The 72,089-nt window shown below is 46.0% G+C and overlaps 2 protein-coding genes and 1 long non-coding RNA gene across 4 annotated transcripts; 2 read left to right on the forward strand and 1 right to left on the reverse strand.

Annotated features, from left to right (window-relative positions):
* Positions 1-629: 629 nt before the first annotated feature.
* On the forward strand, positions 630-4,713 carry LOC144097084 (uncharacterized). Its single transcript, XM_077629874.1, has 3 exons — positions 630-745; positions 1,405-1,483; positions 4,492-4,713. The coding sequence occupies exons 1-3, from the start codon at positions 690-692 to the stop codon at positions 4,678-4,680; spliced, it is 324 nt and encodes a 107-aa protein (XP_077486000.1). The 5' UTR covers positions 630-689; the 3' UTR covers positions 4,681-4,713.
* A 6,407-nt stretch (positions 4,714-11,120) lies between these two features.
* LOC144097086 (uncharacterized) lies at positions 11,121-30,953 on the forward strand. The gene is made up of 3 exons (XR_013306902.1): positions 11,121-11,195; positions 28,416-28,549; positions 30,762-30,953. It is a non-coding gene; the product is annotated as an uncharacterized LOC144097086 (long non-coding RNA).
* Positions 15,764-23,626, reverse strand: LOC144097085 (uncharacterized). Of its 2 annotated transcripts, XM_077629876.1 has the most exons (4): positions 23,526-23,626; positions 23,135-23,253; positions 19,622-19,703; positions 15,764-16,003 (listed from the first exon to the last, which is right to left on the reverse strand). In XM_077629876.1, the coding sequence occupies exons 2-4, from the start codon at positions 23,188-23,190 to the stop codon at positions 15,800-15,802; spliced, it is 342 nt and encodes a 113-aa protein (XP_077486002.1). In that variant the 5' UTR covers positions 23,191-23,253; positions 23,526-23,626; the 3' UTR covers positions 15,764-15,799. The 2 variants fall into 2 exon arrangements, with proteins under 2 accessions (XP_077486002.1, XP_077486001.1); XM_077629875.1 differs by lacking the exon at positions 23,526-23,626 and having other exon boundaries at positions 23,135-23,418.
* Positions 30,954-72,089: the final 41,136 nt, after the last annotated feature.

Here is a 72,089-nt window from a genome sequence, read left to right on the forward strand (position 1 = left end):
GTTTTGCAGGATTAAATACATAAGAATTTGTATATTATTAACGATAAAAACACTCAGGTTCAAAAAAACAATTTTTTTTTTATCGCGCAGATAGATACTGATATTTTGTGAAATCGCAAAAGGACGTTTGCCATCTCTTGGGCACGCCATTTTTTTGCCACCTTTTCCAAGAAAACTATTGCGTTTCAAGCAAAACTATGTTTGATTCATTCGTGTCGACACGATTTCCCATAACATAAAAATTTAATCGAAAACAAAAGATGGTCATGACATTAGTTACCACACCCATATATACATAGGCTGTTTTTTTCTCTCCCTAAATAAATCGCTCCTAAGGTCAAGGAGGAAACATGTGCGCCAGAATAAAGGCTCTTTATTCAGTTTTCACATTTTTATCGTTCCATACGTAGTTTCATTCCCCCATTTCATTTAGGTTTCCTGATGTGTCATTCTGTCTTTATTAAGGCCAAAAGAGAGCCACGTGCTCGGCATAAAAAGTAGAAGCTAATTATATACTTATATTTCTTCACTGTCATCTGTCATATTTATCCTGAACAAGCATACATTATTGCCACTAAACAAACCTCTGATTTTGTATATATACCTGTGTCACTATCTGCAGTACACACAGCGTTCTCTCCTGAAAAATTGACTTGCCTGCTTTTAGGAGGGCCCTGCTATCAACAAATATGAGGGCGACGGTGGCCTGTCTTCTCGTTTTGGCGATTTTTGTTGTCATCACCGAGTAAGCGAAGAAAAATTGTTTTAAACTCGCTAAATTTTGTTTCACAGCAGAAAACGAGGGGGGGGGGGGGAGGGGGACATTTGAGTGATGACCGCTAAGGTAAGCGGAGGGATCACCACTATGTTAAGTGCTCCCCATAGTCTTGTCGGTAAACCTCGTTTAGGTACCACAATGAACAACAAAGGGATGTAATTACCTTCTGCCAATACATAGATATTGGAGGCTCTGAATATGGCATGGGCGAAGGAGGAGCGCGCAGTAAATTTTGTGTGTGCTGTTTCGATTCACGAGATATATGATCCTCTCCGATAATAGAGTTCATGCTTGAACGAGAGCAATAGAGAGTAACGTTCTTTACGCCTCCTCATCCTAAGTTTTTCGGGGCTTTTCAGTTACCTTGAGACAGAAATAAAGTCGGTAGTCAAAGGAATGGCCTGTGCATGGAGCCCGTATAGTAACCATGACGGCTAGCTATTTTATTTACATTCGGTAGGTAATAAATAGGTTAGAAAGAAGGCGTATTCGCTCCAAAACTATTGTGAATTTTCTCATTCTGTTCCTCACAACTGAGTCCACTATTTGATTTTACCGATGTGGAAACAATGTCGTGTCTGTTCCCGTCGCTAATGGTCCTTTCCTCCTGGTTCTGTGCATTTCAGAGCGACACGTTTCCTAGAGGAACTTGCAGAGCGGTCTGATGAAAAACTGAACGACAACGCGAGATGTGAGAGGCGTGACGTAAGTGCCATTACGTTTTCCTCTTAAGCAAGCTAGTACAGAAGCAATGGCAAAAAAAAAAACAAACTCGGATGCCTTAATAACGTTGCCACGCGGATTTGAACAATGTCTGCAAATATCGACATAGCAACGTGCACGACATGCTAAGATTTATTTTAATATGGCCAACACTTACTGCAATATACCTTACCAATGTACTTTTATTAAACGAATCGTGCAGTCGCGACAATCTTGCCCTGTCCGTAATTTTTTCCCGAAGAATGAACCTTCTCAAAAAGAGGTAGATGGGCGCCGCCATATTGGGCACTTGGCTGTGCCCGTAATGCAGGGTAGTAAGTAGGTGTTTATTAAAAATAATAATAAAAATGGAAGTTAAAAGATTTTTGCTAACCCCGGCATGCATCTGCCATCACTGTGGCGGCGGCACCTGAGCTGGGGTAGCGGAAATAAAGGATAGCAGGCAGTTTGAAGAAGTGAAATGAAAGATGTGAGGGGACAGCGAGAAAGGACGTAATGCAGGGAAGAGTTGAGGATTAAGCTCCGCCACGCTCTCACCACAGCCCTAAAAACCTTTTGCTCCGAGGGTCGCGAAAAGGTCTACAGCGCCGAAGATTCATGTAGTAGTTTAGTTTGTGTTACCATTCTGTCTGCTATTGCCGATTTGACTACTTTATAGATTTCCTGCCCCTCCCTGTAACCCTGCTTATTTTAGTATGCTGTACAATGCTTATAATTTGTGCTGCGCCATAATTTCGATTTACTGTTACGCTGTTTTTCATCTAAATATATGCAATTCCATGCTTGACATAAAGAATACTTGTGCATTCGTTACGTTTTATTTAGGCCGAGCAGACGTGGTCACCTTTACAATGCATTTCTTTTTCCTTGCCGACATACTAACGCTTTTGTCGCTTGGTTTTGGTTTATCGTTTATGGAGTTTGAACGTCACAATGCTATTCGGCCTATGAGAGACGCCGTAGTGGAAGTCTCCGGGTAATTTCGACCACCCGGGTTCTTCAACGCTCACTAACGTTACCTATCACATGCGTCTGTAGAATTTCTCCTTCATTGAAATGTCACCGCCACGGCCGGGATCGAACCCGCGTCTTGCAGGTCAGCGGCCGAGCACCGTAGCCACTGAGCAAAAAGATATGAGGGATCTCTCAAGCTGTCGATGCAAATTTTGGTGCGCTAGCACTAGAGCTTTCACTCGGCCGCATAGCTGTTATCTATGCGGCCCTTCTGTGTGAGCTGGTTGTAATGACGTCACAAAGTCACGTGACGTAGCTGCCACACCTGCCACCTAGGTTGTTTCTCACAGGATTGTAGTGCGTCCGTTCACCGATTTCGCTGATGTTTGTCCGTTCCCTCGGTGATCTTGAACAACTGGGTGGCAGGTAGGCCACCTAGTCCACGTGACCTTGTGATGCCATCACAGCATGTCCACCGGATTGTGAGCAAACTGCACACAGTGGCAGGTGGCAGTTCAATCAATGATTGGTCGCCAGAGGCCGTTCGGGAAGGGCAACCCGCAGTGGAAAGCAACGGGGCTGATTTATTCAAAGCATTAGGGTTGAAGGACAGTGAAGGAAAAGAAGATATTAAGCGGTTAGAAGTAACCAAGCGAAGGTTATCTGATTGGTGGCTAAAATCAAGACAAAAGTAAAATTTCACAAGTCATGGCTAGGTGTATTGAACCACCGCCCGATTTAAAGGGTTCAGAGTCCATCCATCCATCCATCCATCCATCCATCCATCCATCCATCCATCCATCCATCCATCCATCCATCCATCCATCCATCCATCCATCCATCCATCCATCCATCCATCCATCCATCCATCCATCCATCCATCCATCCATCCATCCATCCATCCATCCATCCATCCATCCATCCATCATCCATCCATCCATCCATCCATCCATGTGGATCTCACAAACCGCAGCATCTGCCATCGCGGGACAGTGGTGCATCGCATAACCGCTGCACCACTGCGCCAGGAATAGTAAGGCGAGTCCCAGGAATCTATCCGTGTAAGGTAGATAATGACCAATGAGATAATGAAAACCGAAATGCTATAGATATATATATAGCCCACCTAATTCGCATCAGGCCTAAACACTCTAAATCGTCCATCATTTTTAAAGCGAAAGCTTTACTGGGCGCAGGTTGAGCAGTTTCGCGTGATTCCAGGAGAGCCGTGCTGCGCATGCGCGAGGAGCGGTGAGGACACACGGCGCATTTCTCTCTCTCGCTCCCTAGTCACAACTGCGCATGCGCCACTAGTAGCACCGAGCCACAGGTGTTCCCGCCGCTGCGCAGCGCAGCGCCTTTCCTCAAAATGCAACTTTCAATTTTCTTTCTTCTTTCCCTCCCTCCTTTATACCTTCCTTTACGGCGCGGTTCGGGTGTCCACCGAGATATGTGAGACGGTTACTGTGCCATTTCCTTTCCTCAAAACCAAACAAAACAAGTGAGCCGACGGCGTTCATAGAGTTCATTGGCGTTGACAACTTTGCAACGACTGTTCATTTTCACTAAAGGAAAGGCGCACAACCGGCTCCGGGGCCAATGGAGACCTCAATCTCGCTTTCGCTTTGTATATCCTGGATTAGCTGGGCTAATCCAAATTAATTTTTCGCCGACGTTTTCCTCATAAATTATCTTGTTAAAAATACGTTATAACCTTCAAATATGCTTCACAATTTCATAAATAATTGGGAAAAGTTTTTTTAATCATGAACGCTGAAAAAAAGTCAAAAGAAGTGATGTATACTTCAGTAAGGGTACTGCCATGGGCAGTGAAACGTACAAATTTTGTTAACACCGATTCTACTTCAGCCGTTTTACCATTTCTTTGCTCAAGGAATGACGAAATATGATTTGCTGTTTGTGTGAAGAGAATTTTTGTTTGCGTTTGGTACACATGTTGCTGGAAAGCAAAAAAAAGTAAAACAGTTATCTTTACTGGTTAATTCTCGCTGTTTTTTTTTTCTCGTTGCTTCCAGTGCCAAGGAAAGAGCAGCGGGGAGAAGTGCGGCAGAGACTGCGTGTGCACCTGGAAGGAGGTTTCTTTCGCCCGTGGTGGTTCACCGGCCACCTCCCGACGCAGAATGATGTGCGTCTCAAAGGAGCCTCTCAAACTGAAAAGAAGCGGGTACCCCCACATGTCAGTCGTGCAGCCTCGGAAGGCGTAGATACAAACGCCATGCGGTCTTGTCGAATAGCACTGAGGTACAATAAAAAGGAACCACAAGAGTGCGCCTTTCAAGTATTTTTTTAGGTGACATAATGCTGCCGTCAACCCGCTTCTGTTGAGCAGAAGTGGGAGACAAAGAATACAACACATGAATTAATTGCGTTCTTTGCAATGCTTCAAATATACCACGCTTGAAGCAATATTGAATTCTTTGGTATGACAGTGGAACAATATAACTCTGTGATCTCTAAGAACCAGAGCACACAGGACTCTCTCAGGAGGGTACAAAGAATCAGGTGCCTGCAGGAAAAAGAGACATTCATATCAGCCCACTGCACGAAGACACCTCATTGTAACTGTAGTGAATAAGCCAAGAATACATTCATAAGCGTCCATTAAGCGCCACTTGGAAAAAAAACCTTACAAGAAAGAAGCATAATGTGCATTCTTTGTCCAATCTCTCGGCCACACAGTCTGCTTTTGAGCCCCATAATGGAACACTCACGGCACCCTTGAAGACTAAAGGATCCTGAAAGGCTAGTGCAACGGTTTTTCTCGCCAAACGCTAGTGCTTCACTACCCGGCTTGAAACAAACCCCGTGAATAATCATAATGATTGGTTTTTGGGGAAAAGGAAACGGCACAGTATCTCTCTCATATCGTTGGACACCTGAACAGGCCGTAAGGGAAGGGATAAAGGAGGGAGTGAAAGAATAAAGGAAGAGAGAGGTGCCGTAGTGGAGGGCTCCGGAATAATTTCGACCACCTGGGGATCCTTAACGTTCACTGACATCGCACAGCACACGGGCTCCTTAGCGTTTTGCTCTCTCTCTCTCTCTCCTCCATAAAAACTCATCCACCGCGGTCGGGTTCGAGCCCGGGAACTCCGGATCAGTAGCTCCGGAGTTCCCGGGTTCGAACGCGACTGCGGCGGCTGCGTTTTTATGGAGGAAAAACGCTAAGGCGCTCGTGTGGTGTGCGATGTCAGTGCCCGTTAAAGATCCCCAGGTGGTCGAAATTATTCCGGAGCCTTCCACTACGGCACCTCTTCCTTTCTTCTTTCACTCCCTCCTTTATCCCTTCCCTTACGGCATGGTTCAGGTGTCCAATGATATATGAGACAGATACTGCGCCATTTCCTTTCCCCAAAAACCAATTATTATTATTATTATTATTATTATTATTATTATTATTATTATTATTATTATTATTATTATTATTATTATCAGTAGCCGAGCGCCTTAACCACTGAGCTACCGCGGCGGGTACAAACCCCATGGCCTGAGGAATTTTGATGGAGGGTAATTATAATTATTGGTTTTAGGGGAAAAGAAATGGCGCAGTATCTGTCTCATATATCGTTGGACACCTGAACCGCGCCGTAAGGGAAGGTATAGAGGGATTGAAAGAAGAAAGGACGAAAGAGGAGGGCTCCGGAATAATTTCGACCACCTGGGGATCTTTAACGTGCACCGACATCGCACAGCACACGGGTGCCTTAGCGTTTTGCCTCCATAAAAACGCAGCCGCCGCGGTCGGGTTCGAACCCGGGAACTCCGGATCAGTAGCCGAGTGCTCTAACCGCTGAGCCACCGCGGCGGGTGATACTTCATCTCCGGCGCCTTTCTGCCTGATATATAAGCAGACTGCATGACAAAAACGTGTGCAGGCAGAAGAAAAAAATATTAAGGTATGGACTTGGTTTAATCAAGCCATAAACGAGGAGTGGAGCTGCATGCTTTGACTCACGGAGGAGCGGATATGTATATGCTCTACATCCTCGTGGCCGACGCGACTTAATTCTTACGCGGCCCTTAATTCTTACGTAATGCCCAGCGGTACTGAATTCCACATTCTGTAAAAACTTTGTTCATTGTACTAACACCATTTTTCCACAAGCGCAGACTTACAACTACATAACTATGGATCCCATTTGCATCGAAGCTTGCGGTATTGAGAAGATTATTGAATCCCTTAAACCATGCTCCAGTCCAGGTACTGACTCAATCAACGCGAAATTTCTTAAGGGTTCTCAAACTTACTGTTCATTGCTGCTTTGCAAGATATTTCAACAGTCCCTCGACACCGGTGCTCTGCCTGCTGACTGGACGGTCGGGAAGGTGGTCCCAATCCATAAATCAGGTAACAAGAATTCACCCCTTAACTACCGTCCCATATCTTTGACAAGTATTCCATGTAAAGTATTGGAGCACATATTATACACAGGTATCGCGAACTTCTTGGAGTCAAATTCATTTTTTACAGACATGCAGCACGGTTTTCGTAAGCGACTGTCTTGCGAAACTCAGCATCATTTACGCATAAACTTAATCTCATCCTTGATCGCCGCTCAACAGCTGACTGCGTCTTCCTCGACTTCGCAAAAGCCTTCGAAAAGGTATGCCACAAATTACTACTTTTTAAGCTAAGCAAACTAAACCTTGATCCTAGGCTTTTTTTCTGGCTCGAATATTTCCTTTGCAACCGCACTCAGTTCGTAACTGCTAACAATGCCACCTCTCCATCAACCCCCGTCCATTCTGGAGTGCCACAGGGATCCGTCTTAGGCCCTCTTTAATTTCTTATTTACATTAATGACCTACCTTCTTGCGTAACCTCTAACATACACTTATTCGCTGATGACTGCGTAATTTTTCGCGAAATTAACGACACTAACGACGTATGCGCTCTACAGAATGATCTATCTGCTATATCTGCATGGTGCAACTTATGGTTAATGCAACTTAATTCTTCTAAATGCAAAGTTTTACGTGTCTCCCGCACATCATCTACTACAGGTGCATATTGTCTAAATAATACCATACTGGAGGCCGTCACGTCATATCGCTACCTCGGAGTTCATATATCTTCCACTCTAAATTGGTCGCTCCATATTAACGCCATAATTAACAACGCTAACAGCATGCTAGGCTACCTACACCGGAATTTCTCCAATTCCCCTACCTCCCTAAAACTCATGTTATACAAAACCCTTGTCCGTAGTAAACTAGAATACGCATCTGCAATTTGGGACCCCAGCTACGCAAACTCAATTAATGCACTCGAGCTTGTACAAAATAACGCCGCCCGTTTCATCCTACTTAACTTCAATCGTACTGCAAGTGTCACCTCCATGAAAAACACGCTCAACCTCCCACCCTTAGCCTCCCGTCGAAAATTTTCACGGTTATGTTTATTTCATAAAATTTTTTACAACTGTCCCAATCTACGCGATGAATTGATATCTCCTCCGTCTTTCATCTCTCCACGGCTAGACCACGTTCACAAGGTCGGTATAACGTCGCACGAAACAAAAGCTTGTTCTCAGTCGTTCATTCCCCGTACATCAGCAGATTGGAACCACCTTCCCGGATCGACAGCCTGCATTCAAGACATCCTGCGCTTCCGTAGCAATTTAGCTAACATTGTATACTAAGGTTCACAACAAATGTACTTATCATTCTCCATTTCCTTTGTTTACTTTAGTTTCCCTTGTTTTGTTCTCTTACCTTGCACTTACATATTATGCTTACTTCTGAATTGTATAACCAGGAACATGACGCTTGTATGTTGAATTTTTGTTTTTGTTCATTTTCTGTGATTTGTAACCACTCCCCTCTGAAATGCCTTTGGCCCTGAGGGTATCAATAATAAATAAATAAAAATAAATATATCCGGCATAGCCGAGCTAAGCCACTGGTATTTTTCATTTTTTTTTCAAAGCAAGGCCGAACAAGGTGGAGGACTTCCGAGGTGTATTGATTCGTCTGGAATTGGTCCCAGAGATTGTTGCCTTGGTAGTATACCAGATGAATCCCGTGCGGGTGGTTGCGCTGAAGGGCCGGGAAGCTACGAAGGAAGCTAATCGCGGCCGGAAATATCACCGTCAAAAACCGGCGCGGCATCGTGGTCTACCCGAACGTGCGTCTGAAGCTCCATAGGATGCTGCCTAATGCGTCCGATGATGATGTACGCGTTGCGTTTAGCGACGTATGGTAGCTTGACTGAAGTTTCAAACGAACGTTGGAAGGTGCAGGGCATTTCAGATAAGGACTCTACGACAGGCCCCATTAACCTAAGACTGAACGAAGGTTGCACCGTAAATTATATCACTCATCAGCTTCCTGTGGCAGGTGAGTTAACCCTCGTTGTGACACCAGGAAGAGCAGCACTCAGCTTGCGCTTCCATAATACCGGGCATATCCGACGCGAGTGTTGCGTATCGCATTGCAAGCCTGTCAACGCTGTCAACGCAAGCCTGTCAACGAAAGGACAGTTCGAACCTATTCAAGTATTGCAGGGCCGGTGAGAAAGCGCGACGAAATATCGGACGAACAGGCTGCCGGGACGCCAAAAGATGCTGCTGCCGCGGATGGAGCGCTCCAACCGCCGGCCACGCCCTAGAAGAAGCCTGACAATTAAGATAACGTGGAACCGCCGCCGACCAAAGACGCCGCATCGGCGACCCTGCCTGAAGCGGATGAATTCAGCGACAACCGTAGCGACAATGTATTTAGCTTATCTCCAGCTTCTTCGCTTCAGGAATCGACGCACACGGATGTCGTCATGGCAGCTACAAACAACGCAGCGGCCAAGCGAGCATACCAGCGTCATGGTGACACCTCTAAAACGCTTCATGAGACGAGCAGCTGGGCAGCAGCCAGCCGCCGGCACTGTCGGCTCAGCTCCGCCGTTCGCCCTTGATATCAAAACTAACCCCCCCCCCCCCCCCCCCCCCTTCCCCGTCGCGCCAGAGGAAGCCCGCGACGAAGCTGTCTTCGTAGCGGCTTTCGGCGGGTCGGGCGTTCCATCCGTGCTGTCATCAGCCAAGCCGTCCCTGCTGGTGGGTTACTTGTCACTACGCCATAGGTCGTCCTGTTCGTCACTCTGTGTCCCGGCTTAGGGTAAACATGCGGCTTGTTTGATTTAAAAAAAAAAGGAAGCTAAAACAGAAAGAGCGCTCCGTATAACGACGTTCAAGATACATTTCCTTGCTTCACGGGGACTGCAGTAACAGCACAGCCGCTTATTGCTTGAAAATGATCTGGACATATCATTGCAGTTCAGAAACACTAAGACGGAAAGTCAAGAACAAGCGGGCTACATGGTGTAGCCTTTCGCTTCGCGGTGTGATGTGTGCATTTGCCACTTGGCACGTGTGGTGGCTGTGCACTGTTTCTTCGTAATAGAGTGGGCATCGTACCGGAGGCAGTCAGAGTTTACCAGACTCTTCGTCAACTGGTTGTCGATTTTGAGTTTCATGAGTGAAAATGGAGAATTGTTTGTGTTTACGGGCCCAGCAGTACCCGAGAGCGGAGAGTTTTCTTCGATTGCATCGAGCCTTCCCTGGTGAGTGACAGACGTATTATTTTTCAAGGAGGGGAGGGGGGGGGGCTGCGTTTTATTAGAAGATCGTGTCCATAATTTACCTGTGCGAGAACAGAGTACTCTTGTTCTGAACGCGTATAGTTAACGAGTACATCTTAGAAGGCGTCGGCCAAGTGCTGACCAGTGGTATCAAGCCACGGGTAGCTCACTTTCAGGGCACAAGCCGAGCGAGACTAGATAGGCCACATATTAAGGCGATAGCCTTTAATGGCTCATACTTGCGGTGACCCTCCGTCCATTACATTGCCACCCTATGTCACGTGGCGCCACGCTCGCGCCAGCTGCTCTTCTCTGTCGTGAAATGAATTCAAGCGCAGCAAATTCTAATCAGTGCAATTAGTCGCAAACGGCTTTCGCCTTCCCGCAGTTAAGAGATATCTACGTGCCCCCAACAAATTTTTTCCTCTTAAAATGTTGGCGCTGTACAACTACTATGGCACGAAACCAGTGGCCTTCAGCGATCACAGTGTTGTCTTTTTTACAATAGGTCGTAAACAATAAAGATGCCTTTCTCCTATGATTTGTTAAAGTTCAATTCTAAGCTTCTATAGAAGATGAGAATTTCGTAAGTTCAATTAAAGGAGTATAGACAGCTAATTTTGGTGGCATGTTTTGTTCTCCACAATGATGTGGAAGACGCTGCTATGCATGAATCACCACGACGTATTCGTCTATATACGACCTTTAAATAATTTATAGTCAAATTTTTCTGCCGTGATGTTTCGGATTCAACAGCCGAAAGCTGACTGTGATTACGAAGTGTGCTTATAGGTCATGCGTGCGATCTCTTTTTCATGCGTGAGGCATCGAAAAACTGCAATATAATCGCTGCTTTCGCATTCATTGTCATGGCGGCTCTTGAGGCGGGCTGGCTTTAGGCTTGTAGTGCGTTAAAACGATGAAGCAACTATTATATTACAATTATTTCATGCCTCACGTGATCTATAACCACATTTTAACGTCACAGTCATCATTCGGCTGTTGAAATCGAAACGGAAACAGCACGAGAAAGAAATTCGATTATAAATTATTTTGCGGTCGCAGGAGAATACCATGTGCTAATCTATATAGGACTCAACTAAGGTCTGACCATAAGCGATGTCCCTCACCAGCTTCTTGTGGCAGGTGAGCTAACCATCACTGTGATACCAGGAAGAGCACCACTCGGCTTGCGCTGCCATAATACCTGGCAATATCAGACGCGAGTGTTGCGTACCGCGTTGCGCAACCTGTCGGCGCTTTGGTTACGAGGAAGCTTGACAGTTCGTCCGAACTTATGCTAGTGTTACAGGGATCGTGAGAAAGTGCGACGAAATGTCTGACATCCTGAAGCAGACACACTGAGCGACAGCGAAAGGCCGCCATCTCCGGTTTCTTCACTTCAGGAATCGACGCACACTCACATCGTCATGGCAGCTACGAACAGCGCAGAGATCAAGCGAGCGTAGGAACGCGATTGTGACTCCGCTAAAATGCTTGATAAGACGGGCAGCAGCCAGCCGCCGGCTCGGTCGGCTCAGCTCCGTCGTTCGTACTAGAGTTTTTCAATCCATTTCTTTTTTTTACTGCACTGAAACTAGCGCGCGGTCTTTATGAAAAGACAACGCTGGGTTTTTTTTTTACACAAGAGCAACCAGTATTTATCATCATTTTATGTCACAAATTTTGCCACAGCTCACCTCTTTTGTTTCACTTCTTCAAACTGCCTGCTATCCTATATTTCCGCTACCCCAGCTCAGGTGCCGCCGATTAGTGATGGCAGATGCCGGGGTGAGCAAACATCTTTTACCTTCCTTTTTGTTATTTTAAATAAATAATCACTATATATATATTTATTGAATAACCACTTTTGGCACTGCGTGGAGATGTCGCCGATAACATGGGTCTATATTACAAATTGAGACAGCAATTTGAAGATTGGCTATTCACAATAACCTAATACCGTCAGTACTTCGCCCGCAAATGTTTTGCGTTGACAATTGCTTGCCACTGTAGTTAGTCCTGAAATCTGTCAATGAACATCTAGTATACAGGGTGTCCCAGCTAACTTCATCCAGGGTTTAAAAATACGCCGAGGCACTCTAAGACGACGCGACCAAATGCATGCTGCTGCTGGCTATTGCATGGAGGAAGTCCCACTATTTTTTGTATTGTGCTTAATTTCTTAATTAACCGAGATTAATTATCAAATTTCGCAAGCAACGGAGATAGGCGAAAAAGGTCCATGAAAAAATTGTAGAACGGTCCACGAAACTTATATTTGAACAGTTGTTGACCCTCCATCTATTACGTATTAGTTTTTTTTCTGCTCACTGCAAATGCCTGCGAAATACATAAAATACCACGTGACATGACCGCTTGCGCGCCCCGTGCAGTGTTCTCAAACTTTCCGTGTAGGAACTAACAGAAGCCCCGTGTGTTGCCCTTTAAAAGGTGACAGGGCAGCGACGCTGCAGCTTGCTGTGCAATTTACGCCAGCGGTATGGGCAACTACCCGCCACGGTGGCTCAGTGGTTAGGGCGCTCGACTACTGATCCGGAGTTCCCGGGTTCATGACCCGCCGCGGTGGCTCAGTGGTTAGGGCGCTCGACTACTGAGCCGGAGTTCCCGGGTTCATGACCCGCCGCGGTGGCTCAGTGGTTAGGGCGCTCGACTACTGATCCGGAGTTCCCGGGTTCATGACCCGCCGCGGTGGCTCAGTGGTTAGGGCGCTCGACTACTGATCCGGAGTTCCCGGGTTCATGACCCGCCGCGGTGGCTCAGTGGTTAGGGCGCTCGACTACTGAGCCGGAGTTCCCGGGTTCGAACCCGACCGCGGCGGCTGCGTTTTTATGGAGGAAAAACGCTATGGCGCCCGTGTGCTGTGCGATGTCAGTGCACGTTAAAGATCCCCAGATGGTCGAAATTAATCCGGAGCCCTCCACTACGGCACCTATTTCTTCCTTTCTTCTTTCACTCCCTCCCTTATCCCTTCCCATACGGCGCGGTTCAGGTGTCCAACGATATATGAGACAGATACTGCGCCATTTCCTTTCCCCCAAAAAACCAATTATTATTATTATTATCCCGGGTTCGAACCCGACCGCGGCGGCTGCGTTTTTATGGAGGCAAAACGCTAAGGCGCCCGTGTGCTGTGCGATGTCAGTGCACGTTAAAGATCTCTAGGTGGTAGAAATTATTCCGGAGCACTCCATTACGGCACCTCCTTCTTCCTTTCTTCTTTCACTCCCTCCCTTATCCCTTCCCTAACGGCGCGGTACAGGTGTCCAACGATATATGAGACAGATACTGCGCCATTTCCTTTCCCCCCCCAGAACTAATTATTATTATTATTATGGGCAACCTGCGCTGCCAAGGTGGCAATTGTTCCATTCGGTGACTCAAAACTGCTTTTGTCAGCCGCTTGGGCCGCTGCAAACGCGAGAACACATTCTGCGCGATTAGATACCCGCGTTTGGCTGACAGCATTCATTGCCTAGCTTCTCTCGGCGTAGCCCAGATAGCTGACGCACGGCACGTGCGCCTTCGACAGAGCGCGGAGGCTGACGCCAATAAGCGCCTGAAGGTGGCGCGGAAAAGTACTATACTTCTACCCAAAACTGCTTGCTCTTCTCGCTAGGCAGTGTGTTATGGCGCTGCAATCGGCACCGCAAACTTCAGCGCAAGTTCTCCATGCTTCCCTCGCGGCGCTTGATGATAGCGACAACCGGACGCAGTCCTTATCGCTTGCGTTCCCGTGATCGCACAGCCAGTGCGTGCGTAGGAGTCCTGTCACCTTTTAAGCAACTCTGCTAGATGACCTGTTCGCTGGGCGGAACGTTTGAGAGCGCTGCAATCGTTGTGCGCAAGCGGACGTGTCACGCGGTATTTTTTGTATTTCGCAGGCATCTGCAGAGAGCGAAAAAGAAAAAGCCGATACGTAATGGATGTAAAGTTTGACACTGTTCAGTGGGACGTTTCACGGATCGTTCTACAACTTTCTCATTGGACTTTTTCGCCTATCTTCGTTGCTTGCGAAGCTGGTTAATTAATATCGACTAATTACGCACTTGAGCCCAATAAGAAAATAGTGTGAGTTGCTCCATACAATAGCCAGCACCATGCATTTGGCTGCGTCGTCTTAGAGTGCCGAGGCATATTTTTAAACCCTGGCTAAAGTTAGCTGGGACACTCTGTCCATGTTTCGGCCCTGTTGGAACAGATGGTAGAATTTCTTTTCGGCGCAGCCTGGTTCTTTTGTCCCTCAGACAACGCGCGAAGGCTATCAAAAGATATAAATTAATGTTGGAAAAGCGCGTTGGCCACTCAATAAAGCCCATCCTTTCCTTCTGCAACCAATTTTTCATTGTAGATGAGTGCTTAGAGTCGCTTCTATATTGAAACGTATATACGAAGCCCAAAGCATAAGCTTTTCAATAATTCCATGATAAGCTTCTTTGGTCATGGTGCCTTGAATTCGATGAAGGATACGAATTGCACGATTGGAGAATCATCCCTGTGCAATGACTCATTAGGTTCCTGCCTTTGGTTTAAGTTTGTAAGTTGCTGGCGAGGTTCATTTCATGCGCATTTGGGGCGAAGTACGTGACGAATCCCATCACTCCCTCAGGACAAGAACCTAGATTCATGTAAAGAAATCACTATTTTCCATTGGTCGCCTATCCACACCAGGTGTCCTCTTGCCTACCCGTTAGTGGCAGCCGAATTAATTCAAGGATGTACGGCCTTTGAGCCGGGCTCCTCGTGTTTAGCTCGGCTACTGTGAAATGCATTGCAAGCTGGTAGTGTTTTATACCATAGTTGTAGCCACACATATTTGCCGCTTGATCAGCCTTGGTGACGCTCGGAACTCCTTGCATTCCGCCCACTGATCATAAAGATATGATGTAATAGGTTTAACCGTTTAATATGCAACTTGCAAGTGATCGAAAGTCAATTATGATTAAGAAGGTACGGAAAATGAATGCGGTGGGAAGCGCCTATGAAACGACGAAAAACGAAAAACAAACTGTAGGCGCACAGTTGTGCCCCCCCCCCCCCCCAAAACTCCTTGCAAACAATGATGACATTATTTAATCCAGATATACCCGGGAAAAGCAAATATGCATTTTATTTTCGTTATATTTTCAATTTATCAAAAAAGAACGGAAATATTGCATCTTTTTGTCCACTACTCCTTGTGTTACGAGCTACAAAGAGCGCCTGTAGCAGAAGTTTAGTTCTGTCGCCTTCAAGCCCTGTCTGCTTTGTATGCCTCTCCTGGTCAAAAGACGCGAGTCAATTCAACATTTTGCCATGTAAAAAAATGGTTGAGGTTCAACCAGGCTGAACCTAGTACTGCAGCGAAAGCAAAGCCGGAGGTATTTATAGCGAGGAATGGTATGACGCCATTGCTACGGCATCGCATGACGTCACATCAGGCGATTCGAATCTCAGTTCTAAAGGTCAAGGTAAAAAATCAAGGTCAAAAGTCAAGTGACCACTGGTCATCGGTCACGTGGTTGCTGGTCATTAATTACGACCATACCATACAGGCATATCATGGCTATGCGCAGCAAGACATTGTTAGTCTTGGGTGTGTGTGCTTGGTTTGACCTTGGTCGGGCTTCAAGGTCAAACATGAAAAGCGAGGCGAAACTCTGTAGTTTCGCTTCGAGTTGTAGACCTTGCGCTCTAAAAAAAAAAGAGCACTTCAAAAGGCACACACTTGAAGTCTCCTTTATTGCCCTTCAGCGCACTAACACAGATCCGGGTGGCGGTTGCATCCACGGCGTCCCAGGTGGCCCGCCTCGTCTTTGGGGGAATGGAATCCGCAAGTTCCTCAGCATACACACCATTTCACCTTCACCCGTTTCGACGTTGAGCGCCCGCAGACGGCAGACGCAATTGATGCCGCCGCACGACTCCCCGTCCCTCTTTCCATAGCACAGGTTCTAAACGAAAATAGGACACAAATTAAGCAGTGAAACTCAGCTGGAAAGCTGCTTTTTTTTTTCGTGAGGAGAAACACCTACAAAAAAAAAAATGGTTTTCACGGTGGGTTCACACCAAATTCCACCGATTTTTTTTTTCTCCATAAGGAAAATAAATGACACCGATAGATGTACCGGAATTCGCATAAAAAAAATTTGCAATTTTCCGACTCATGGCATGCGTGCAAAGTGCGGCGCGCGTGTGACCATTGACTGCCGAGTCTCCCCTCATCAGCACACGCGCGCCGCGAAGACAACTGACTTTTTGACTGTTTGTGTAAATAATGTATATAGTATATTTATTTTGCATTTATAGTGTTCACTTTTAATGTTTTTATGCAGTGTATATCTATTTTATGTAGTGTACTATTTACCTCCCCCCATGTCTTTCTTCTGTCCCCTCACCTCTTTTATTTCATTTCTCCCATCTGCCTGCTATCCTTTCTTTCCGCTGGCCCAGCTCAGGTGCCGCCGCACGTGATGGCAGATGCCGGGGCTAGCAAAAATCTTTTACCTTCCTTTTATGTTATTTTAAATAAACCACTACCACCACCACTCATGGCAGCACATGCAGTGGAGCACACGGTTTCTTTAATCTCTTTTGGTATGGTATGGAATAATATAGGTATGCTACAGTATTGTACGGCATGGTATGCTATGTTATGCTGTGGTACGGTATGGTATGGTGTGGGATGATGTGCTATGGTATGATGTGGATGGTGTTGTATGGTATGGTGTGATATAGTGAGGTCATCCCCCCACACTCTATACCCTCCTCCTTCCGTGGTAAACGTCCGGAGCGTGGATCCTGTGGCAGCCACTTTCCTGTCCCGCATCCCTCACACTTGTCAGGCCCTCCATCTTTCCCGGTAAGCATTCTGCGCGTAGTTCCCGCGGCAACCACCCCCCGGTTACGTGCTACAACTACAACGACACGAAATCCAGGGAGCGAGTGTGTAATAGCTATCGCTGTAAAAATATTAGCAACAGTGACAGATCACCAGAGCGGCGGAATGCCAACGAGCGGCGCTGCGGTTCAAGAACACGCCGATAACTAGAATGCCACGCCGTTCACAGTTCAGTCTAATGTTGAATTCCAGTGGCAGATCGAGAGCGCTCCGCCGGATCACAAACGGAGCGCGTACTTCAGGCGGAGATCACTCCCTCCCATTTTGCCAATGGAATGCATGCGCTCCCGCGGGGGCACTTCAGCGCAAGAATAGCTCCACGTTCAGGCAACATGGCGGCGCCCATCGAAGCGCGGCCTCTCGCTTCACCAGCGAATCGTCCTTTCCGCCACTCTGCCTCTCACGTTCACGGCAAACAAAAGGTGCACGAAGCTTTCGCTTTGTGTGATGATGCCCGCACCACAAAATTCTAGTGATGAAACGAGCCATATTTCCAGATTGCTTCCTTATTTACAGAGCTGCTAGGCTTAGAGAGTACGCGTCGTCTGACATCAGATAGCGCGGGAGGTTCAAACAAGTCAACGATTTTGGTCTAAAAAGCGGTCACAAAGAATTGACCGCGATGGAATTGACATCCTTTTAAGAAATTTTTTTGTTGTAACTTGTGCGGACGCGAACAAAACGAAAAATAGTTACATTTGGGAGAATTCAATTGAAAAGAAGACAAAAATGCTGCTTGTACTTTGCCCTGATCACCGCGTAGCGACGACAGGAAGGATGCAGCCGGTCATGACCGGAAGCAGACGCGGGAAAGTGAAACGTCGCGCGGGGTTCCGGTCAAATCTGCCGATTTCGGCGGAGCAAATATCGCTGCTCCACGGAGCGATCCGGGATCGACGTCTGATCCCGATCTGCCATTGGAACAGACAACTCGCACTCCCATTTTGCCATAGGAGTACTATTGCTCCCAACAGAGCAGAAAAACTTGATCCGGATCTTCCATTGGAATTCAACATAAGGAATGTTCAGCAGCCAACAAAACTACCTTTTTGTCTCTTTTGATAAAAGGCTTCCGTGCGATAAAACAGTAATAAAATATTAATAAAAATGAAGATACTGGAGCTCTCGACAGCTGCGCTACAGAAAGCAAAGCCATGGCAATGTCACGCATGGCCGGCCAACGCCAGAATCAGCGCAGCGGCACTACGATGCTGGGGAACCGGCGCGGTTGACGAAAGTTGTTCCCAGCCGACCTCCCCTTGCCGCAAACATGGGAACATCCAGGCATTGTTGCTCTGTCGTTATGAGCCTCCCGGTCCTGGTAAGCGGCTATAGCACCCCCTATGAGCCGTCCTTGAAAAGATGCAATGCATTTCGCTCTAGCACCTGCTCTCGACGACGAGAAAAACGAGGTATACCATTTTGTTAGCTGGAGACTGAGATATATTCTTCGGCCATAAACGCCGGTACTTTGTCATCATCATATCTACGCGTTATCCGTGCTCTTCCGTTAGCCCTTAGACTGCAGTTAATTAACTCAAGCCAATAAGGGGAAGAGCAAGATGGGTCTCACAAGTCCCACTGATGGTAGCACCTGCCATTGCTGAGCAGTGGCGCATCGCTTAACCTCTACACAACTGAGCCAGGAGTGATATGAGGACTCCCAGCGATCTGTAAATGTAAAGTAGAGAATGACCATTTCTACAAATATGTGCATTAACCCATTAACGCTATCACGTCGTACCCTTATGGCGGAGCTTGTCTGATTTCGCCGATCTTTGTCTAAAGCCCGCTTGACCATGAAAACTGAGCGTAGAACCGAAGGCGAAGGGAAAACCGAAGTGCTAGCTCGACTAGTTTCGCATTTGGCCTGACCACTCTAAATCGTCCGCCATTTTTTTCGACTGCAGCTGCGGGTTTACGGTGCCTTCGCGCTCGTTACAAGCGAGTGGTGCGGCCACAGTTGTACGTTGTATCTGAGATGCATCGTCATTAGTCTAATACACATTTTGATAGCACCACCCTCGTTCGTAACAACCGAGCATTCGTTATATCTGCGCCCATTATTGTGGGCTTACATGCCTAATTAGGCAACGCCCGCTACATACTAAATCGGCATACGTGTAACAGATGGCGCCACTTTAAATGCGATTGTATATTCTGCGTTATCGCACTTACATAAATCGAAAGGGCATAGATGATCACCATCGTCAATGTCGTCCATCATGAAAGGCAAATAAGAAATATATATATATATATATATATATATATATATATATATATATATATATATATATATATATATATATATATATATATATATATATATATATATATATATATATCCAGGGAAGAGAAAGAGCAGCGCTTGAACTATGAGTCACGTGAAGAAGCGACTGATGGCGGTGGCCCGGAAAGCCTCAAATGCAGGCCGCTAGACGGAGCGCACTTTCCTGCTCGAAGAACAGACGCTGGCGAAAATGGCGGCAGTTCCAAAAGGCGAGGAACCTGGCAGACCCATTGAAGGAGATTCGCCAGCTACATTTATTAGTCGTTTAAAATTCTCCACAACGGTCTCAGAATACATTTTATGGTTGCCGCTACTCTCGACTAGGAGTGCAAATATTTCTTCATGTCTTGAGAGCTAGACTTCTAGAAAAAAAATATTTACAGTGTTCCTCGCGCACTGCAAGGCGGCGGCACGCATTTGGTGGGGCGAACGACCACGACCCACTGGCATTGGTGGCGCAGCTCTGAAATGTACAGAACAAGACACACATACACACACAAAAATGATTAGTGTTGGCGACACACCCCACAGAGTATGTTTCCATATGAAAACAAGCCATAGATTACGTTGCAAAGGTGCTGTCCCCGAGAGATCGCACAAGCATGTCCGATCGACATTTTTGATTTACACGGAAAATACAGAATTATGGAAGTGCATTAGGAAGAGCATATCCGAGGTTATAGTATGAAAAAAAAAATTCCTTTCCGGAAAAAAAAATCGCGAAGTCAATTTCATGGACGGGCCGATTTTCCGCAATTCGCGAATCCTAAACTTTGGACCGCTGTAAGCAGAAACTGTTTGCACCCAGCTGTGCAGATATTTTTGTGACAACACACTATGTACAGCATAATGAGGCGATGGGTATAATTTTCTCTCCGGATGGGTGTCGAGTAAAAAAAATGTAAACACGTCACATTTTGAGAAATTGTTCAAACTATGGAAGGCTATATCTCCAAAAATTTTAAACCTAGAGATACCATAAACTTATAGATATGATTTTGCGCTCTGCTGGCAACCATCATACTCATTTTGCAGTGCTTGGTAGGATTTCTTCTGCACTCGATTGTGAGCAAAACGCGTGCGTTGCCAAATTTTGAAAATTACAGATATATGCCATCTTAAATTCCTTTCTAACTTTCAGAAATGATGTCTCAGAACACTCTGAATCGCATATGCTTAAAAAATACGTTACATTAATTCTGTATTTCTAAACTTACGAAGTAGCGAAAGGGACCCTGCTAGCAGGATTGCTGCTAACAGTGAGGCAACGAATTAGAGCGGTCGAGTCCCAACTTGAAAGGACTGTAAGTGATAAATGAGTATGGAAGAACTACACTTTGACTTTAAGGAGCCCCTAAAAACTATTAAAAATTTCCCGGAGATATTCGCTTATATTTGCAGCTTCATACCACTTTATTTAAATAAGTGACGCAGCATGAAGTGTTACTTCACCAAGGACTGAATTATGAAAGTGACACGTTCGTAATATAGCAACTCTAACAAAAAAAATACCTCAGCATAAGCTTTCGACGAAACGTTTACACTATATTCCCTTCTTTTTCCAGTGGATCTTTGCAAAATCTGTTCGCTGTAAAGCGTATAGCATACTCCCTCTGATCAGATTGGACACAAATGTGAGGCGTTAAAATTGGGTAGCTTAATCAAGTTAAATAGAATTTAGCAGCAGCACAGGATAACACAACACGGTACCACAGCAGGACACGGCGCGGCCGGCTCGGACGGCACGGCACGGCACGGCACGGTGCGGCGCGGGCGCCAAGCACAGAACAATGTTCAGCGGTACAGTCGGCGATGGCCTTTAAACAGCCCGGAGCGTGCGCTCATCAATCGCAAGTGCGGCATAGAAAAATCGTGTTCATTACAGAACATTGCTGTATGTGCATTCGCGTCCCAGATAGAAGGCAGACATGTGCAAAGTAGGGAGCTTCGTAGCGCGGTGTTACCTCGCAGGGGCGTAGTGAGGTTCGTGGTGTGCGTTGGTTGGAAGGGAAAATTTGCCTTGGTTATCCGGCTTCGTTCAGGTGGTGTCAAAATCTTTTGAGGTAGCGTTATGCTCCCTTGTCTATATCCATGTTTTACAGCGAGGTTATCGCTTCTTATAACCAGAAGGATAAGAATGGGGTGGAGCGCATATGGCAGGTTCTCTTAGATCATGAATGGCAGTTTAAAGTTGGTACCTGCCATCGCCGACTGTCGCCCAGAAGATTGTTAGAACTGTGCTGGCGCCCATGCCGCGCCGCGCTGCGCCATGCGGTGCCGTGCCCTGCCGTGCCCTGCTGTGTTGTGTTATCCTGTGCTGCTGGTAAACTGAATTTCATTTCATCAATCTCGCGAATTTTAGCGCTTCACACTTGTGTCCTGTCTGATTAGAGGTAGTATTAGGTATATACGCTTTCCGGCTAACAGGCTTTGCAAAGATCCACTGGAAAAAGAAGGAAATATAGTGTAAGCCATTCGCTAAACTTAAAGTCCAGGTCTTTTGTTTTGTTAGTGTTGCTACATTACTAACACATCACCTTCATAATCCAGTCCTTGGTGAAGTGACGGTTCTCGCTGTGTCAATTCAATAAGATACAACATGAAGTTGTAAGTAAATAGCGGATATTTGTGAGAAAATTATTTTAATAGTGCTTAGTGCCTCTTTGAAGTCAAAGTGCAGTTTTTACATGCTCATTGACCACTTAAAGTCGTTTCGAGTTGGGACCAGACCCTTATAATTCGCTGCCTTAGTGGTAGCAGCAGTCCCGCTAACAGGGTCACTTTCGCTACTTTGTAAGTGTAGAAATACAAAATTAATGTAATGTATTTTAAGCATATGCGATTCAGAATGCTCTGAGACACCATTTCTGTAAGTAATTGAAGATGACATTTTTCTGTAATTTTCAAAATATGGCAACGCACGCGTTTTTCTCCCAATCGAGTGCATTTTCAAACATAGAAGGAATCTTACCAGGCAGTCCAAAATGAGTATGAAGGTTGCCAGCAGAACGAAAAATCATATCTAAAAGTTTAAGGTTTCCAAGTTTCAAATTTTTGGAGATATAGTCTTCTATAGTTTCAACATTTTCTCAAAACGTGTCTTGTTTACGTTTTTTTAATCGGCACCCATCTTGAGAGACAAAATTGTATTCATGGCCTCGCTACGTTGTACGTGGAGTGTTGACAGTAAAACACCTGGACAGCTGTGTGCAAACAATTTCTTTTATAGCGAAAAACCGGCCAGTTCTCGTTGGCTTCGTGAATTTTTTGTTTTCGGAAACGGAATTTTTTTTCTTTTTCGAAAAGTAAGTTCGGATATGGTCTTCAGGTGCACTTACATTGTTAGATCTTTTTGTTGAACTTAAAAATCTCTTTCGGACATGCAGTTCAATCTCTCGTGGACCGACCCAGAAGCGAAATGATGAAATGAAGCTGCAGTTTTTCAGGCAAATATGCTGTGTCCTTACAAGCTGACTGTGACCAAATGCAGGTGCAATAAACATGCGGAGTACTGGCTACATGAGCGGCGCAGCTTTTTAAGAAGTGCACTCATAAGAAAGATTGTAATAAAAAGGTAGAAAGCGCAGCAGTTAAAAAGCTCGACATGAAGCTCGACAAAAAGGAAGAATTTTCGTTTCTTGCGAAAATAGCTGCAGCAGGCGCTGTCTGCATTGACTGCATTAGCGGATTCGGACTACGACACGTGGTAGGGCGCACTAGAGGAAACTTCGTTCCGTTTATTGTTTAGGTCCGTTAATTGTTTCTTATCATTATTCAGATGTTCCGACAAGATGTTAGACTGGAATCTGACTAGCTACTGTCACTCAATGCACAACGTTTTCATTTTCTGCGCTAAAGCAAAGCTGTAATGATTGAAAATCCTTTTTTACTCACTTGGAGGCGACAACGAAGACCATTAAAACGAGAAGGCAAGCAAGCATCATCCTCATCTCGGCCGGTTGCGCGGTTTTGGTCCAATTAAGGAGATTTATCTCTGGCGATAAGTCCGTAGACTACGGATAGTGTACATGCGCATAGGAAAATGAGAAGGTTAGTGGTGGTAATGTATTCTTCATGTCGAGATTGGTTCTTGGGTTGAAGTAATTTAAGGACGGAATACTCCCATACAAACGCTGGGGATGCCTGCTAATCTGTTGACCTCAAGGGGGAAAAAATGCACATTAGAAATTATTAACCTCCTGCAGAATAAAATCTAGGACGTAAAATAAAAACAAATAAAAGGGGATAAAAAATCTATTACGTACATATAACTATATGACCTCACCAGAGCTTTGTCTTGTCAGTGATGGTGTATTCTTGATGGTAACAAAAAATATTGGATGGGAGCGAATAAGTTTGTATATATAGACGGGCGCCGACATTGCGGAGAATACTTAGTCTGCAACGAACAAGAACGAAAGGGAATTAATTTAAAAAAAATATAGCCAGGAGAAGATTTAAAAACAATTTGATGAAACCATTTTTCATTATTTCAGTAATACTGCTCACGTGATTACGATTTTATTCTGCGAGGAAAAGAACGGAATATCATTTAGGCGGCTTTATGTCCTATCCGTTAATCGAATCGCTAATGCGAGGAAAAAATCTCAAGTTTTTGCATGTCGTGCAAAAGGAGAAACGTGATTGAAAGACCGAATTATTGAGAAAAAAAAAAGGAAAGCTTAGAAGCTCGCATAATTGTTTCCAAGCACTCCTAACACAGTTGTCAGCTTCGTTGTGCTTTTGCTGTGCCACCATCTTGCTGAATTCGTTTTGCGACGCGAAAGACTTTCGCAGGGGCGGTACGGGATCGCCTGTGGTAGTGTCTTGCATGCCAACCACAGCTGTTGATTAATTCATTGTATCAGATTGACTTTCTTTCCGGAGAATGAAAAGAACAGAAGAGGCTGCGGGAAAAGCTGGAACGTTCAGCTGTAATGTCTTTGGCCTGCGTATAGCAACAACAGCCAAGCAGAACAGAGGAATAATGGTGTGATTAGCTACACGAGCTCTCTTTCCTTTCGGGGGTGCTTAAAAAGACGCTTAAAGGCGCCGTCATGATACATTTTTTTCTCATGACCAACTGCCACTATTGTATTGAATTCGGAGCTAGTGAGTCTACTGAGGAATATTGGTTGCAGGTTTCTGAGAATGGACTCCGTGAAATCCGTTCTCTCTTTAAGTCTACAGTGGTTGCTAGAAAAAAACTTTGCCGAACTTAAGAGTGAATATGTTCGCACGGAGTTTTGCAGGTCATTCGGACAGGCCCGCAAGCAACGGTTATTGTGGGCAGAGGAGGGCAACCTCATGAAGTTTCGACCTCATGAGGTCGACCTCAACCTCAAAATGACCTCAACCTCACGTCGTGAGGTGAGGTTGAGGTGAGGCCGGCAACGGCTCGAAATTTTGTGAGGTCAGCAAATCAGACCTCAACCTCGCGCGTGAGTTTGAGTTTGAGTGAGGTCGAAATTTTGAGGTCGAGACTTTTTGCAGTTGCCGCGGCTTATACCCCTGTCACACGGCCAGTTTCAATCACCCTCGAGTCGAGCATCTTCGAGATTCTCAATCGCCATCGAACTCGCCGCTGCTACACAGCAAATCTCAATGACCATTGAAATGGTTCTCGTGTCTTACGCCACGGATGTGTGGCGCCACAATCGCTACTTTGGATTTTGCAAAAATAACAAAAATATTTGATAAATGTATACTAAATGCTGAAATACATGCATACGCGAAAGTCGTTCAAAACCATTTTAATGGCCCGTACGCGACGGACATATGCAGACACTGCTGTAGCCACTCTAATACAAGACGAGCCAAAACCAAGCCAGTCCAACTACGTCGGAGCGCTGCTTCGTCAGGCTTAAGACCTGGGAAATCGCCATGATATCTGAAAAACAAGAGCTATTTGTCTCTTGAAACCTTATGCGAGGGTAAGAATGGGCAAATCGAAGGCGAATACAACAGCTTAGAACACGATATTGCTTTGAGGGATTAGCGACGAAGCTGTTATCGCTGTGAAGCGGGCGGGCAGGGTGCCGGCATGTTGTCAACGTTAAGTACGCAAGCAACGCAAAGACTGCAACGCAAAATTAATGCGCTTAATGCGCTTAAAACCAGTCTAATATAATTTTAAAATAATTTTACAGGCTGCTTACATTAAATTTTATGCGAATAATGTTTGTTCATGTTTTTTCACCGTGAATGTGTCGTGTACGAAAGTGCGCTTGGCGCCGCTCGAAGCAACGCTAGCAACCTTGGGCAGCGCTCGAAGGCCCTCGACACCTCGATGAGTTCTGCGCTACTCCGTTGACTCGATAGGCTATTGACTCGATCGCCATTGAAACTGCCCGTGTGGCAGCGCTCGATCGCCTTTGAGTCGATAGACTATCGGTTCGAGGGCCCTCGAAATGCCCGTGTGACAGGGGTATTACTTCGACGAGTGCCGCTTCCGAAGCGGAGTCGGAGCGCACCACCGCAGTGCTCATGCAGTGGCGCTTGGTGTTCGGTTTCCCCGTTTTAGTTAACCGGATGCCACAGTCCGCTCTTAGCTTTTGGTGCTGAGCCTTAATGTCCGTTCAGCCCGAGCCGACAGGAAGGCGGACCCCTCGGGTCTTCCTGGAAGGAGTGCTGCTGTCACAGCACGCCCCCCCCCCCCCCTCTCTCCCCCTTCCCCTGCTGACGTAGCTGTCGTAGCTGCGTCCCGGTCGGCTCAAACTCCCGGGAGCGCGCAAAGCACGTAACTCACGTTGACCCGTGGTAGATTTGCCTGATTTCGCAAACAAATAAGTTCAGTCCAGCAAGCACGCTATAAATTCGTCGCAGAGCGGATGGCCCAAAGCAAGACTGCTTCGTGGCCATGCTCGTTGCCGGCGCTGACGTCATGGCTCTTGCCTTGCAGTCGAGTAAAGGGATCCTGCGGTACATTACCATCGCCACCTGGAGGGAAGTGGCGTAAACGGGGGAGCGTCTTGACTTCCCAAGAACATCAACGTCATCATCATTAATTTTAATTTTACCTGCTATTATTCCTGTTTCCCCGCAGAATTATTGTCTTCGGTTGCTGGTAATGTTCTATATTTATTAAATATTCTGGAAACTTCATTTGATAGCGGTATATCGACTTCCCCGGGCTCATAAAGATACACTATTATCATGGTCATCATGATCGCCATCACCTCGAGGGTCAACGGCATGTGTGGTTGCATGATCGTTGCAGTATGTCACAAATCAGAACTGGCGTGTTTACTTACTGGACAATCCGAATATCATTAATGTGGACCGAGCTGTGGGCACTCTTTGTAATGCGTCATGCGCGCATGTGAAGTAACGTGGGATCCATATGGACCTTGAAATGGTGGTGGGGGGGGGACACGGTATGACGTCACATAACATCTTCGTCACGTGACTAGGTTTGACGTCACATTACATTGCTGTCACGTCACGTGTCATTACGTCACACTCTTCCGATGTTATCACTAATACTAATTAGTCTTAGCATTACCTAATTATATTAAGAAGCATTGGTTGGGCTCTTGATCAATGTATGTTGATTAGCATAAATTAATGATGTGATGTCATCATATTCGTCACCTTACGCGTCAGCTCGGGACGTCACATGGTGCCGTTTCTTTCAGGCACTTTTTTGCGGATATGACCTTGAAACTGAGCCATCTAATGCTTTCGCATTAATGAAAGAAGCCGCTCGCTTCTACACAGACATAAATAAAACATGCCTCTTTTGGTGTACTACAGTCGCAGCTTGTTTTCGAAGGCAGCATACAAAGGACTGAAAAGAGCGTTTGCTGGGTGGCAAAATTTTCATCTACGCTGAGTGCTCCCGCTATGCCGGAGAGGGCTAAAAAATCTAAATATACTGATACGCGTCTGCGTAGCCATCACAATGGAAAGCACATCGACGACCAGTTTCTCTATATACGCAATTCTCAAGCCTAAGAGGAGTATCGTGAATACCCTCCTCCCCATCCAGCCCTCCTAATTTCTGGTAGATGGTGTAGAAGGTCTGTGTTTATCAATTGCCGGTTCGTGCGTGAATGAGCGAGAGGCTTCCAATACGAACAAGTATACGCGAAGCAGGTTGCCGAATACTGACACATATAAAGTACTCACCGACGTACAGGTGGTAACCGCGTATGGGACACCCCTGCCCGCAGGCCATACATTCTCTGAGGGTTCATCGCACATTATAAGCTTCTCCTATTGCGTGCGCATCAATAGTGCCTGTACACACCTTATTAAATAAATACAGACTGCTTAGTGCCGATATTGTAATAACTGGTAATCACAATTTTACCATTATAATTTTGGCTTTCCTGTATCGCAGGGTTCTCAGAACTGTTTTTAACTGAAAAACTTCTTAATCGTTCTTTTTTTGCTTTTTTTTGCTTTCTGAGGTCGACCAGCCGACCTCAACATCAAAATTTTAGATTGAGCTGATGTTGAGTGAGGTCGCAAGTGGCCCCAGGAAAAGTGAGGTGAGGGCGTCTCAGGAGACCTCAACCTTAACTGATGAGGTTGAGGTTGAGCGAGTTCAGCAATTTTTTTTTTTTTGAGGTTGAGGTGAGGTCGAGATTTTCGAGGTCAAATGTTCTCCTCTGACTGTGGGGTAGGGAGGAGAAGCCTAAGGTAGCGTTAAACGTTAAAGGCACTAGGAAACGATATTTACCGACGTTAAGTAAAGCAGACGAGCAAGAGGTGTTCCATCACTGGTCATCCTACCGCAAGAAGTTTTGAGCTAGCTTCAGTACCCCCTATTTAGTATCGCCGATTTAGAACTACGCTCCACCTCTCCCTCCTAAAATCATGCACTTCGGCGCACCCGAAAAAAAAAAACGAACAAAACAGGCTGGTACTGCGCACCGCACGCGAAAACGTCACGCGTCCTCACCCAATTTGTTTACTTACGGTGGCAGCACCCGCTTATCCGCCCTATTCGGCGCAATCGCTTGCGGACGTTACACCGCTGGTATTGCGAGCGCACCATGGACCGGGATCTCAAGGCGCGGTTTCTGCTAGTCCGGCGGAGTGGGTGAGCCGGTTAACATGATTTCAACTACTTGTTTATTTAAGAACCACACGGAATGATCATTGGACGGCTTCCCTGTCTTCCCTGGCTTCCCGTTCTATGAATATAATCCTTTGGCCTCTTTTTCAGGTGTTTCAGGTGACAGCTACGTCACCTGAGATTGAGCCAATTGCAGTGGACTACAGTGAACACAGCACATACCTGTACAAACGACCAGCTTCCTGGCGTGCACTTAACAATACTTTATCTACTTGTTTGTTTAGGTGAGAAGTTACCTTTGGTTCTTTTTAATAATAATAGTAATTGATTTTTGGGGAAAGGAAATGGCGCAGTATCTGTCTCACATATCTTTGGACACCTGAACCGCGCCGTAAGGGAAGGGATAAGAGAGGGTCGGGGTCTCCGGAATTATTTCTACCACCTGGGGATCTTTATCGTGCACTGACATCGCACAGCACACGGGCGTCTTAGCGTTTTTCCTCCATAAAAACGCAGCCGCAGCGGTCGGGTTCGAACCCGGGAACTCCGGATCAGTAGCCGAGCGCCCTAACCACTGAGCCACCGCGGCGGGTTTGGTTCTTTTTGAAATCAATTTTCAGTGCGCTAGCACTTCTATTGGCTATTCTCCGCATTTATCCTTTGTGTGTTTGTCTTTTTGTTTGTTTGTCTGAAGCCGGTTTTGTGCCAGGCTGCTCACCTGCCCACTGTGTCAGGCGGCAGTTCGCTTATTCGTGTGAGGCTGCTCGCGAAGAGCAATCTGGATCGCAACCCAAGTCCCACCGATAGCAGCAGCTACCATAGAAGGGCAGTGGCGCATCGCTTGACCGCGGCACCACTGCACCAGGAGCGTTAGGAAGACTCCCAGGGATCGATGAATGTAGAGAATGACTAGTTCCGGATATATGGACATTAACCCATTATCGCTGTCCGAACAACTGTCATCCGTGAACACCACAACCGAAGGGAAAACCGAACTGCTAGCGCATATGATTCGCATGTGGCATAACTACGTGAATCGACCATCATTTTTTCCCTTCTTTTCGCACCGCCGGACTGCAACAGTCTTCTTCCAAAATTTCAACTGATTGTATTGCATGTTTGAAGGCAATCAGGCATGGTTGCTTATTTTTTGAATGCATTGGATGTGGCAAGCAGCATCCTGTCGGGAAATGCTCGGGTGTGACGAAAAAAAAATTTAAAAAATGTCTGCATTTGAGGTAGACGCACGATCTTGTCCTACCTGTATTACTAGTAAGTCTCGGTCTAAACGGAAGAATAGCAGTGAGTCCATTATCGGCCAATCATTGGACGAATCCGCGGAGCCATGTCTGGTAGATGTCATGGCGAAATTAAATGATGCACTTCCTCGACTAAACAAATTAGAACAGAAGCAGAAGGAACAACTAGCAAAGCATGAGTCGACGCGAGACAGCATTGTAAAGCAAAGGGAAAGAGTCGAGTCAATTGAAAAATCACTGCAGCTGGGTTCATCCAAGCATAATGACGTGCTCGGAACTGTGGGTTCCCAGAAAGAAGACTTAAAAGACTTAATCTCAAGGAAAGAGCAAGTGACTTGGAAGCTCAGCTATTCGACAGAACCGCTCAAATTTCTCTGCTAGAAGCCGCTGTTGATAAATTAATGCTGTATTCAAGGAAAAATAACTTTGAAATTCATGGCGTAAAATCAAGCCCTGGCGAGGTTCTCAGGGCAGCTGTTGGATCCCTTACTGTAAAGCTGGGATTGGATGTCGCCCGTCATGATGAAACCGAGGCAATTCACTGCATTAAAGGCAACTCAAAGATAGTTCCGCCTATTTTGGTAAGGTTCACAAGGCGAGAGATTAAGGAAAAATGGATGAAAAAAAAAGGAGTGTGCTCATCGACGGCGATATTTATCTGAACGAGAATATAACACCAGCTCTAAAAAAAGCATCTCTGGCTGACGAAAACTCGAGCAAAGGTAATGAATTATAGTTTTATCTGGCTTTGAAACTAGCGGATATTTTAAAGAAGGTTGGAGGGTGCATCGTTAATCCACATGAACACAGAAGAAGACGAACAACTTAACATGGAAAACAAAATGTGTGGTGCAGCACAAAGAGGCTCACTCAGCCGCCACAAAAGAAGTTATTTTTATAAGCAGACTTCGTATGCTTCCAGTAAGGCATGTTTGAACAGAGAACAATTACAACTTGGGTTTAAACATGGAAATACTCATAATTAGAGATGACTTGTTCAGAACTGGCTTTCTGACGCCGAGTGATTCGATATCCCCAGTTGCCAATGGAAAAGGACGTATTTCATGTTTACACGTGAATGCTCAGTCATAACGAAACAAAGAAGACGTAATCACATTGTTGGTTGATAGTTTTACCTTTCACTTTCATGTAATAATGATTAATGAAACGTAGTACCACGATGAAAGTGAAGTGCCAAATGTGCCTGGCTACTTGTGTTTTTTTTCTTTTTTTTCAGAAATACAGGTGATGGTGCCATGCTGCTAATCAAGAAAACTTGATTCTGATGTCACTACCCTGTCAAAAATGACACCAGACTATGAAATCCTGGCGATAAAAAGCCAATTTGGCATTCTCTCAACTGTTTACCGGCTACCGAGCTGCAGTGTGGATACTTTTTTCTCGTTTGTTGATGCACATTTGTGTTGGATTAACGGCAATAACTTGGTCTCCATTATAGGTGGCGATCTGAACATAGATCTTTTGAGTCCGTCATACCATAAGGCCAGCCTGAACGCCTGTTAAAGCCCATGTAGGCGTGAATGTTACTTTGCATCCAACTCGCATTCGGCTGAATGCATCAACGCTGGTCGACGTCTTTATCAAACTCCAAAAATACATCTATTTATTCCGGAGATTTACCTATGTCCTAAATTTCTCTTCCCAAATAAATGTTTTTACTACTACTACTAGCTGTGCACATGAGTGATAATTTACCAGTTTGTTTGGTGCTTAGATGTGATCTGCTGCAAAAGAACCATTAAGATGCTACATTCAGAAAAATGAACACACCGCAGCTGATTGCCTTACGCAATCGCAAGTCTACTTTGTCATCTCACAACCACTTGCAGCAAGCACGAGAACGGCACAGCGAAAGGTTAAAAGGGCGCTGAGACATCTTTTTCAAAGCCAATTATCCTAATTGAAGGGATTCATCATGCGTTCCACACACGAGTACGAGACTATTGATTGAAAATTCGTCATGCATGCGAAAGTTATTCTATTTAGAAAAGTTCAGAATAAAAAGATAGACGAAAGTGCATTTCACTCGCACAGTACTGAGATTGGGAGCTACCAATCAGAACCGCGCCTAGCACATGCGCAACGGAAGCTTGCATGCAGTCGCTGCGTTGCCACTGCAGACCACAGCCGCGCATTTTGACGGCGGGCAGCGCCCCCTTCCCAACCGTGCCCCCTGTTCGGCTTTTCTCTTCACATTTTTTGACCGAGTTGTGTGGACCGGAATTTCTTTCGCTGCCTTCTCGGTGGGGTTTGAACAGCAGCGCTCGCGTTCACGAATGTTTGAAGCGAAATGGATAGTGGCGCCTCCTAGCATGGTTTTCGTTCAATTTCACTTTTTTATTCAATGCTACAGCATTACTAGGCTATGTCGGCAGCTGACGTGTCCGCAAAAAGTGGGCGCAAAATGTGGAAGAAAAATGTGTCGGCTTATGTGACGTCATCAGCTGGTGGCATCAGCAGTCATGACCCAATGTGTGTGACGCTTGGTATAAGAATGATGCATCAATGTTCATAGGTCATTAACATTATTCACTAATTAACGACCATAATTAATGATCGTACTCAGTGGCACTGATGACACTGATTAATGGTGCTAATTAACACGGATAAATTATTGGGTTAATTAATATGGGCTAGTTAGTGATTAGTGAGACCATGTGGCATCATAAGAGTGTGACCTCATCCATACTTCTGATGGCGTCACGCCTACAACCAATCAGAGTACAGCAACAACAAAGTACACATCGTCGAGTGGTAGTATCGGAGATCGAAGATTGGCGGTCGGATCTTAACCGGGGGGGGGGGGGGGGGGGGTAAGCAGGTGTAGAAAGGCGTCGACCAGGAGCCACCAACGTCGCGACAAACGCCAATGCTTTCGCATTTCTCCAGTGCAGATCTCTAAGTTTTTTTTCAGTTTTTGTTTCATGCGAAAAGTTTAAAGCTCTCAAAGACATCATATTTTGGATTCACATCTCGAGTATAAAGGAGCTAACATCAAACTTGCTGCCACATCGTTTCAGCTACCGGAAATCGCCGCTGTGATTTTCAAGTTCCCGCTCCCCGTGCTAACACCCTTAATTACCACAACTCCTTCCTTCCCCACAACGGGTCTTCCTCCTCGTAGTTAAGGACCTATTTAAACGCCGCCAATAATGAACGCTTTGTCTAGGAGAATGCAAGTCATCCTATCGACACGTTGTCAAGCGCCCAGAGGCATTGTTCACTTGCACTGTTCACTTCGTGTTACCTGTATATTTACTATGCCAACAACTTGCGGGCCAGGGGGCGGCGTGCGCGGCCACCCGCAGTACACGAGAGGATACTGCTGCAATTGTGTTTGCCTTTAAGCATATAAGTTCTAATATCCGGCAACTTGTTTCATGTACACCTTCTCGCATTCGCGCCACTCTCATCCACGAGTGATCCGATACTCGACCAGCTCGGACCTTCTCGGAGCGAGACATCATGTACAATCAGCTAAAAATTAGTAGAAGAAAAATGGCAAGCATAGTACTGTTTTAAAATTTTATTACGTTACCTAGTAGCTGCGGCTGCGTTTTTATGGAGGAAAAACGCTAAGGCGCCCGTGTGCTGTGCGATGTCAGTGCACGTTAAAGATCCCCAGGTGGTCGAAATTATTCCGGAGCCCTCCACTACGGCACCGCCATCTTCCCTTCTTCTTTCACTCCCTCCTTTATCCCTTCCCTTACGGCGCGGTTCAGGTGTCCAACGATATACGAGACAGATACTGCGCCATTTTCTTTCCCCAAAAAACCAATTATTATTATTACCTAGTAGATTAGGAGAAGAGACTAATGAATACAGGAGGGGTCTGCCTGGTTGTTAGCCTAGCACGCTACTCCAGCCTAATAGATCATCGATGTATTGGCTAATGAGATGATGACACGATCGGATTTCATCATTTTTTAGCTATGCGCGTCTTAGCTGAGGAGGTAGCTTAGATGTAACTTTAGCTATACATCAATCTTGTAATTACTCATTAGCGTCTACCCAAGCGCAGCCACACAGCTGCGAAGGAAAGCTATACAGCTTCCGCAGAAATATCTGAGAAACCTATTGAAACATTACAATGTCATTTACACTTCAAATAGTTGATCAATTCGCTCTCGACCTGCCATATGATAACCTCCCCGGTTATCACTGTTGGTAGAGCGACTGTCCCGTTATGTCGGTGGTCCTGGTTTGGAACTCTGAACCAGGACGAATTTTTTTTCAACTACGAAGTTTTTGTGGCAATGTATTGCTTTCCTTTGTAGCCGTACGACTGCGCTTTGGTAGTAATGACTAATCACTTCCTTATTACAAATCTTCTCCACCTGGGGGATTCCTCTTAGCATTAATATTAATAATAATAATAATAATAATAATAATAATAATAATAATAATAATAATAATAATAATAATAATAATAATAATAATAATAATAATTGGTTTTGGGGGAAAGGAAAAGGCGCAGTATCTGTCTCATATATCATTGGACACCTGAACCGCGCCGTAAGGGCAGGGACAATGGAGGGAGTGAAAGAAGAAGGGAAGATGGAGGTGCCGTAGTGGAGGGCTCCGGAATAATTTCGACCACCTGGGGATCTTTAACGTGCACTGACATCGCACAGCACACGGGCGCCTTAGCGTTTTTCCTCCATAAAAACGCAGCCGCCGCGGTCGGGTTCGAACCCGGGAACTCCTTAGCATTGGACCGAATTTAGCAATCTTGCATATAGACTTTTCCGTCATATATCTCCCAGTTCCCACGTACACGCTTAAATAATCTTCACCCAAAGTAAGTCCAAGGAATCACGTTGTATTTATTTTTAAAGGGAGAGCCTATTGTCGGAGACAAGTATAAAAATGTTGGCACATTTTGATAGATCTCACCCTATGGTGGCAATTACGAGGCAGAACCCAGAGTCAGTTGCAGACGTCATCTACCATGAGAAAGCGAAACTAACTAACATCGGAAAACAAAAAAGTTTTAGAGTGTTCTTTTGTGTTACTCAGCGCCACAGCCGGGTAATCGTTTATTTGGGAAAAGAGATTTAGATTGCGGCAAGAGAAATTCAGCCAATAAAGATCAGTAGACTCTCCGTTTAAGTCAGCGCAGTCGGCTTCATTTTGATTGCGCGGTCGCAACTTTCATTTGTTTATTGGACTGCACCACAAACGCACCTTCTGAAGAAATTAGAGACATATAGCCGTTCTGTAGCGCCTGACTCCACACTCTAAACCCAGATACGCCTATAAAGGGAGAGCGATTTCTTTTCTACGCTGCTGTGGAAGACCAGCCTGGGTGTCTCAAACCCCACCCGTGGCTGCTCTTAAGACAGGTACCCACCTGCACATGGGAGTAAGAAGGGAGTAAGCGTTCCCCTAAGGAAGGGAGTGTGCTAAAAGACAGCTTACACCTTTTTTTTTTACTCCGTTCTGTTTAGAGTGCAGGCACGCGTGATGAACCGCAGACGTCGGCGGGCTCTGCGCCCTGGGGCATAAAAAAAAACGATCGAGATAGTTCCCGTCCTTACCATATTCGTTGTGAGAACTTATGAGCATGACAAGTGCGTGGCATGATTCAGCTCTCTCAAAGGCGCAGTATCCCAACTTCCGGTTAAGCAGCGCCACATATGAGTGGAATAGGCGAAGTTTTGTGAGAACAGATAACACAACAACAAGAAGCCTTTAACATTTGTTCTGTAGCACAGAAGCCTGGTAAATTAACGAATTTTGCTCCACAGTCTTTCCCGTTTAATTGTTTCTGCAAGTGGAAAGTGGCAATGACACATCACTAGATGTGATAATGTTGCAGGGTCATCGCAGCATCTGGAAATCTTAAATGGCTGCTATGCATATTAATGAGGATACTAGGCCTTTGAGGTATTACTTCCAAGAATCCATCAGCAACGCCATCGAAATGCTCAATTCAAGCTATGTTAAACAGAACGGCTTCCAAGAATGGAAGCCTTAATTGATTAGACGATTTTTAACATTTCATCAGGAAATGTCATCCATCGCTGGGCAATTTTGTCTCGTCTGACATCACTTCTTGTTTCGCCAGTTTAGCAATATAGTTAAAAAAGCGTTTTTTGGCGCAGTGGAAATGGAATGCGCTTTTGAACTCGTAAGATAGCAGTTGTAATCTTCTTGCTGAAAAAAGCTCCCTTGTCTTTTTTCACGCCTAGGATTTAACTGTGCGCAAATTATTTATGATCCTCCCTGGGTGTGGCTAAAATTTTAGGTTCGTTAATCAGATGCGTTTCAGCCAAAAGTGCCATGTCATAGGCTTTGAGACAAGCTATGAGACGAAACCGGAAGTTGCGGTACTGAGTTTGAAAGAACGGAGCTTGGTATTGCGTAAGCTTCTAGAACTCGCTATCATATTGATCAGAAAGTCTGAAAACTTGCAAAGAGCGGAAAGGAAGGGGGTAATAAAGCAAAACTGTTCTGCTCGTAGGGAAAATTATTTATCGCATTATCTATAATTTACCACCCAGTCACTAGTATTTCAGAATGTGTCAGAAACATGCATGCTCGTGCGCAACTATTTATGAAAACAGATATCGGTTTCCATCGGCAGTTTATTTCAAACCGTTGTCACAACGCACGCAGCTGTCCGAAAACAGAAGTTCAGGGAGACCCTGGCGACGCGGAAGCGTTTTTTGAAAAGTGAACGTGCAGCTTGAGCGAACCCAAAGGCCGGCATTTCTTAATTATGGCATCAAAATGAGTAAAATAGTTGTCGGAAATGCAATTTTTTTAATTTGATCGCTTTTCTTCTTTGAGGGTCCTAATTATTTGAGATATAACTGGTAATCTTATCGCAAGAAACAGACCCAAAAAATGCTCTCCTCACTAACACCAGAACGTAAAAATAAAACTGAGAGACTCCTCTTCCTTCTACGGGGTAAAATGACATATAAAACAGACGAGGAGATCTTTTCCGAAAACAGCCAAATTCAGAATTCGAAACTAAGTCAACCTTTGCGTCAGTGGAAAAGTTCATCCGTAGATCTTAAAATTTGCGAAATGTTGTGAAAATGAAATGTGCCCAGCAACGCTTAAAGAAAACTTCGAGCAAATCATGTATCAAATCAAAAATGAGCCATATCTTGCTTATGCATGGATCAAGATGGGCCAAATCCACTCGTGAGAGCCTTATGCGTCAGCTTGAGCCTAATAAGTAGGACTGCATCTAATGTGGTTTCATTTATTGTTACCCCAGCGCTACTTTCTCATCGATTGTGAAGGCAATTAAAATATCGGCGGAAGATCTGAACCCAGAAGGCGCCGATAACCACGAGCCAGATTATTAGCCGCGTTGCTGATGAAGCAAGGATGCACCTCTGCTGGAGTGAAAGTTAAAACGTTTAGTTGGGCTACTCGACAGTGGCTTTCTGTATTCCCTATTGTAAACGAAGTACCAGAGGCAGAGAAAGAACAATACTAACAGTTGTCCTGTCGTTGTTTCGGTGTTGTTGTGATTTTAGATCACATGCGACATAATTAGCAAGAATGATGTAAGGGCGGCCATGCAGAGGCTATTCATCAGGAGATGAAAACGAAATTATATTTACAACTATAGAAATTTGAGCGTTGAGGACGGAGATATACAGAAGGATATAGTGCACAGCACGAAGGAGAAGATCCCAATAAAAGGCTCCGGCTGCCTTACATGAAAAAAAAAAATTGCCTTAGCAATACCCATTGGGAATTTCACCACGTTCGGCATCCTGTTCATTATTGTGCGATTATTTCTGAATCAAATTAAGCCCTACTATTTTAAGAAATATTACTGAGAAATAAATTTTGATTAAGTTAGTTATTTCTATCCTTATCTAGTTCGTGGTTGCTTTGTTGGAAAAATGTTGTTTTTCTTTCCTTTTTTGTACTTCAAAGAGAAGGGATCCACTAACACAACTGGCGCCCGTAAATGCGCAGAATTCTTTAACCCCATTCATCACTCTGATTAGCATTAAGGAAATGCTATAAGTGACAAGACAAAGGGCGGGCAATGTCAAGCAAATAAATATGCACACACAGAACGTTGCTCAATATACATTAACGTGATTATTATTTCACATTTATAGTTTTAATTTTAAGGTCGTTAAAATGATTCCATCTTCATTTTGCTTTTACATTGAGGGTAAAGGTGAGAGACGAAGTTTATTTTGCACGATGATGTCATAAGATCTGAGAAAACATCTCAACATCTACCATGGGAGGATTAGGTCACTTTTTGGATTTATATTTGCACATCTTTCACTTTCGTGACACACGTATGCATCGCAACCATAAACTGGTCTTTGTATTTGTATATATACCACAACTCTGCCCACAGTCGAAGAGCTCCGTGTGCTTAGATATCGGCTACTCTATTTCAATGAGTATCGCGCAACCGGCCGAGATGAGGGTGATATGCGCTTGTCTTCTCGTTATAACGTTCTTCAATGTCATCTCCGAGTAAGTAAAACAGAAGTCATCAATTGCATTTCAGTTCTCACAATTTTGTTTTACCGCACGAAATGAAAAACTTTAACATTTAATGACCGCTGCCAGGGAAATTGCGGCTAGGGAACCGGTGCTAGGTAAATATCTTACGTGAACAATTTCAGAATGGCACTGCATGAAGCAATGAATGGAAGTATCTGCTGTGTGCTGGTGCAACAATGCAGTGTGGCCACAAGCACGCAGCGTCCGAGGATTTTTCAGCAAGACATTGCAAATCTTCCTTCGAGTGGAGTGTCGTGTTTATTTACAAGCGCAACAATACACTTTTCAATCTCCGCCTGACTCCTAAGCGTTCGCAGAGCAATTAACCACTATGCGCCAAAAACAGGCCATTAATAAAGAGGGCTGTTCTGTGTCACCGCTAGCCTGAAAAGGAGAACGAGGTCTGCCCGCATTATTGAGGCCGGATTCGTAATTCAGTTAAGTCTGTAGCTGAAAATTTAAAGTATCTTTACAGAAACATACAATGCGCTGCGTGTTTCTGGCGCTACAATTATCCATTATTTTCGTGGTTCTGTTCATTTCAGAGCTGGACGTTTCGCAGGAGGACACGGTAATTCGCCCCATCAAATGCAATCCGCTGCCCAGCAGAGCACAAGGAATCACGTAAACTGATTTTTATTTATAAAGCATGAAATACATTTAACTCGAACTTGAGCATTCGAACAATCGAACCCATTGTATCACCGGTGTGTGCCGCCGGGTACCCACCGGAGATACAATGGGTACAAGTTTTCCCCTGCCTGGTGCTCGTCTTATTTAGGGTGAAATGCTTGGGAGATTCAGTTCAATTCAATTCGTTTATTTTTCAGAGTGGTACAAACGCAAACTTTGAACGGTCCCCTGTACTAAAAATTGCACTAAGCAACTTGACGACGGCCCAGGGGCCACCTTACAAGACAGCAGTCAACGCAGATTATCAACAAAAGAAAGAAAACCGCACCCATCAGAGGTCACACTGAAAATATATGGGCTATAAAGCAGGTCTCAAAACGAAACAAACAGTGAGACAAAAAGAAAAAAAATCATGATATGATACGGAAACACATGGTCAAAGGACAATTAGTCAGTTTAAAACCAAAGCAAGATACATCAAATCAGGGTGACGCGTAAGAGTTCAGTTGAGGTTACAGAAATATTTTTTACATTCTTTCTTAGATGGAAAAAATTTCTTGGGATATTTGTTTAAAAGTGATGGAACATTATGCTTTAATGACTGAAACTTGTTCTGGGTGCGGAAATAGGGAACTAGCCAGTGTGGGGGGTTTCTAGTGGATACATCTATTGTTCGCTGTTGTAATGATGCAACAGTTTTAAGAAAATTTGCAGATTCAACGGACGAAAAATAAAGCCGGTTTAAGAGTTGATATTCATAACTGTGCAGAAAACGAATGATCCCATACTTCGGAAATAGGTTGTTTGTAGATGTGTGCGTTCCAACATTTGCCACATAGTGCAAGCCTTTCTTCTGGGGCACATTAATTTTATCAATATTTCTTTTTGTTGTTGAGCTCCAGACAATACTGCAATAATTTATGCGGGGTGCGAATAACGCTTGGTACAACTGGAGTTTCTCTTTCAGGAATGAGGTTTCTGCAGTAGGACAGAGTGCCTGCAACAGTAGAGAGCTTATTGCAGACGTGATTAATGTGGTGATCCCAGTTTTGGTGAGAATTCAAAGTAACGCCAAGAACCTTATGCTCATCTACAATTGTTATGCCATTATTCTTATAATTGATCTTATTTTGCAGTGTGAAAACATTATTTCTTGCTCTAAATAGTAAAAACTTAGTCTTTGTGGGATTGATTACTATGCAGTTAGTGTGAGAGCATCCTGATAGTGATTCAAGCGTTCGGTTGCACTGCAGAGCTAAATCGTGTGGATCTTCCCCTTTAAAAAGAATGCTACTGTTATCAGCATATATAAACCATTTAGCTGACTGATTAATAAGAACTATATCATTAATATATAGATTAAATAATAGCGGGCCTAAAGCACTACCTTGTGGTACTCCGGTTTGTATAGGGGCATCACAGACGACTCAACATTATGTATACGAACGCAGTGGACCCTGTCTTTCAAGTATGACATAATTAAATTGAGAGGTCCACCCCGTATTCCATACTGTGATAGCTTACCTAACAAGACATTGTGGTTGAGGGAGTCGAAAGCTTTGCTGAAGTCAATGAACAGACCAAGAGTAAAAAGACCAAGAGTAAAAAGACTTCTACTCAAGGTGGGGTCTTTGACCCTACCTTGAGTAGAAGAAGCAACCTTGTGCCATGGCACTCTTTGGCTTCAGGTGCCCCTGCGCCATAAAAATGCATCAACGCCATCATCATCATCATCATCTTGAACTCGTGCCGAAATCGACGCCTAAATGAGCGCCGAAACCCAATCCGCTACCAAATGCTTCCAAGACAGATATTTCGGTCTGAATTGTGTACTGGAAACTTGTGCTTTCCCTGTGGTTTAAGCGGAATTCCAACCAGCGCCGGCGCGAATGAAGCAGCTTCGTACTCCGACGACTCAAAGCGCCCAGCCAACGCCGGAGCAATGCTTGGCATGTGCTGTAATCGGTATACAACACAGACGGCGCCACTTACTAGCGACCAAATTGCCTTATGTGTCCGTCGCCACACTGAATTATTAAAATTCTTACATTGTGTCGTCAATTCCTCAGTAAGGCTGTCAGCTAACCACTACATTAACTTTGCACCATTATCATCTACAAGAAGTCGTCACGAGCTTAATTTGATACCGTATTTTGCGCATGCTAATTTGTTCAAATTCAGTTTTCTTCCCCGTTCAATAGAAGCCTGGAATTCTCTACCCGGGCCCATTCGTTCTTGTCCATTTCAAAACTTTGTAACTGCCGTTGAAGACGCATAATAGCTGTGTATTCTTACCCTGTCGTTAACAGTTCCTTTCTTGTTTGATATTTCATTTGTGATTTTAACTTTTTGTAGTGCTCACTTTGTACATTTTGCTGCATTTTGTTTCCTTGCATTTTTGTGTTTTCCCACTCCTGCCATAGCGCATATAATTGCGCTGCAGTATGTATAAATAAATAAATAAATAAATAAATAAAATATCGCCACTTTAAGTGCCTTGAGAGCTGTGGCGTCAAAAATTGGAGAGAACACTTAAGCTCCGCCTTAAGGGTTTGACGCGATATAGCATATAGTGGGTTACGCTTTACATTCTGAGCAGTTGGACACCTTGAAACGCATTTTTATTTTTTCTTCAATTTTTTCGATTAATCAATTGACTAATTACAGACTATTTTTTTAATTAGCATCATCAAGCATTGGCTTTTCATTCTGAGCCGTTTGACGTCTTTGAACCCCTTTTCCAATTTTTCATTTTTTTCATTTCATCATTAATTAATTACAATTATTCGTTAACTCATCATTGCCTATCACAAATCCATCAATAGTCAATCACTAGAACTACAAATTACCATGATACAGTCTTTTTTTTTTTACGCAGCCTCTGCTTATTTCCGACAGGCGGTGCCGACTAGGCCGACGGCTTTTCGACCGACCAAGCTGTATATTACGCTATCGCGAAAAACACAAGGACTGTATACGTCATCGAACTGACACAAGAAAAGAAGGTCATAGATAATCCTCCGTGTCGTCGTCATTCTGTATCAGTTAGTGCTGCGCTTATAAATCTCCATCTGGAGACTGTGTTGCAGCTGTTAAATGAAGCCGAGTGAGTCAGTATATATCGGAAACGTCTTCTAGACGGACGACACTGCGCACATTTGAAGCCGGAGTAAAAAATTGAATAGAAATGCACACTACGATTACGATACTCAGTAATGCGCTCTTACAGCGCATCTGTTGTGCGTGATTCCTGATTAAGTGAGAAAGTTTTGTAGTTATTGTTATGCTTATTGAACTACACATTTATTTAGACATCGCACATATTTTCTAGTTAATTTCTTAATTTGTGAAAACTTCTTGAAAAAGTTGTAGCATCTTTTGTTTTTGAGGAATGTTCTTGATAGTGACGAAGGTTGCCTTGTGGACTGCGAAATGAAGGCTGATGTACTCTGTCGTACCCTATGCTTTATTTGCAAAACGAGGTCTTCGCAGCTGCGTCTCGAGGTGGTAACTGTATCTTCCGGCTTAAAATAAAGAGTGCCTCGCGCGACCTGGGCTCTCAGCCGCAAAAAAAAAAAAAAAACACGAAGCGGCTATGGGCGCTTGAGGAACGGTCGGGCTTGTCACGTTACCTCTTTACAGCAGCCCCACCAGCCCCAGCATCAAAGCTCAACCGGCAAACGAACCATTAATAGCTGCGCTGAAAAAAAAAAAACATTCGTTCTGCTACTATCCGCCACTTATCAGGGGACGAGTTACGCCGACTACACCGACGCGTAGTGGCAGGTAGCGCGTTACGCTGCATAGACACCCTCTGGGATCTTCCTGTGCCAGGCACCATCCAGGCGACGTTTTGCTCTGCTGCTTGGACAACGGGTTACGCCGACTACGCCGATTACGCGTCGATTACGATTACACGTAGATTATATGCCGATTACGTGATTACGATAACGTCGACTACGCTGTTTACGCCGACGACGACGCGGAACTCTGGAACGGGCGTCTATAGAGCTGCGCTTTAATAAAAAAAAAATTGAGATAGAGATGTCGCTTAAGCCGCCCAATGAACGCTCTGAGCTATTAACGTGTAATTAACGTGATCGGTGTGCAGTGTATCACATATTGCTATTGCAGTGGCGCCGTGCGGAATACGTCACCGTAGACAGCGCTGTATTAGCGCCCAGTAGAAAGACAAGCGTGAATACGTGATATGATTGAGAGTGCAAGAACAGGCACGATATGTAACCGCCTTCCCTTACAAAAATTTCTTTAGACAGTCTATAGAGTCTCCATAGACTTCTATCTATAATGTCTCTAGACTCTCAATAAAGAAACTCTAGAGAACAGTATATAGGCAATACAAATTCTATAGGCAGTCTAATGACAATGTATAGATTTATGGCCATGCACTTTTAGTAGACTTTTCTCTATAGACAGTCCATAGACTACGAATAGACAAAAATAAATATCTACAGGAAGGCAATAGAGTCTATAAGAAGTCTACAGACTGCCTACAGACCGTTTTTGTAAGGGTTCATGTCCTTCAGATGGATGTTCGGCCTTCAATCTAAACGTCCGCAGAGTGGCCGATGTCATGCATTAACGGCAGTATTCTATCGAACAGCGCAACAACGGCAGTGCGAAAGCTCTACTGGCGAGGTGACGGCGTGGTGGGGCTGAGTCCTGGTCGCTTTATCGTCTTATCTTAGAATCCCTTTTGCAGCTGTGTTGAAAAGGAAAGGTAGCAAATGTCTCACTCTGGGAAAGCGCCAAGGAGGCCTCAAGAAAATCCTTTCAGCACTGACGTTGATTGCGCAGTTCTCTTTCTTTTCTGCGTATGTAGACGGGTTTGCGCACTGCCCTGGCCAAAGTATAGAATGGATTTTTATCTTTTAGCCGAATATATTTTTAGCCAAATACATTTCTCTCATTTTCCCGCTATCTCCTAAATTATCTGATAAGTTATGAAGATTGCAGTTTTCAATAAGACCAAAAATTTCCTGAAGAAGGTGAACTTATTTCAATAAGGCCAAAAATTCCCCGAAGAAGGTGAACTTTCTCCGCGTAACATCACTCTGCGTAGTGTATATGGCATTGTAATAAAAGAGCCCCTTACTTATTAAGAACATCACAAATGCGTAAATGAATTCATGTTTTAAAGAGGGAGTTTTGCCTCAAGGAGTGACTTGCATGAATTGTGTTAGTATGATCCCACAGCACTTATCGTTCCCTCTTCTTTCCCTTAAGGGAAGTAGATATTCGGCGGAGTTTTGTGTGAACGCACTTTTAGATTACTTTTTTCTTGTACGGGTGTAGCAGCTCTATAAATAAAAACCCTGCTTTCTGGACGGTCGTTCACTGCTTAATTCTCAAACTTTCCTTTAGTATCGATGCCATGGGAAGAGGGCGTTTGAATCCTGCGGTAGACAATGCCAGTGCCGCATAATGGCACACGACCGCATAGTGCCCTCGTGCAGTGGCCAGCAAATTATGCTGATCTGTTCGCGCTGCCCCGGGTTCGAAACCCAGTCGCGGGAATATTTATTTCATTTCTGCGTGGGGCCCAAAATCGCGGCAAAATACAAGCGCTTTCGAGAAGCTTGAAGGCAAAGCAACATCTCCAGTGCACGTAACTCGTCGAAATAACCGAAAATTTGTCAGGCCTCAGCGCCGAGGGCAACCGCGTTTTCGAAATTCTGAAAACTGATTTGGTTATTGCTTACGATGGGCTACACGCCTCTCAATAATTAAGGAGCCCAACGGTAGTAATCAAAAGCCCGTCCAGTCTGGTCTTTCTGTGTGTTTGTGTAAAAATTAGCGCTGTTTTTACTTTTGTGTTACACGAACTAGCCCAGCAAGAGGTACTGTTAAACGCCAGTCTAACTCAAAAAGCTTGTTTTTAAAAATCGTGTATAGTCTTAGATAAAACTACCTGTATGTAACAGGTAACGTCCTCGGTGTCGTTATTTTTTTTCAGTAAGCGCTTGTCTGTGATATATACCTTTTTTTCCAGTAAAATGCTATGAGCAGTTGCAAAAAGTTATATAACATCAAGGAACCTTAGCGTGCAGCAAACACTGACGCGAGTCGGGAATTTTCCTTCGTGATAGCGCGGCAACTGTCGAGCTGCGGAGAAGCGGCGCACGAAGCTATGTCCGAACATGCAAGCCCAAGTGGGCCGCATTTCACTACAGTCCACTTTTAGCGGTTTGCCGTCTCGCCCGACGGCACAACAGAATATCATGTTTACGAATCTTGGGCTTTGTTCCCTCACAGAACGGACTTAAAATAAGCTCGGCCCTTTGCGTAACTACGAGGTAGTGTGCAAGGTGTTTTTAACATATACCGTCTTGGTCTTTACCGTACAGTCTTGGGACACAGCGTTCAGCTGCAGCGAAATGAATGTTCCTAGAATTTCTCCGTGTAGCCGACCATTCAAAACGCAAGTCAAGCAGGAAGCTTCTCTACCGCAAGAAGAAAACTTCTGCTGGCATGTTCCCCCGCCGCGGTGGCTCAGTGGTTAGGGCGCTCGACTACTGATCCGGAGTTCCCGGGTTCGAACCCGACCGCGGCGGCTGCGTTTTTATGGAGGAAAAACGCTAAGGCGCCCGTGTGCTGTGCGATGTCAGTGCACGTTAAAGATCCCCAGGTGGTCGAAATTATTCCGGAGCCCTCCACTACGGCACCTATTCTTCCTTTCTTCTTTCACTCCCTCCTTTTCCAACGATATATGAGACAGATACTGCGCCATTTCCTTTCCCCAAAAAACCAATTATTATTATTATCTGCTGGCATTTTTGAGGTCATTCGGTCTTTAATAGTGCCCTAATGGTGCTGTTATAGGGATGGAGCGAAAAGCCTTTGGCCTTAAGACGTTTGACCAAGACTGTAGATTGCGCGCAAGCTTTTAGTTACACTCCCTACGAGCGCATAACTATACAAAGCTGAAGCGCATCATGACGGATGTGTCTCGAGTGCACCTTGCGTGCCAGCTTCATACGTCGTGTTCTGAAGCTGAAGCTGAAGCAATAGGTAATGCAAATAACTTTCTACTCAAATAAGACTCGTGCAGTGACAATAATCAAGAATTAACATGAACAAATTGGAAGTCTATCTCCTTCGACAAAAAAAAAACCGATATCCTTAAAGAATAGAATAACATGCAGATCTTCCACGAATAATATTTTAGATAATTTACCTCCCTATTACAGTCGGATGGCCACATCAATTATTTAACAAATTAATTAGGTTCTATAACGGGAGCTTTAAAATGTAACCACTATCTTCTTACAAACTAGTGAAATTAATAGTCTGCAATTCTTTGTTTATTGCTTGTCTAAATTGTTATCATTTAGGCTGGGAACAACGATTGGAATGAACTTGTTAAAGCTCCCAAAATTGCAGACGCAAGTTTAGCGTTTCTTGGAGCATTTATCGTACAAAACACTTACTTAATGCGTTTTCACACGCCTTAATGTGTTAAAAGTAAGATGTAGGCATACAGATTAAGCCGGGAGTACCATCTAAGCAGTCAATAAGGAGTAATTACTCATTGGCATTCACCCAAGCGCAGTCATGCGGTTACAAAGGAAAGCTATACAGTTTTATCAGAAACTTCTCAGTTAAAGAAAAATTCGTCCTGGTCTGGGGTTCGAATCCGAGACCAGCGCTTCACCGGAGCAGTTGCTCTACCAACTGAGCTAACCGGGACGGCAAGCTTATGGTAAGGCTAGAGTGAATTGATCAATAACTCGAAGTGGGAACAGTGTTGGTCAAATGTTTAGGGGAATCCCCCAAGGTGGAGTAGATTTTCAATAAGGAGTAATTACTCATTGGCATTCACCCACCTTGGGGGATTCCCCTGTACATTTGGCCAACATTAAACATTCTATGCCAAAGTGTTTTTTCCTGAAATGGTAAACTTGTAACCTAATTATCTTATTTAAGATACCGGAAAACCACAGCGATGGAAACTTCATAAATTCTCGACTACTTATCGCCTGCATGTGCTTGAAACGACCGGCCACGAGTGGTGAACAACATGAAAGAGGCAAATACTGATATTTTAAATGTTTCTGTCTTACTGCTGTACCAATAATTTGTTACTTTATGAATCAATACTAAGTGAATCACCTTCCTGTGAGAGCGCGTAAACATGTTCTTATTCTTGATTACGAATATCACTTCTGTAGCTTGTGACATTCTTTGTTTTATAAAGAAATAGCGGCAGACAATAACCACCTGTATTATGTGCTCTAAAAGTGTAATGTTATATAGTTATCTTGCTTTCTGTACGAAATGTATTTTGTGATTGTGTTTAAACCTTTCGTGACAGTGCATCTAAGTAGTGTGTAGTACTCCGCATTCTGCTGCTGGGTACGTAAAAAGGGGGCGGAGGATTTCTCAAGCCGTAATTGTTATACGGCTTTTCCCTCAGACACCATACACTTCTTTGTGGAAAGTAGAATACATATGCACCCACGTACGTACAACACCACCGTTTCCATCAAAGCTTGCACCATGAGAGTCTCAAGTGTCACTGTTGGTATGTATTCACAAGTAAGAATGCTAAATACACCGACAAAAACAGCTACATGTTAAGATCAACACCTTTTGATCCCCAACAGACACGAAGCGTAACACGAGGGCGACCCTGACGCCGAACCTGATAGCCAACCTGAGGTTTGACTTATCAGAATTAAATACCCGAAATCTTTCTGTCTGAATGGAATACCCAGCCGGAAAACACATCAGCCCAGAGGAGGTTTAGAACTAACGGTGGCGCTAACACAGCCAGTTTTGTTTCCCGACGAACTAGAGCACTCAGCCATTGCGCAGCTTCTTGTGGGGCCTGCTATAACCGGCAGCCCTGTCGCAGTTCTTTTGATACCGACGCGGAAACATTTATTGGCAAATCAAAATAAAGACGAAGAATTCTGCTGCGGGTGGTGTCCTTATTTCAGGACTCCAATGGCCATGGTTGTTTCTCTTGCCTGGAACCCCAGGTTACGCTGAATCGTCAGGTTATAGCAGGACAGAGTGGCCTCCCACTGCTCTTTCGTGTAGAGTGTTTGTAGTTTGTCTCGTTTTTCGTCCCTGCAGCCTCACGTGACGTGGCATGCTGTGGGTCTCTCGTCGCACCGCGGGCATGCGTCTTTGTAGTGTTCAGGAAATATTATGCTTTATTTGTGTAAACTTGGGCAGGTGCTGGATTAGAGCTGCCTCCAGTCCTAGCCTCCTGGGCCTTCAGCCCCTTGTGTGGTGGGGGGAGGAGTTGACGCATTGACCGAAAGTATTGTCATGTGGTGTTGGATGACGTAGGTATTGGTGTGGTGTCTAGTTGGACGGCGTGAGTTTGTGTGGAGCCTGCTCGGTTTGTATGTCCTCAAGCTATGCTATCCATGACTTCGTTGTCCTCGAGTCCTGAGTGTTCTGGTATCCAGGTGGTTTGGTGCTTGAGCGATGGCTTAGAGGTGCTGCTGCAGTTTGTTAGTTTGTGCAGCCTCTTATGTATTCGTACAGCTAAGAGGAGCCGACAAGCCGCTTGCGAGTCGGTGATTATAGTTTTGGTTTGTGGCATCCCCGTGATGAATGGCTAGTGCAATTGCTGTGGTTTCTGCCTCGGTGACTGTGCATTCCGTGAGTGTCATGCTTGTGATTTCTTGAAGATTGGCGTTCACTACGGCCGCCACTGCTGTAGGCCTAGACTTGTTTGGGTACATTTATGTACCCAGACAAGTAGATTGCCTCAGCGCTCCGTCCCACTGTTCGGCGGATGTAGTCTATCCGGGCCTTTCTTCTGCCTTCACTTGTGTGGGCTGACATAGTCTTCGGTATTGGGGCTAAGCGTAACCGCGCCCTGTATTCTGGTGATAGATTCATTATGGACTGGATAAGCTGCAAGTCTGCAGGATAGCCTTCTTTAGTTAATATGTGCCTGTTTGTCACTGTTCTGAGAAGGAACTCTCTCTGAGAGAGTAGGACGGCGTCCTGTATCTCTTCGGCGGTATTGTGATTGCCTAGGGCTTCCAGCCTGCCGTTGGCGATGCAGTGTGACAGACCCAAGGCGTTCTTGTATGCTGTCCTGATCATTGCATTGAGTCTGTCGCGCTACTAACGCGTGTCGTCGACTGTTGCGTGCGTATATGAGGGCGAGGAACGGCCGCCATCCATATAGTTTACTGCGCTGCCGCTGCCACTTGGCGTGTTGCTCGCGGTTGCTCCGACCGCTGAAGATCCGATGCATCGCTAGTATGGCTAGCGCCATCTATGACAACCTCTTGTAACTGCCACTTTTTCGTTCAATCCGGATTTTTCGGTAACAAGAGCAAAGACGACGGCAACGCCGGCGCCGGATTTTCTGCATAACGGGGCCCTTACGTTATCACGTAAAATTTTAATTGTCTATTTTTTGCGCTTACTCTACTCGAACAACAGAGCCACTGTGCAACTGCTGCACGTGCGAATTACACAAGGCGTATATGCGGTGTATATTTCATGTTGGTTGCAATCGAGCTTTCCTACGAACTAGCGCGTTTTCAGGTGTGCTCTTTGTATGTCTTTGTTCTAAGCTTTGTGGATTTCCCATATTTGCTCACATATGTCGAGTAGGTCTTAAAAACTTGCGGCTAATTTTTACCGCTTACCTTCCGTGGACCTGCGTTTTAAGTTTCTTCCTTTTCGAGAACTAAATTTCATGTAACTTCTAACAATACTGGTTCTGATCAACAGAGGTTCAAGAGTTTCATTTAAAAATATTACAAGGCCTTTTTTTCATTTTGATCACTTGTTCGTAAAAACTAAGACACATTCCGTACTGAAAGCGAGCCCGCCACACCGCAGCCATAAGGGAATTAGTGTCTTGAAGAGCGCGAGCAACGCTAGCACCACCACGTCACTATTTCAGCTCTGCTACGTGCTTTGTGACAGCGGTGTCACCATTCTACCTCCCAACATAATCGCGCACAACTGTTCCCTTGCGTGACGAATTTATTTACATGTATTGATTTCCAGTTCAGATGAAAAACCATAAAGAAGGCAAGAAAGAAAGAGAGAAAGAAAGAAAAAGGAAGAAAGAAAAAGGAAGAAAGGAAGAAAGAACGAGAGAAAGGAAAAGAAAGAAAGAAAGAGAAAGATAGAGGGAAAGAGAGAAAGAAAGAAAGAAGGAACGAAAAAGAAAGAGAGAAAGAAGGGAACAACACTCCCATGCACACTTTACTAGGCTCCACAGATGCTCTAGTCTTTGAAAGCGCATTGTCGACTTCCCCGGGTAGATTTATTTAAAGACAATTGCACCGAACGTTTGTCTTTGTTCACTGGTTCAGGCGCCTACATGTCTGTCACAAGAGTCCGTGTATGCCATAACGCGCTTGTAGTGGCTGTTCAAGGAAGGTTTCACGAGCAGAGCACATGATTTTGCCGGCTTCATGCGGGAGCCTGCGCGGCTCTGTTTGAATGCGGGGTCCTTATTCCGAGTGGCATGTGCTCGTGAAGCATAACAATCGAACAATCAAATGTCATGCGCAGGAGTCGTGCCTTGCGTTATGATAAAAACTTAAGTGCTGAAGCCGGATCTAAGCCAAGCTTACTCCGTAAAAAAGAGGCAAGGTAGAGGCCACTTTCAAAACGCAATATTTTTGATAAAATTCAATTTTTCAAATTGTGTTTCATTCAAATGCCCATTCATTTCTAAAAGGTACCCGCCGCGGTGGCTCAGTGGTTAGGGCGCTCGACTACCGATCCGGAGTTCCCGGGTTCGAACCCGACCGCGGCGGCTGCGTTTTTATGGAGGAAAAACGCTAAGGCGCCCGTGTGCTGTGCGATGTCAGCGCACGTCAAAGGTCCCCAGGTGGTCGAAATCATTCCGGAGCCCTCCACTACGGCATCTCTTTCTTCCTTTCTTCTTTCACTCCCTCCTTTATTCCTTCCCTTACGGCGCGGTTGAGGTGTCCAACGATATATGAGACACATACTGTGCCATTTCGTCCCCCCCCCCCCCCCAAAAAAAAAGAAACGATTTGTAAGACTGGCCTTCGGCTTTGGAATCTTCAGAGGCTGGCGCTTAAGGAAGAAGACGATGAGAAGCGCCCGAAATCTCTAATACAGGTTCCTACTCTCGAGCAGTGGGAGGCCGTGTTGGTCAGCTCAGACTTGGGAGTTCAAACCCGGGTCATTGAATGGGCTACCCAGGTCGCTGTCAGCCGTGGACTGATAGCCACCTAGCACGGATCGTCTGCATTCTGCCTTTTCTGACGAATTAAATGTTTTCCAATCCAATCCGAAGCTCGAGCGCCGAACGCTCCGTCCCTCGCGCGTGCTCTGGATTGACGGCTGCCTCTGGTCTGTGCCTGGACTGTACCGCTGGTTGTTCGCGACGCTGTGCTTTGCAAGACGTTTCTTATTACAAGTGGTGGAGGTGCCAACGATCCCCTCGCCCTGGAGCTTCGCACCCGCGCATTGCCTACAGCCTCTGCAATGCCCGAGACCGTCACCCAAACCGCTTCACTACTTCCGTCGGCTGTCTTCTGTTCCGGCGCCGCTTGCCAACGTGACCCGGCCATCTTCAGCGGCACAGATGACACGGATGTGGAGAATTGGTTGGCCTCCTATGAACGCGTAAGCGCATAGAATAAGTGGGACGATAGCGTGAAGCTCACCACCGTTATCTTTTATTTGAGCGACGTAGCCAATCTCTAGTTTCGAAACCACGAGGCTGACATCTCAAGCTGGGCGGCTCTACAGAAGTCTGACAGACAGTACAGGGTCTTACAGAAGTCTTTGGCCGTCCCGCAGTGCGAAAGCTTCGCGCCGAACAACGCTTGCGAAGTCGGGCCCAGCAAACCGGTGAGTACTTCACCAGTTATATAGAAGATGTCGTCGACCTCTGCAAACGTGTCAACCCTTCTATGAGCGAGGCCGACAAGATCAGACACATTATGAAAGGCATTGAGGATGATGCCTTCCAGATGCTCGTCGCCAAAGATCCCCAGACTGTCTCCGGTGTCATCGGCTACTGCCAAAGCTTCGATGAGCTGCGCAAACAGCGCCTTTCTACCCGGCGTGCAGGCTTTCAAGAGGCCGCACTTTGCAGCTTGGCTCTGCCAGGGGACGGTGCTCTGGACCAACAGTCGCTCCTCCAGAGCATGCAGCAGTTGGAACGTGACGAAGTCGCACGCCAGCTATCTTCACCTGCCCGCCTACGCCTGCGCCGTCGCTCACTCCCAACCTACAGCGTGTTATTGAGGAGCAGGTCGCTGAAGTCCTGCCACCTCCTTCTCAGCCACCCCTGATCGCGGCTCCTCTTACGTACGCCGATGCCGTGGTGCTGTCGCGGCCCTCACCTGCTCCCCTGTCTACAGGTCACCTACCCGGAAGTTCGAACCCCAGCGACCTGCAACCCCACCTTGCTGTCCGGTTGCCCGCCCCCGATCAAAGCCGCAGCTACTCAACCCCTGGCGCACACAAGACAACCGCCCTATTTGCTATTCCTGTGGCGTCGCTGGTCACGTGGCTCGTTTGTGTTGCAGTCGTGACCACCGTCCCTACGATTATAGGCGTGAGCCGGCGTACGACCTTCCGCCGTCGTCCTCGCCTGCGTCACACTTGCCGCCTCAGGATTTTTCTTCTCCTAGTTACCATCCCCGCCCCCACCGCTCGCCGTCTACTGCCCGTCGTTCCCGTTCTCCAATGCTCCGCCGCCAACCCACCGTCCACGCGGAAAACTAACGGCCGCAGTTCCGGAGGCAAGAACTGCATCACCAGCGACTCACTCAAGACCTGTTTCTGCGCCTGCCAATATTATTACCGTTTTCGTTGAGGTAGTCGCCATCGAAGCACTTGTTGACACTGGCGCAGCCGTTTCCGTTCTCAGTCACACCCTCTGTAGCAGACTCAAAAAAGTGATGACTCCCCTTCCTGCCGTTTCTCTCCGCACCGCCAGCGCTCAGGACATTCAACCGTTCGCCGTCTGCACCGCCCGCCTGCTCATCGAGAACGTTCCCTACACAATCGAGTTCATCGTCCTCGCCCGCTCCTCTCACGTTATCCTTGGTTGGGACTTCCTCTCCTCACATCACGCCGTTATTGACTGCGCCCGTGCTCAGCTTGACTTGTCGCCCTACAGTGAGGCTCCCTTGGACGTACCTGGTGCTCCTGCCGCTACTGTGGTCGTCTCAGAGGACACAGACGTTCCGCCTTTCTCTTCAGTGCTGCTGCTTCTTTATTGTGCTGCGCTCTCAGATGCAAATGTCACATTACCCCCTCTTCACGATGCGCTGACCAGAAGTCTGTTTTGCTGCCTCATGCCATGCTGACAATTGTTCGTGGCTCCAGCGCTATTTATGTGGCCAACCCGTTCACCTGCCCTACCACTTTACTCCGTGGCCAATCGCTTGGTAGTGTTGCCTTTCTCGACCCCGCCTCAGCATACCCCCTCGTCGATAGCGAGGCCGGCCTTCACGTCAGCGCCATTACGCCTGTTCCCATTGCCAATCAGTCTTCTGTCGATATTTTTCACAGTTCCGTCGACGCCGCCCTGACATCTACTCAACGAGACCAGCTTGTCGCCGTTCTGCACCGTTTTCGAGCTTCGTTTGACTACCAGAAACCTTCCTTGGGCCGCGCCGTCACCGTTACCCACTGTATTGACACTGGAACCCATGCCCCTTTGCGCCAACGTCCGTACCGCGTGTCAGCCACTGAGCGCCGCCTCATTGACGAGCAGGTGACCGACATGCTCAAGCGCCACGTGATACAGCCTTTGCACAGCACGTGGGCATCGCCAGTGGTCCTGGTCAAGAAAAAAGACGGTTCCATCCGGTTCTGCGTCGACTACCGTTGTCTGAACAAGATTACACGCAAGGACGTTTACCCTCTCCCCTGTGTCGACTATGCCCTCGACTGCCTGCAGGGCGCTGAGTTGTTTTTTTCATTGGACTTTCGTTCCGGTTACTGGCAGGTGCCGATGGCGGAGGTCGATCGCCCAAAAACTGCATTCGTCACACCCGACGAGCTCTATGAATTTAATGCCATGCCCTTTGGCCTCTGCAATGCACCCGCCACATTCGAGCGCATGATGGACAACATACTCCGCGGGCTTAAATGGCACGCATGCCTTTGTTACCTAGACGACGTTGTGATCTTTTCCCCGGACTTTTCGTCCCACCTCCAGCGTCTTGAGACTGTTCTTCGCTCCCTGGCCGACGCTGGCCTCCAACTCAATTTGGAAAAGTGCCGCTTCGGAGCTCGGCAGCTCACTATTCTCGGACATGTCGTGTCGAAGAAGGATGGCGTTCTCCCGGACCCGCCAAAGTTACGAGCTGTGGCCGAATTTCCGAAGCCCACTTCTGTAAAAGACCTCCGCAGCTTCGTCGGCCTCTGCTCCTACTTCTGCCGCTTTGTCCACAATTTCGCCACTATCATCGACCCCCTGAACAAGCTCCTTTCAAGCCACGACCTTTCGGCCTGTACGCCCGCCTGTGATGAAGTGTTTACGACGCTCCGTCGCCTCCTGACCACTCCACCAATTCTGCGTCACTTCGACCCTCGTTCTCCGACGGAACTCCACACCGATGCCAGCGGAGTCGGCCTCGGTGCAGTACTCGCTTAGCGCAAGCAAGGCTTTGACGAATACGTTGTGGCTTACGCTAGCCGGACACTCACTAAAGCTGAAGCCAACTATTCTGACACCGAGAAGGAGTGTTTAGCCATCCTTTGGACTATCGTCAAATGTCGCCCCTACCTTTACGGGCGCCCTTTTGACGTTGTCAGCAATCACCACGCCCTCTGCTGGTTGTCACCTTTGAAAGATCCCCTGTGGTCGACCGGTGCGCTGGGCTCTGCGACTCCAAGAGTGCGACATTCGCGTTATCTATCGTTCCGGCCGCAAACATGCTGATGCTGATGCCCTCTCACATTCCCTTGTACCATCTGAGGCAGTGCATTGTATATCCGCCCTGCCTTCTTTTACGTTTGAGTTCGCTGATATGGCTTCTGAGCAAAGCAAAGACCCGTGGATCACTTGCCTCTTAGATCTCTTATCTGGCTAATCGTCTTGACCTCCTTCCCGTGCTCTCCGTCGTCAGTCCCACCATTTCGCCATCCGAGACGAGCTTCTTTACCGCCGCAACTACCTCTCGGATGGTCACAAGTGGCTTCTCGTCATTCCGACACATCTGCGCTCCTTCATTTGCTCATCCTACCACGATGATCCACAGTGTGCCCATGCCGGATTCTTGAAGACCTTCACCCGTCTACGACAGCGGTACTACTGACGTGGGATGGCCCGTCATGTCCGCCAGTTCGTTCAGTCCTGCACCGCATGCCAGTAACGCAAGCATCCACCTCGCCGACCCGCCGCTCCTATGCAGCCGCTGCCTTGCCCAGCGCAGCCCTTCGAGCGTGTTGGCATCGACCTCTACGGTCCTCTTCCAAGCACATCAACCGGGAACCGCTGGATCATCGTTGCCATCGACCACCTTATACGCTACGCTGAAACGTCGCCTTTACAATCCGCTACAGCCCACGACATTGCATCCTTCATTCTCCATCGCATCATTCTTCGCCATGGTGCGCCCAAAGAGCTGCTCAGTGATAGAGGTCCGGCCTTCCTCTCAGAAGTTGAAGCTCTCCTTCAGGAATGCAACGTTGTTCACCGCACCAGCTCCGCCTACCATCCCCAGACAAATGGCATGGTTGAGCGTTTTAATCGCACCCTCGGCGACATGCTGGCCATGTATGTTGCTTCCGACCATTGTAACTGGGACCGCGTTCTCCCTGTTGTCACATCACACTTATAACTCCACTGCTCAAGCCACCACCGGATTCTCTCCGTACTTTCTCCTATACGGCCGCGAGCCTTCTTGCACAATGGACACCATTCTACCTTACCGCCTTGATGCCTCCGAATTTAGAACTCTTTCTCAAGCCGCAATTTATGCCGAAAAATGCCGACAGCTTGCCCGGTCCTTCACTTCTCACGCCCAGCAGCAGCAGAAAAGCACCCGTGATCCCCCTGCACTTCCTCCCGCTTACCCTCCTGACTCTTTGGTCTGACTCTGGGTACCCTCCTCAGGTCCCGGCCTTTCCTCCAAACTTGTTAGCAATTACCAGGAACCCTACCGTATCCTTCAGCAGACATCCCCCGTCAATTACCTCATCGAACCCCTTACGCCATCCCCTGATCATCGTCGCCGAGGCCGCGCCATTGTCCACACTACCCGCATCAAACCACACTACGACCCCGCCGTCGTCACATCGCTTTAGGCAACCAGGATGGCGCCCTTTCGCCGGGGGGAATTGTAAGACTGGCCTTCGGCTTTGGAATCTTCAGAGGCTGGCGCTTAACGAAGATGATGAGAAGCGCCGAACGCTCCGTCCCTCGCGCGTGCTCTGGACTGACGGCTGCCTCTGGTGTATGCCTGGACTGTACCGCTAGTTGTTCGCGACGCTGTGCTTTGAAAGACGTTCCTTATTACAAATTTTATTATTTCTATAAGGACTGCAACAAAAATTATGCGTTACAGAGATACAGCAAACGTTGAAACCCTCCGCAGATCTGAAATTGAAACAAAGTTTTTCAGCAAAAATGATTCTTCTTTGTGCGTTACTAAATATGTTTTGTTCATTTTCAGTTTAGAATTACACTAAATGTTGCTTACTATCCATGTATATTGTCATTTGTATTTAATAACGATAATGCTCACAAAATCGACGCGAGGAGCTTGGAACACACTGGATATAATATCAGGATATCAACACTGAAGTTTTGTTTGTAGTGGCATGCGCCATTTCGACAATAATGACAGAGCTACGCTAGCTGTGTTGAAGCAGATTAGGGTCAAACCTGGTCTGCACACACAGATAGCTGGCCTAAAAGGTGACCAAAAGCACATCTGGGAATCTTCCCTTCGGTCTTCTGATGACAGAAAAACAAGAGTAAAAAAAGCGAGCAGCCACACGAGCAAATAAAGTTGAAACAAGACTAAGGAGGAGCTGATCTACAAATGTGGTAGATTTTTAACCTCCCTCATGATTGGTTCATGCCATCTGTAGTTATTCTTAATCTTCTTTCTTTTTTTTCTCGAACCTCACTTTTTTGACATTCTTTCTTATGCGGAAAATTCTAACTTTATCCCTACATAAGATCCGGGTACCCCTACACTTCGACTTTAGACTCGACAGATCGTACCAATCTTTCGCAAAAGCAGCCCTACAACGAAGCTCTTTCGGTGATGAAATTATATTGAATACGATGTTGAGAAAGATATCTTTGCAGCTCTTTTCCATGCAAAGATTTCCACGTCTTTCTTAGGTTCCATGACGCCCGCTGCCGACACATTATCACCAATTTCGCACTCCGGCGATCCAAACCTCAGATCAAGACTGCCACCCAGAGTTCCTTGTCATCTGGAAACGCTTTATGATCGACTTCATCTAAACGCTGCGTTTACAAACGCCTTACAGTTCCGCTTATGTTAAGCGAACAGTCCGTAATGAGACAACTGCCGCTTAGTAGGAACAGTGGAGCGTATGCCGAGGAGCGTGCACAATATGAACATCTTATGAAATCAGCCGCTGAAGTGCCTCTAGCACTCGGCTGTGCATTAGGACCCTTAGCTTGCCATAGGCAGCAGAGGCGCACTGTGAGCTTTTTTTATTTGATTATTTAGATGGCACTGGTCTTCCAGACAAACTCTAATCCCTCCGTTCAGCTCTCTAACTGCGCATTCTCCATGCAGTGAACTTTGCCATCCCATTTACATCACCTCTCTAATTCCATCTTTCTCCCCCCGAATCCATTCCCTACGCAGAGTGGTAAATTCACCGGGTGATTTAATCGCCGGATGAATTCTCAGCTTTCCAATTAAAGAGCTCCTCTCTCTCTTTTGTCTTGTACGAGAAAAGAATTCGACATACTCCTCTTCTTGCCACAAATCTCTTGAACGCCTTGAGGAAGCTATCGGTCGACATACATTATGTGTAACTAGTTCAAGACAGCACATGCGGATATGATAATGTATGACTTCTTGTTTCTTCCTCGAGCTTTTTTTGTTGAGCGGACCGGCAGTCTATGTCTTTCACCTCAAAAGACACTTGTGTTACTCTCTCAGGAGGTAAGGGAGCAGCTGCTTCAGTGGACTTTCGCCTATTGAGGCGGCCGCAGGTCGCAGAATTTTTAACACTCTTATTAAATGGTGTATGCGTGTATCCCACAGTCTACAGACCTGTGAATCAATGAGGTGGACCACGCTTTCACTTATGGGGGTACTTCTTGAGAGGGGGAAGATGTGGGGTACACGCGTACCACATTTCGGGCGAACGCCACAAGGTGAACCACGCGAGCCAACCGCGACCGGAGAAGGGCGCACTTAGCTTCTCCCCACGTCCATGGATGCCACCTCGACGCCACGGTGACTACCTGGTCGCTCACGTAAGGAGAAAGGGGGCGAACACTGCTCAAGGGAGAGCGATCTATTACCATCCCAAGCAGAAATTGGGAGGCATTAAAAATGCGCCAACTTCGCAGAAAGAAGTATGTGATGATGATGGTTTCTTTTTTTGGCTCAAGGGCATCTACGGCCAAAGAGCGCCGTGGCACAAAGTATTTTCGACTTCTCAAGGTGGGGTCAAAGACACATTTCCCAAGCATTTCAACCTAAATAAGCCGAGCACCAGACCAGGGGAAAGCTTGTACCCATTGTTTCATCGGCGGGTACCCGGGGGCGCTGGGGATCGAACCCCGCACCTCCCGGCATGCGAGGCGGATGCTCAACCACTTGGCCACCCCTGCAGTTAGAAGTATCTCTGGCCACGGACCGACGAGGAACTCGCTTGACCTGCCCCGGATGGCCATCCCTAGCCGTGGGTAGTGGTACAACCGACGGCCACGGTTAACGTCCAGGACTGCACATTCTCCCTGCTCGTAGTGCCTTTTACTTTATGCTGAAACTAAAAAAATAATTTCTAACGAAGTCTGCCTATTTCGCCCGATCCCTCCGAGGCTTCAACTTGTTGCCCTATAGGTTGGGGAGACGGGTTGCACACAAGACACGCCTCTGTACGACTGGCGCGGAGACTTGTCTTTCCCGCCATCTGCGCACAATGTGAGCCCGTAAACTATTCGATGGAACTGATTTCACTTAGGTCGACGAAACCACGAAAGGCACGATAGGGCCGGCCGGCAAGGTCGGCATTCAAAAAGACGCAGTTCAAAACCGGCTTACCAGCAGGCAGACAGGGCAGTACTGTACGGTTTTACTAGCGGCAGACGGCATAACAGTATACCTCGGCCTAGGGCCGATTGTCAATTTCGGCGGAGAGCGCCAAAAACGTGGCCGCTCGGAACGCAGACTACGTCTTTCTCCCAGGCCAGGCAGACACTTTAATTCGTTGAGCTTCGTTAAAGCAATGCTTTATGATTCTGAAAGTGGAAACAGTACACGTACCTGCGTGGCCACGAGGAGCCGCTGTCGGGTATACCGGGTATATTGGAGCTTAATTGTCCCCGAGTGTTTAGTGTGAAAGCACTATACTCACTTGCAATCCTGACAAAGCCGATGGGTGTCTGAAGCCTAGACCTTTGACCCTTGACCTTTGATCTTCGAGGTGAAATGACTTGGATACCGTGTGACTAGGGGAAAGTCACGTGTTACGAAACTTTAATAGAAAGTGTCTTGGAGGACAGTGCTTTAAGGCGAAAGCCTTACTAGCTCCATTAGACGAAATTCCGACGGCGACCGTTGTTGAGGCCCCGAGATGGTCCCAAAAAGATGGCGTCGCAACAGCCGTCGCCTGTCCACCGAAGCGGCCGCGGCCAGTGCGACGACGGTGGGCACAACAGATAACAGGAGCAGCCACCTCTCCTCTTATTCGACGATGATATCATGGCCTGGAAGCACAGTGAGCATTTTAAGAGTTGCTGCCCGCACAGAGGATCACTAATCGGCAAGATGTCCTTCATGTCGTCGTAGCGCATTTGTTTATCTCAAAAAAGCATAAGCTGCTATATCCCTGCGCTATATTGCGTTTCATGATTCTTAGTGAATCATTAATGAATTAATGCACTAAGTGAGAACATCCCTTCCCCGCGGCTGCAACTCGTCATCCCCACGAATTTCTTTTCTATACAATAAAATTCAAGACTCCAGCATACTAAGCGCTACTTGGCTAGCAAAATCGAAAACTGGGCGAGTTGACGTTCTTGCACATCGTAAAGACAGCGCGAAAGACTAAGGCAAAGCAGGAAAGAAGTAGAAATGCGCTGATTCACCACTGAAGCTTTAGGGGGTGCGCTCTAAAGCACATATAAAAAACAAGAAAGTCGATTCGTTTGCACGCGCCAGAGGTTACAACACTAATGAAAAAAATTCTCGAGGTCGTGCAGGAATGAATGTGACTGCTGACGCACTTATCTTTCTTTTTGACTTGCTAATACCCCAACGTCTACCTCATGAATATAGAAGACATCAGTTGCGAACAACGACACGGGAGATTATGTGCCGCCAAGTCCACCTTGGGAGCACACTTCAGCGAATATTTTGTGACCTCTTAAGAGCGCGTTAGGACAACGACCCATTTTGCTGGCATAAAGGTTGGCAGGGAATAAAAAATTGGAGGGGACACTGAGGCTTCGCCTTAAGGGTATGACGCGACAGCGTTAATGTTTTAATGCCCATAGATGCGGAATTGGTCATTCTGGAATTTACATTCATAGGTCTCTGGAACTCTTCATAATACTCCTGGAGCAGTGGTGGAGCGGTTGAACGATGCACCACTGCCCTCCGAAGGCAGATGCTGCCATCAGTGGGTCTTGTGCATCACAGGTTGCTCTCCCCGAGCAACCAATCATTAATTTAACTGGCTCCAGCCGCGGCTGGAAGTTTGATTACAATCCGGTGCGCATATTGTGATGACGCCACAAGACCACGTGAACGAAGTGGCCCACCTGCCTCCTAGGTTGCCCCTATGAGGATTTAACGCTATCGCATTAAAATAATCCTGGAAAGCGTTGAGTCACGGAACTTGGCGAACATATACATAACCGCACGCATTTTGACCAATTGCTGCATTTCCTACGCAATTGCCACATTTTTAGGAGCTCAGGAAAGTCTGAAGAAATATATTGAAAAGAGGCTTTTCGAATCTCTTATTTCCAAAAAGTTCATGTAAATAAGGCAGTACTGTTGCCATACTTCGTTAATTTGAGATTATTCTGCAATACTTTCTTCTCAAGATGTTGCCTTTATACTCACTTTATTGCAACAAACTTGATCCCGCGCTCCGGGCAACTCCGACGAATTATCGTATTACGACAGGACAGCGTGTTTCCTGTCACTTAGTTTTAATGCGAGAGCGTTAAGGGTATCATTAAGCGGAAAACCCTGTGCCGGCCTGTCGAGAAAAGAAAGTTCCAGTTAAATCAGTAGTCGGTCGAGAGAGGTCATGTTATCTTGTGACTCCATCACAACATGGCCTCCAGGATAGGGGCAACCTGCCGACCTGGTTGTGAACTAACCACCCCCCGGGGCACGTGACGATGAAAATATTTCAGATAAATTTAATGCAGTAATACTGTGTGGTCAAAAGACCGTTGAAGCCTATCTCGTTTTTTTTTCACATCATGAACAATTTATTTGCTTGTAGAAGAAATTGCTATCGTCATTAAAATTGTTATTCAAGCTGAATGAGATAGCCGCAGATAAAAACGCAAGTTGAAGCTTACTTCTAAGAATTACTTTGATGTTTTAATTCTTTTGTTGTCGCTCTGTGTTGAAGGCGAGGGTGGTACATCACGTCGTCTGCGTGTTGATGCCAGCGATGTAAATGCCGCCGAATTGTCGCTGTAGCCTGAATAATTTTTCGTGACACCCATGCACGGTTTCGTCTGTGTACTGATTGGGGTTGATTCAACTAGTTAAGCGCTAGCCGCTCAAAGCAGGCGATGATAGTGAACTAGCAATGCTTAGCTAGCAGGCGGCTAGGAGGTGGTGCTTCGCGGTTGTCAGAGGTGTGTGAGCTAGCGGAGCGATTCCTCAAATCGCACAACTGCGCTGCTTATCCAAGAAAAATATCGTCGTGTCGCGGCCCTGGCTTCCTGCTTACTTAATTTAAGCTTTGACTGAGTGTAACTCGCATTCAACAGCCAGCTATCTATGCCTTGAAATGCCAAGAATACTGACCTTTGTCGGTTAAAATAAAATATCCAAAACTGAATTCGGTGTACTTGTACGTTTTTTTCCCGGTTAAACCGGAATGTTCAACCCCTTCGTATAGGTCACGTGCGTCATAAAAAATTTGCTAAATAATATTTGCTTCTTAATTCATGGTCATTCCGACCTCTGAAGCGCAGGCTGGCTTTAACGTTGTAGCGAATTCATAAGACGAAACAGCGATTATATCGCAGTTTTATATGCCGCGCGTCGCCTATACAGACCTTTGACGTCGCACCCATCGTCCGGCTCTTGAAACCGTAGCAGTAGGATAGAAAAATTCGAGTTTGTATTATTTAGCTATCGTAAGCGAATACAACGTTGTAATTCATGTATATGCTAATACCTTATGTATCACTGCGAAGGACAATACAGACACTCAGAGAATCGGTGAATATATGCTCGTTTAGCCAATTGGTCGCTTAACTAGCAGACGGCCACGACATGGAGCTTCCCGGTCTGCACTGGCGTGTGAGGCAACGGAGCAATGCTAAAGTATTCTAGCTCACTTTAGCAATGCCTCAAAACGCAGAACAGCCTGCCATATAAAAGATGGAGAGTCCCCATATATGGATGGCGAGCTCTATATAAGGCTATAAATAGTTCCATATATGAGAGTATCTGGCTATCTCATTCTCATGTGTGGACGTTCCTGCTTTTTTTATATGGCCATGTATAGCAGTATATGGCGCCATATAAGGTCTTCTCTGGCCATATTTGGCCATGCTTGTGATGGTGATGAATAATTTTTATGGCGCAACGGCATCTGTGGCCAAAGAGTGCCATGGCCCAAGGTATTCCGTTTACTCAAGGTCGGGTCAAAGACCCATTCCCCAAGCATTTCACCCTATCTATTGAGGCTAGCCTAGCAGTGCAGTTAGAGGAACTAGCGGGCATTAAATGGGATGTCATAGGGCTTAATGAAATGGTTCAGCTTAAGTTAAGGACAACGCAGCGAGCTATGGAAAGAAAAATGATAGGTGTAACGTTAAGAGACCGGAAGCGGGCAGAGTGGGTGAGGGAACAAACGCGGGTTAATGACACTTTAGTCGAAATCAAGAGGAAGAAATGGACTCGGGCAGGGCATGTAATGCGCAGGCAAGATAACCGCTGGTCTTTATGGGTATCGGAGTGAATTCCAAGAGAGGACAAGCGTAGCAGGGGGCGGCAGAAGGTTAGGCGAGCGGATGAGATTAGGAAGTTTGCAGGCAGAGTGGGCGCAGCTGGCGAAGGACAGGGTTAATTGTATCACCGGGTTGTATCACCGGTAGCCTGCGGCACTGGAGATCGAACCCTGCACCTCCCGCATGTGAGGCGCATCCGCTCAAACCACCAGGCCACCGCTGCGGTTTTGGCCGTTCTTCTGCTCATATGTATCTTTATACTACTCTATAATAAACTATACATGAGTATATTGGACCTATATAAATTTTATCTGGCCCATATTCGCAATTACTGAAAGAGGTACGCCACCGCCGCGTCTTGCCGTTCTATCGCAACGATGAACTGAGTGATGATGAGAGTTGTGAAAGATTTCAGTATCGGACACATGCATCGGGAGCCAGGTTTCTGGCTGTGCAGCAATGCGAGTTTTACATGCGCTAGTGGCGGATGACAATGAAGGTTATTTACTAAGAAGGCTTCTGACGTTGGTCAAAATAACTGATACGGGAGATGACAACTGTCCACTGCCCCTCGAGACTACTTTCTATGCAACTAGAGATGCAGAACCGGCATCTAATATACTAACTTCTTCACGTGTCTCAATCTCGTTGACAGTGTCAGTGCTTGCGTTACACATGATGATATTAAATTGTAGCTTGTTGTACCGTAGCTTAAAAGAGCTAGGCCCGCGCGTCAATAATTCCGAATTCAAACTTTTTCTTCGAGCCAGGCGTGCAGAAGGTGAGAAATCTTCACTGATAATGATGTACTTTGACTTATATTGATTACAGAGCGATAGCATCTATTCCTTCAATTTTGAGTCGGTAAATTTAACTATGAAGGGACGACACCTCGCATGTGCAAAAACGTCCAGGTGACGCGCACGTTGTATTGAAATATACTTTAGTAAAACTTGGTGCTGGGCTAGTTGGTTAAGCATTTCTTTGAAACAGGTCAGCGCTAAAAAAAAAAGACAAACACGACGAGAGAACGACGACACGAGAGAGATGAGCGCTGATCTCTGTCGTGTCGTCGTTCTCTCGCCGTGTGTTTGTCTTTTTTTAGCGCTGACCTGTTTCAAAGGAGTTGTATTGAAGCCGCGGGGAATGAATCGACGACCTCAGTTAAGGCTTTCAAAAGGTCAGATTCGGTATCTGCCCAACGTTCTTCAGTATCTGGCATACCCCGAATTAGTAAGTTGTCGCGTCGCGATCCATCTTCAGCTTCTTCAAGAGGAAACCGCAGAAAACTATCTCTAGAATGCTGGCCTTTTTAACGACTTCTTTAAACATGCAAGCTCTTGACTAATGTCAAATTCCTTGGCCTTTTCGTCGAGTTCATCAAGCCTCTTGGGCATGCCAGCTAACTTCGATTCAATGTTTTTTTCTTCACTATTTTTAATGACTTTTATATCCGCAGTTATTTCAGCCTAACATTTCGAGCTTTACAGCGCACGACAATGTACAGCTTTAAAGAGATGAAACATGACTTTCCTCTGTTCAGACGGATCGCCTGGCAGGCTGTCTATGCCTCGGAACGAGTTGTAGGATCCGGGTTCGACTAAATGTCTCCCCAGCGCAACAGCAGAAAAACGATTGAAAAACATTCACTAGCAGTATCAAAGCAGTCACATGGACATGTTAACAGGAAAAAACGAAGATCGCCACACTTTTCTGTGTTCAAAGAATATTGCCACATTACCAAGCAATCCAGTGGCGCCATACCGCGGCCGAACTGTTTTAGATCGGACTTGCCATGCCTTGCGCACTCGAGGGGATAGGGGATTTGTCTTCTTCCTCACTCGAGCTCCCTGCTGTCTTGCACTTCCAGCACGCCTAATTAAACCTGGTTTGAGTGTTTCGCCCGTTTGTCGGTGACAATATTGTGTACAGACTTGCATGGTGAAAAAAAATTGCTGGCGGTTGAGCATTGCAAACCACGAATTGTGCGAAAGCAGGTTTGTGCTGTTGGATACCAACGCCACGTGCCTGAAAGCCCAATTGAAAGCACGTTTCCTTTCCTTTCGTGACTTTCGCACAGATGGCAGTTGATGAAGACGGCCACGTGCAATGCATAGCACGAGTGTTTGTTACAGTTTAACACAAGGCGTTATCGGCTGCGGCGATAGTATAGTGCTATCGTGCATTGGCCACCGGCTCTGTGTTCGCGCCGCCGAGAGTTCGAAAGTAGTTGCGGCAATATTTATCTTATTTCTCCAGGTTGACCAAGGTCAACCTCATTCGAAGTTTCGTTTATATCCTGCCATTTCTCGCATCACGTGACTAACTTCACAGGCTTCACCCCACACCGGCGTTTTCTAGATTAAGAGGCCAATAGTGCTTTCGCACTAAAACGAAGCTTCATGGAACAACGTCCCAAAGTGCAGGTCCTCCCTGTCCGAAACATCATTCTCGCTCCGCCTTCGATTCTTAACAACCCACTTTGAATTCCACGTCAAATGTCACCGTATGAAATTATGACATCCGTGTCCATGCACATCTGCGCAGCTCCATATCGTGAGTCTGCAAGTGGTCAAGAAGTTTTTAAGTCGTCCCCAAAATTCTTCACAGCGACATGATCCAGTCCTCCAACCTTCCATAGGCCAACCTCTTGTGGTGGCGAAGAATCAATGTGGCTTCATTCCGTTCTTTGTGGATTACCGTCGCCTTAGTATGATCAAGAGGAAATATGTCCACCACCTGCCGTGTTTGCATGACGCCCTAGATTGCTTACGTGGTCGAAAAGTATTTTCTTGTCTAGATATACTCTCTGGGTACTGGCATGTCCCCGTGGAAACCGTCGCTCGCCCCCAAACCGCATTTGAGCCCCTTGCTCGCTTGTCATGGTTGTTGGAATCCCTTGGTTGTTAACCAGAACCCTAAATTGGTCTTCGTCCAGAACCTGGAAAGCGGGACTGTTTTGCTGCTTTGACTCCTGGCGTAGTTCCCCTTCTCCTCAATGTCGTCTCGTTCGCACCGTGATCTCGGTGAACATCATAAAAGCGTACGAGGACTTCCTTCATTCTGCCATTCTTGCCTCCCTTCAAACTCTCTGCCCACCGGACCGGTTTCTCCTATCCATTCACCCCATTTTAGCAAGCCGAACCTTCAGTGTACGTGTCCACGGTAAGCCCTTAGTTTACTTCATACAGACGACCCCCCTCCCCATCATTTTTTAACGCGGTATTTATTCCTGTGGTTCTAGCCGAGGATAACATTTCTTCTGTCCGCGCTCTTGCGTACGCAGATGATATAACTTAGTCACCTTGTCGCCAAGACGCGTCTTTCCAACACTCGACCCTCCGGCACACGCCTCAACTGGGTCTGACCCTTTTGCATACTACATCATGTTTCATTCGCATTCAAAACAAAGCCGGCTTGCGGAAAGCTTCCCCCCCCCCCCATTCAATTTTAATCTAGGCAATTCTCCTATCTATAAACTGTTCGTATTTTAGGTCCTCTTCAAACATCTGAGACTGGCACCCCGTGTCTGACAGCCGACCGCAAGTCAGCTCACGCTGCGTTCGGTGTCATTCGCCGTATAGCTGTGCACTCTGGCGCCTGCGTGCTCGCATGGCCCTCAAGCATGCGCTCTATTCTCCAGTTAGAGATATATACACCAGGCACTATGTCATTGCCTCAGCCGCAGACAGCGGGACTCCTTTGGGGCTATCAATCGTGAGACTATGTGCGCTTTAATTTATCTCCCCGTGTGACACCTCTACCCGTGCTTCAAGAGCACGCTCAACTCAGTATGCTCAGTGAACTCACCGACCTGCGTGGGACAGGTCCAAGAGAGCTGGCAAACTGTCCCTTCAACTTTATTGTATAAAGACACCTCATCTGTGGTCGTATTGTCAGCGTATACTGACAATCGTGACATTGCTTCCCAGGCAGTATCAGCCGCTCATCTTCCTCAAGGGTGCATACTGCATACCGATGCATCACACTCATCCCAGCGGGGAGCTGCCGCTGTCTACAATTCCTCCTACTCTCACCATAACACTTGCGTTACATATAACACGAATGCATGCACCACACTGGCACTGGAACTTCAAGCGATTTACAGTGTCGTTGTTTCCCTTCCGCTTTAGCATAGTCCTCCTCTGCACCGATCGACTCCTTCGCCGCTCTTGAACTAAGTAACTTAAAGCTGTTCGTCATGCATTTCAAATTACACAACCCATTCATCAGCTCTGCACATAGTACCCATGTCCTGTGCTCATACACTAGATTCCCGGTCATGCTCGAAGTCCGCCTGGTATCTAAGGGGATACTATGACACACACTGGCACATCACACGGTCCGCCGCCTTTCCCTCTTCCATCAGATCCGTTCCTGTCTCATGTATCCGAATCACAAGCCCTGGGCCAGTGAACGCACGCTCAAATTATTGCCGTACTCTTACTCGAAAGAAGGCGGTATCAGTGCGCCGGATTTGGGCTGGGGCTGCTCTTAACCCTTGCATACGTCACCGGTGGCGTGGCAAACTTCTGCCTGCGATTGACGAGATCCGAGCGGCCGTGCAAGTGCACCCGCACTTTTTTTTTATTTACAATACTCTCAATCGATCGCCGAAGCATTGCAGACGGGAGTGGGGTGAACATTTGCAGTGAACGTTTGTGAGGAATCTTGGTTGAAGAGTAGCAAGTTGTATGTGGAAGACTTTAGGAAAAGACAGTATTAATAACCAGACTGCAAAAACATAGAGAAAACAGTAACAAACCATTGAAAGCCCGACATAAATTAACAGAAAACACCTAAGAATGAAAAAAATGTAGATAACAAAACGTACAGCTCAAATTGGTTCTTTTATGAGTACGAATACATAAGGGAACACAGCCATGGAAAAAGAGGAACAAAATGCAAAGCCAACTACTTAAGCATATCATTTTTATGACGTAATAGGATTGCAAACAAGTTCAAAACGTCATCACTTCGTTTGAGCAATATAAATGAAAAGTTGTTACAACACTTAGGCCACGTCATCAACCAACATAAAAGCGGATAAGGCTTTTCTGAAAAGGGCATAAGCATTGACGCATGCGATATCAACCGGGAGGTGGTTCCAGTCGCCGCATGTACGTGTTAAAGATGAGTAAGAGAATGTGTATGTGTTACAACGAATATATCCAACCTTGTGTTTGTGGTCAACTCGTGACGAGCAATAAGCGGGTTCCAGGATGAGCTGCTTTCTTAAAGTTGACTGATGGTATATATACTTTGAAAAAGAGGCATAAACGAAAGAAATTTCTACGCAGAGACAAACAGGGTAGTGAAAGACTGTTCTTCATACTCGGTACGCTTGATGTGTGATGATAGTTAGATAAAATGAAACGAGCCGCATTGTTCTGTACAAGTTCAAGGGACTGACATAAATCAGCTTGCTTAGGGTCCCATATGGAAGCGGCGTATTCTAGTTTGGATCGTACAAGTGTCTTATAAAGGAGTATTTTGAATTAAACGGAGGCCTTGATGAAATTTCGACGTAGATACCCGAACATGCGCTTAGAGTTGCAAATTATTGAATCAATGTGCGGTTGCCACGATAATGTTGAGGTCATGAGCAAACCTAAGTACCGATGCGATGATATGGCTTCTAGTTCAGTGTTATTCAGGTGGTTCCTTGGAGGATGAGCGGAGCGACGTGATACACCCATTAACTTGCATTTGTTGGTGTTAAGCTCTATTTTCCACATTTTACACCAATTTGCAATGCTGTCAATGTCCGACTGTAAAATTTCCATATCAGCTTCGTTAAAAACTTCCGAATAAACAACGCAGTCGTCAGCGTAAAGATGCATGGAAGATGTCACATAATTAGGAAGGTCATTAACAAATATGAGGAAAAGCAACGGACCTAAAACAGAACCCTGAAGGACACCAGACGTTACTTTAGTTAGGTTTGAATCGTAGCCGTCAAGTCAAGTGTTACGCATTGACAGCGGTTAGTGAGGAAGCACTCAATCCAGAAAAGACGTTTGTGGTCTAAATTCAGAAGAGGCAGCTTGAACATTAGTAACTTATGGTTAACTTTATCAAAAGCATGTAAACGATGTGTAAAGACCAGCAACTGCGTTTCGCAGGAAAATGAACGTCTGAAGCCATGTTTCGCATGTGCGAAAAATGAGTTCTCTTCCTGGAAGTTGAAGATATGCGAATACAGCACGTGCTCCAACATTTTGCAAGGAATGCTTGTTAATGATATGGGTCTGTAATTTAGAGGCGAGTGTCTGTTACTTGATATGTACAACGGAACCACCATCCCGGTCTTCCATTGCAAAGGTAGTTCACCGCATTCAAGAGACTGCTGAAAAATTTTTGCCAAAGAATATTGACCACATGTATGTTTGCTTCAGAAATTTAGAATTTATGTTATCAGGCCCTGAAGATCATGAGATTTTCAAGGAATCAGTTACTTCTGCGATGCCACCAGGATCAATGATTACTGGGAACATCGGAGAACACTCGAAATCTGGAAATTCATCCGGAACATATTCTACAGACATGGACGAAAAAGCATTCGAGAATACAGTATTCAGAACACAAGGGGATTCTTCAGGCGAAATTGGCTCTCCAGAATCATCGTGAAGATAAATTGCTTGGTTATCTTTCATGTTCACAATGGACCAGAACTTATTTGGCTTGTTTATTAACATGTTTGGCAACGTGCTGTTAAAGAAGGGATCCTTGGTATCCAGGACTGTATCAGCGTACTCTTTTGAAACTGAGAAGTAGGCATCCCATCGATCACGCCTGTTTCGAGCTTTAGCTAGACGAAACAGCCAATTTTTCTTATTAAGGATACGGGCGAGTGTTCTACTAAACCAAGGGGCTCTAGCGTTGCTCCTAATGCATCTTAATGGAATGAATGTGTTGCAGAGCTCGGTAACGTGCGCAGCAAACAAATCCTAGTTTTTCTGTACAGAACGCAGTTCAGAATCGCCGCGGTGTCTCAGTGGTTAGGCCGCTCGACTACTGATCCGGAGTTCCCGGGTTCGAACCCGACCGCGGCGGCTGTGATTTTATGGAGGAAAAATGCCAAGGTGCCTGTGTGCTCTGCGATGTCAGTGCACATTAAAGATCCCAGGTAGTCGAAATTACTCCGGAGCCCTCCACTACGGCACCTCTTCTTCCTTTCTTCTTTCACTCCCTCCTTTGTCCCTTCCCTTACGGCGCGGTTCAGGTGTCCAACGATATATGAGACAGATACTGCGCCATTTCCTTTCCCCCCAAAACCAATTATAATCTTTTACGTACGTGTCCCAGTATCGACAAAGGTTCTCATTAATAGCGGACTTCACCGGACCTGTGTGATGTGCGACTTTTGTTGTGGCCGCGTCCATGGGCCTCGAAATGTGGACCATGGACAGCCGCTACGCTGGCAATCATTGCGACTATATGAGCAAAACTGGGCTTCACTCCTTCTATATTTCTCCTACATTTCCTCCCCCCCCCCCCCGCCCCCTCTTGGCACATCGCCTTATGGCACACATTTAGAGGGGACAAAAAGACCCCTGGTGGTCTACATGAGTTCGTCTTTTGTAATTCCATTGCTGCTTTCCAGCGCATTTAATCCCTAATTTTATAAATACTCACCCATCTTTTCTTGGCATATCGCAACAAGATAAAGCATTTAAAAGTGGCAAAAATGTCTTCAGAACGTATATAATGTCTTATTCAAAGCGTTAAGCATACATGTTATGAAAGCCAACTAAACTCTGTATTGAATGTTAGTTCTTTCTTTCTTTATTATTGCGTTCACACTTCTGTAATGTTGTATAATGTTGTAATCCTCTGTACATGTCTGAGCGCTCTATGAGTGAAAGGGCCCTCGTCAGGCGGAGAGCATCTGCCTTTTGCCCTGTTATCCTAGACCGCCTGTGTCTGAAAGTTCCAAATAAATAAATAAAATAATAGTTACCATTTAGTTTGGCCAGAGGTGAAAAAACCGCCTTTGCTACATGGAAGACATAGCAATATTTTCTCTAAATTTTCAGACTGATCTGACTAGCCTGAAGCACGTGTTCATATGTCAAACAAACGCTGACTTCTAGCGCAAATTAAATAAAATATATATATTTGGTCCTTGTGAATTGATAATTTTAGCTCACGTTGTTTCAAAAACGAGTTTACGTCCCGGCTCCGCCAAAGTTGATGCTGAGACTGCCCTGCTCAGATTTACACCCCCCCCCCCCCTAAGCAGCTGTGCACCTTCCTAGACCCCTGCTCCTATTTTCGGTGTTTCATTCGCTACCTTGCTTTCATTGTTGCGCCTTTCCTCAACAGAAATGGAGAGCTTTCGATTTGGTCGTCCGCATAGGACGACGTTTAAAACACCTTGCATCGCCTCCCCAGGGCACCTCCTTTAGTGCGCCAATTCGACCCGGCAGCACCAGCAGAAGTACTCACGGACGCAGGCGGTATCGACCTTGGAGCTGTGCTCGTCCAGCACAAATCTGGATTCGACGTACATCTCGTACTTTATGCCAGCTGCACACGCACGAAATACAAGTACCACTCCTATCTGACAGAAAAATAGTGCTTGGCTATGGTGTGGGCTTCCACAAAGTTTCGCCCTTACGTATATGGCTGTCTTTCTGACGTTGCAAAGTACGACCATGCTATTTTTTGGCTTTCTCGATTAAAAGACCCATTCGACCACTTGGACCGATGAGCTCTCGGTCTGCAATAGTACGACTACGCATCGTCTACGCAACATCACAGTACGGACAGCAGGACTTCCCATGCGGCTGCCTCGTTGAGTTCGGACGCCAAGGTGGTGTTGTATAGGGAAGGGCATTCATTAAAATGCGGGCATATCTTAGGGCAGAGTATGGGGTGCAGTTCGTGCAGGAAGCTGAAATGAGTGTATGTGTTGGTTCGTAGCTGTCGCCAGACGAGGGCCTCGTCTCGCGTGAGTCGTTTGTGGGGTGGTGGATGTCTGTGCCTGGGGCAGACTTGCGTACTGGTATTGGCTCTGGTGACTTACTGCAATGGATGACGGTTCCTGGTGCCCGTTTAACGCTAGCGCGAGGA

This window comes from Amblyomma americanum, chromosome 7 (assembly GCF_052857255.1).
Source record: "Amblyomma americanum isolate KBUSLIRL-KWMA chromosome 7, ASM5285725v1, whole genome shotgun sequence".
Taxonomy (NCBI): Eukaryota; Metazoa; Arthropoda; class Arachnida; order Ixodida; family Ixodidae; genus Amblyomma; species Amblyomma americanum.

Bases quoted from the DNA above. Each gene is read 5' to 3' on its own strand.
- LOC144097084 (XM_077629874.1), top strand. From the start codon at position 690: ATGAGGGCGACGGTGGCCTGTCTTCTCGTTTTGGCGATTTTTGTTGTC. The intron at 746-1,404 runs GTAAGCGAAGAA...TGTGCATTTCAG, and splicing joins ATTTTTGTTGTCATCACCGA to AGCGACACGTTTCCTAGAGG. The intron at 1,484-4,491 runs GTAAGTGCCATT...CGTTGCTTCCAG, and splicing joins CGAGATGTGAGAGGCGTGAC to TGCCAAGGAAAGAGCAGCGG.
- LOC144097085 (XM_077629876.1), bottom strand. From the start codon at position 23,190: ATGAGGATGATGCTTGCTTGCCTTCTCGTTTTAATGGTCTTCGTTGTC. The intron at 19,704-23,134 runs GTGAGTAAAAAA...TGTACATTTCAG, and splicing joins GTCTTCGTTGTCGCCTCCAA to AGCTGCGCCACCAATGCCAG. The intron at 16,004-19,621 runs GTAAATATTTTT...ATTTTCGTTTAG, and splicing joins TGCAGTGCGCGAGGAACACT to AACCTGTGCTATGGAAAGAG.